General features: G+C 44.8%; 9 protein-coding genes across 15 annotated transcripts; 5 read left to right on the forward strand and 4 right to left on the reverse strand.

Annotated features, from left to right (window-relative positions):
- Positions 1-1,725: 1,725 nt before the first annotated feature.
- On the reverse strand, positions 1,726-3,031 carry mrpl32 (mitochondrial ribosomal protein L32). The gene is made up of 3 exons (XM_047042861.1): positions 2,803-3,031; positions 2,392-2,582; positions 1,726-2,270 (listed from the first exon to the last, which is right to left on the reverse strand). The coding sequence occupies exons 1-3, from the start codon at positions 2,912-2,914 to the stop codon at positions 2,016-2,018; spliced, it is 558 nt and encodes a 185-aa protein (XP_046898817.1). The 5' UTR covers positions 2,915-3,031; the 3' UTR covers positions 1,726-2,015.
- A 96-nt stretch (positions 3,032-3,127) lies between these two features.
- Positions 3,128-5,386, forward strand: psma2a (proteasome 20S subunit alpha 2a). Its single transcript, XM_047042860.1, has 8 exons — positions 3,128-3,236; positions 3,621-3,697; positions 3,875-4,007; positions 4,211-4,333; positions 4,514-4,595; positions 4,759-4,832; positions 4,937-4,994; positions 5,108-5,386. The coding sequence occupies exons 1-8, from the start codon at positions 3,196-3,198 to the stop codon at positions 5,222-5,224; spliced, it is 705 nt and encodes a 234-aa protein (XP_046898816.1). The 5' UTR covers positions 3,128-3,195; the 3' UTR covers positions 5,225-5,386.
- A 510-nt stretch (positions 5,387-5,896) lies between these two features.
- On the forward strand, positions 5,897-19,622 carry LOC124481219 (ATPase family AAA domain-containing protein 2-like). Of its 3 annotated transcripts, none has more exons than XM_047041126.1 (28): positions 5,897-6,243; positions 6,542-6,696; positions 6,816-6,865; positions 6,967-7,120; positions 7,357-7,438; positions 10,296-10,383; positions 10,462-10,635; positions 10,889-11,006; positions 11,558-11,674; positions 11,832-11,940; positions 12,060-12,175; positions 12,334-12,508; positions 12,798-12,886; positions 13,317-13,476; positions 13,730-13,820; positions 14,069-14,383; positions 14,564-14,687; positions 14,880-15,066; positions 15,274-15,459; positions 15,573-15,708; positions 16,126-16,322; positions 16,786-16,945; positions 17,096-17,218; positions 17,396-17,542; positions 17,800-18,396; positions 18,529-18,662; positions 18,770-18,898; positions 19,239-19,622. In XM_047041126.1, exons 1-28 carry the CDS (start codon positions 6,070-6,072, stop codon positions 19,269-19,271), a joined length of 4,320 nt encoding a protein of 1,439 aa, XP_046897082.1. In that variant the 5' UTR covers positions 5,897-6,069; the 3' UTR covers positions 19,272-19,622. The 3 variants fall into 3 exon arrangements, with proteins under 3 accessions (XP_046897082.1, XP_046897063.1, XP_046897073.1); XM_047041107.1 differs by having other exon boundaries at positions 5,898-6,243; positions 6,813-6,865; positions 19,239-19,621; XM_047041117.1 differs by having other exon boundaries at positions 5,898-6,243; positions 6,813-6,865; positions 17,803-18,396; positions 19,239-19,621.
- Positions 19,623-19,991: 369 nt separating this feature from the next.
- Positions 19,992-24,469, forward strand: LOC124481589 (zinc fingers and homeoboxes protein 1-like). Of its 4 annotated transcripts, none has more exons than XM_047041684.1 (3): positions 19,992-20,082; positions 20,814-21,076; positions 21,215-24,469. In XM_047041684.1, the coding sequence occupies exons 2-3, from the start codon at positions 20,914-20,916 to the stop codon at positions 23,611-23,613; spliced, it is 2,562 nt and encodes an 853-aa protein (XP_046897640.1). In that variant the 5' UTR covers positions 19,992-20,082; positions 20,814-20,913; the 3' UTR covers positions 23,614-24,469. The 4 variants fall into 4 exon arrangements, with proteins under 4 accessions (XP_046897640.1, XP_046897650.1, XP_046897623.1 ...); XM_047041694.1 differs by having other exon boundaries at positions 19,995-20,082; positions 20,817-21,076; XM_047041667.1 differs by having other exon boundaries at positions 19,998-20,378.
- Positions 24,470-27,574: 3,105 nt separating this feature from the next.
- zgc:101716 (uncharacterized protein LOC492784 homolog) lies at positions 27,575-29,993 on the forward strand. Its single transcript, XM_047036348.1, has 6 exons — positions 27,575-27,775; positions 28,130-28,231; positions 28,496-28,639; positions 28,733-29,073; positions 29,209-29,341; positions 29,448-29,993. The coding sequence occupies exons 1-6, from the start codon at positions 27,671-27,673 to the stop codon at positions 29,631-29,633; spliced, it is 1,011 nt and encodes a 336-aa protein (XP_046892304.1). The 5' UTR covers positions 27,575-27,670; the 3' UTR covers positions 29,634-29,993.
- Positions 29,994-32,202: 2,209 nt separating this feature from the next.
- Positions 32,203-34,424, reverse strand: LOC124476259 (protein FAM83A). The gene is made up of 4 exons (XM_047033237.1): positions 33,513-34,424; positions 33,254-33,418; positions 32,974-33,098; positions 32,203-32,734 (listed from the first exon to the last, which is right to left on the reverse strand). The coding sequence occupies exons 1-4, from the start codon at positions 34,092-34,094 to the stop codon at positions 32,203-32,205; spliced, it is 1,404 nt and encodes a 467-aa protein (XP_046889193.1). The 5' UTR covers positions 34,095-34,424.
- Positions 34,425-34,757: 333 nt separating this feature from the next.
- Positions 34,758-44,070, reverse strand: tbc1d31 (TBC1 domain family, member 31). Its single transcript, XM_047027982.1, has 22 exons — positions 43,661-44,070; positions 43,296-43,442; positions 43,075-43,190; positions 42,730-42,908; positions 42,437-42,588; positions 41,901-42,060; positions 41,216-41,416; positions 40,897-41,067; positions 40,598-40,677; positions 40,308-40,454; positions 39,969-40,102; positions 39,609-39,742; positions 39,164-39,343; positions 38,824-39,056; positions 38,369-38,521; positions 37,499-37,634; positions 37,186-37,278; positions 36,840-36,986; positions 36,274-36,468; positions 36,001-36,154; positions 35,374-35,538; positions 34,758-35,246 (listed from the first exon to the last, which is right to left on the reverse strand). The coding sequence occupies exons 1-22, from the start codon at positions 43,732-43,734 to the stop codon at positions 35,110-35,112; spliced, it is 3,288 nt and encodes a 1,095-aa protein (XP_046883938.1). The 5' UTR covers positions 43,735-44,070; the 3' UTR covers positions 34,758-35,109.
- A 312-nt stretch (positions 44,071-44,382) lies between these two features.
- On the forward strand, positions 44,383-48,839 carry derl1 (derlin 1). The gene is made up of 8 exons (XM_047028012.1): positions 44,383-44,760; positions 45,800-45,911; positions 46,107-46,171; positions 46,870-46,896; positions 47,121-47,216; positions 47,356-47,408; positions 47,662-47,772; positions 48,190-48,839. Exons 1-8 carry the CDS (start codon positions 44,608-44,610, stop codon positions 48,371-48,373), a joined length of 801 nt encoding a protein of 266 aa, XP_046883968.1. The 5' UTR covers positions 44,383-44,607; the 3' UTR covers positions 48,374-48,839.
- Positions 48,840-49,352: 513 nt separating this feature from the next.
- zhx2a (zinc fingers and homeoboxes 2a) lies at positions 49,353-58,984 on the reverse strand. 2 transcript variants are annotated; one of them, XM_047028000.1, is made up of 3 exons: positions 58,799-58,984; positions 51,098-53,734; positions 49,353-50,405 (listed from the first exon to the last, which is right to left on the reverse strand). In XM_047028000.1, exon 2 carries the CDS (start codon positions 53,573-53,575, stop codon positions 51,113-51,115), a length of 2,463 nt encoding a protein of 820 aa, XP_046883956.1. In that variant the 5' UTR covers positions 53,576-53,734; positions 58,799-58,984; the 3' UTR covers positions 49,353-50,405; positions 51,098-51,112. The 2 variants fall into 2 exon arrangements, with proteins under 2 accessions (XP_046883956.1, XP_046883949.1); XM_047027993.1 differs by having other exon boundaries at positions 51,103-53,734; positions 58,799-58,973.
- Positions 58,985-64,205: the final 5,221 nt, after the last annotated feature.

Consider the following 64,205-nt stretch of genomic DNA (forward strand, 5'->3'; position numbering starts at 1 on the left):
TGCATTTGACATGATTGCTTCCATGCGCTTAAAATTATGATTAAAATAAAATGATATTCCTCCCCCGATGGATTCTATTTTTCTTTTCTTTTTCATGCATATAGGCCTACCTTTTTAGATCGGTTTATTTGGTATCAGTCCATTTTAAAAATAACTTTTATGTCCTTAAATAAGGTTTATGTCATTGATAACGTTTATGTCTTGGATATAACAAAAAAAATCATGTTGAAAGCACATCGGCCGGATTTTTACGAAATCACCCGACTTATTATGGTGACGTTTCGTAAAAATCCGAAAGCCGCTCATCAAAATCTATGGGAGACCTAATGCGTCAAAATACGACGCCATAGTTCACAATTTTCTACGGGAAAAGCCGAACATATTAACATGGAAGTCATGGGCGTCCCTAGGCGTCAAAAAACGACGAAAAAGGCATCCCCCGGCGTCGGTATAGTGACGCCAAAGGGCTCTGCCCAAGCGTCAATATTTGACGAGTTGGGATGAGACTGGGTTGTATTACTCGTATTGCTTGACATCAATATTACACTTATGCTGCCCTCTGCTGACGAAAGACAGCCTAACCCTGTGTGAAGTACAAAAGTAATGACATAAAAAAATGTTGTTAAATCCATAATAGACTTTGACAAATATGAAAAGTTAAGTTTAATCAATTACTGAAAATATCTTCAGCATTTTTAAGTAAAAAAGTTCACAATGCAAAAAGGTGATAGGGATGAAAGCCATTGCAGCCTAAATTAAAGGTACAGCATTGTTTCAGTAAGAATTGCCCCCTTTGAACATGGTGTATCAGTTACTGAGGCCCTATGAGAGTTATTTCACGATGATGTGGGAGCCACAACAGAACAGCTTGGCCAGGCCAGGCGCCAGTCTGGAGCCTAGAGAATGTCTCTGGGGAGCTCCACTCACAGGAGCAGCTTCCTCTGGAGGAACACATTAAAGGACTTTACTTAGCCGAGACTGTTGAAACAATTGGTTACTCCAATCTTGGAACAGGTATGCATGCATCTTTTGGTAAAATGTATTGTAATTGACCCGTCTGTTAGTGAGGCACCAGTCTCAAGATGCACGGCATTCTGCAACATTCTAAAACGACTTCTACAGATTTCTAATGCAATGCAAAAACGGACTCACAGAGTAACAATTTGCCAACTGACTAGTTACAAACTACTGTATAGAAATAAATAGCCACATTATAGCGTATTTGTCGGAGCTGGAGAGTACTTTGTAGAGCGGCAGGAGTGTTTCCTGTGAGAAAGAGGTCTTCCTCTTTTCCAGATGGTCAGTCACAGGTGTCATGACAGGAGTGTTTCCTGTGAGAGGGAGGTCTTCATCTCACCAGATGGTCAGTCACAGGTGTCATGACAGGAGTGCTTCCTGTGAGAAGGAGGTCTTCCTCTCTTCCAGATGGTCAGTCACAGGTGTCATAGCAGGAGTGTTTCCTGTGAGAGGGAGGTCTTCGTCTCACCAGATGGTCAGTCACAGGTGTCATGGCAGACAAGTGTGTGGCAAGAGGTACTGATCTGGCTGCAGATCTAAATGTGGCGTTGATCATATAAGTTGATTATTCATGGACTGCTGTGACGTTTGGAGCACCCAGCTGAACTGACCTCCTCTTTTGTGAGTCTCTTAGCAAGAACTAAAAGGACTGAGGAAAATGACTAACCAGTTTCAATATCGATCTTAAAAATGAGTACATCAATGACAAAGGGTCTCAAGACTGAAAACTTTATTCAAAATAAGGTGGTCTTTTAAATAATGTTAAAGCTGCATGTTCTTAACATGTAAGGAATTCATAATTTATACACAGTGGCCCTTATATTTCGTTATGAGTGGAAATAAACCCAAGAAGAACCTGGTATGGGATGTCAATATCAAAAAGGCAGAGCATGATTGATGATGCAACCAAGTAAAATGGAATCCATTAATATTCGTTCATCCACAAACAGCGAAAGAATGTCATGGCACAACCCCAGTGAAGTTACTGGCTCCCACTCTTAGTAGAGGTTGAACCAGGAGGGGCGTTTCCTGTTCCTTTCCACTATTCTCTTTTCCTTGTCAGCTTCCCCTGGCATCTCGTTCTCATACAGGACCACTGTTTCAAGAGCTGGGCCGTTCAGGGGCTTGCCCTCCATGGTCTTGATCTGTGCCCGGATAACAGCTGTCTCCCTTCGAACCTTTTCATAGCAGAACCCGCACAGGATGTGCTTCTGTTTAAGGTGACCACACTCCTGACATGGCTCAATGTTGTTCTGGAGGTGTGTCATAGGGAGGTATGGAAAGAGAGAGAGATAAGGAATTATATACCATACATGAAATTCTGTTGTCAAGAGTTAGACATTGTGATAATCCTGATTATGTCACAGCCCTTACTTGGACTTTGGTGAGTTTTGTCTCATCTCTCCTCCTAGTCCTGTTGATTTCTATTGTGCGTCTCTTCTTGGGTGCTGCCATCCAGAACACATTGTCCAAAAAGCTGGGCTCTGTGGTCAGCTCTGTCTCCTCTCTCTCATCATCCAGGGGCTGAGGGAAGAGACTGGAACCCTGGACAACCAAAGCTGGGGCTTGGTAGAATAAAAAGTAGATAATACAATAAACTGACTTATCCTAGTTATACACAATCATTCGACATTGTGAACCTAAACTTACCAATGACACCAAAGTGATTTCAGGTGCACTAGCACCCTTCGATTGTGTTGTAATGGTAGCAAACAGGTTAGCTAGCTAGCTAACTAGCTCGACTAACGTTACATAAAATATGACCGTATGAAGGTTCCAACTCACCAAGTTGTCTATCAAGTCCTGTGGCTTGTGCAAGTCTGCTCTCCAACCGTAATAAAGAGCGGCTGAGAACATTCACGAAACCAGACAAATGTATCATTTTTGAGGTGTTCATGCTGGTTTTCGACTCATGTCACACAACTCACGGTCATTTGGGTCTGATACGTCATAGAACTGCGACAATAACCCCTCAAAAACTGGAATAGTAGTTATAACACAATCTTAAAAATAAAAAAAAAGTATTTCCCTTCCTTTATTTTTCTCTATGTTACAAAAATATGTTAGTAGGCAATATACACAGAACATTTTGTCGTAATGCATCCAAAGCTTTTGCACTTGACGCATGAACTGCTGCATCATCGATACGCGACGGCTAATCCCAGTGAAGGAGCAAAGATGGCAGAAAGAGGCTACAGTTTCTCACTCACCACATTCAGGTAACTTGCGTAAATTGCGTTTATTGTTAACTATACACGTTAGAAGGGCGTATACGCTTTTCACAACTAACTCCATCGGTGTTCGTTAGTTGAAACGTCTACGACATTTGTGTTCGCAGGATGCGATGCTGCATCGTCATTGTTACTGTTACAAGTCAATTGTGCCTCTCAATTTCACAAACCCGTACAATTGAAAGGCTTAAGTGTTGCTTCTGGGTGCAGCTAGCAGTGCTGAAGTAGCCAAATCTATTTCACTGGCAGCTTCAAATGTGAAGTTTATCTACTACATTGATAGTTAGCTAAAAGACTACTGATAGTTGGCTTTCGCTTTCATTTTTGAAAGCTCGGTTTACAGACCTGTTACTTTGCTTTTTCCCCACACAGCCCTTCAGGAAAACTGGTTCAGATTGAGTATGCACTTGCAGCAGTAGCAGCTGGAGCTCCCTCAGTTGGAATCAAAGGTTAATATCCCGGTGTCTTAAGAATACATTGGTCTTTAATATTTTGCTAACCATGACTATTTATACAACTATCTTCCATGCCATTGTCACATTGCCATCATCCTTAATATTTCTCTCCTTAACTCATCAAATTACAGAGTTGAGGTGGTTGATGATAGATGACTGTTTCCCTTTCAGCAACAAATGGAGTCGTTTTGGCAACAGAGAAGAAACAGAAATCAATACTGTATGATGAGCAGAGTGTTCACAAGGTTGAGCCCATAACAAAACACATTGGCATGGTCTACAGTGGCATGGGCCCAGACTACAGGTACATACAGTACAGGGATTACACTTGTTTAGTACTTTTAATAGAGTAACAATGCATATGCTGCATATGTCCATTCCATATGCTGAGACATATGTTGAGAATATATATATATATATATATAGTCAACCGCTAAGCCCGAGATACTCTGGGCTTGCTTATGAGTATGGATACAAGAGATATTAGTAAAGTGAATGTCTTTGCAGGGTGCTGTTAAGAAGAGCGCGTAAACTGGCCCAGCAGTACTTTCTGGTGTATCAGGAGCCAATCCCCACAGCCCAGCTGGTCCAGAGGGTCGCCTCTGTTATGCAGGAATACACCCAATCAGGGTAAGGTGTATATATACTGTACCTGTGAATAAATATCTCATAGATTATTGAATGTATGACTGGTTGATGGTCAAACCAAACCAAGGCAGGTATATTTGTTGCTGGTGTGAATCACGCATTTGCTCTTGTGGAAAAAAATGGTCAGCATCAGAGTCATCATATTTTGTGTTTTGTTAACAGTGGTGTAAGACCCTTTGGAGTTTCATTGTTGATCGCTGGATGGGATGAAGGCCACCCATACCTCTTCCAGTCAGACCCCTCAGTATGTTTCTAATTGTCTGCCAATTAAATAGTATTTAATCTATTGTAGTTTGATCTAAATTGATGAAATCAAAAAAAAAAAAATGGTAATCATACTGTATCTGACCACAGTCTGTTGTCTCAGTGCCCATCTCTCCTGAACATGAAACTTCTATTATGTCCAGGGTGCATATTTTGCTTGGAAAGCTACTGCGATGGGAAAGAGCTACGTCAATGGAAAAACATTCCTCGAGAAAAGGTACAATAAAAAAAACCTAAACATTAATTAGTAATTGAAGAAATGTATTTGGCAAATAATGATTGCATTTATAGTAATAAGTTCAACTATTTGTCCTTTCATAGGTATAACAATGACCTGGAACTTGAGGATGCAATCCATACAGCAATCCTTACGTTGAAGGTCTGTTTGTGTAAATATTGTTTGACTATATGACTGAACATTCAGTTTAATTTTTTAACTAGCATCCTTTGTTTCCATTTGTAAATGACATGGATATGTTTCATGTGTTACAGGAAAGTTTTGAGGGTCAGATGACTGAGGAGAATATTGAGGTGGGGATCTGCAACGAGGCTGGTTTCAGGAGACTCACTCCGGCAGAAGTCAAGGACTACCTGGCAGCTATTGCTTAAAACATTGCCCCTTGACATAGTTGTCTAATTAAGTGGTTTATCAGTTTTCATAAACATACCCACACACTTTTCGCAGTTTAGCAACATTTCTTTGATTTGTATTTCTCCTTTGACACTTGTTGACCCACTACCAAATAAAATGGTGATTATGTATTCCTATTATATTTGCCTTTCTTGATGATGGATTTATTGTAAGTACTTTTGTAGGTTTCATGGTTGTTTTGATTATTTAAATATTACGTTATTAGTCTAGTGTTCTTTATTGGTCAGTAAGAACAAGACATGGGCTATAATAATTGTCATTAATTAAATAACTGGTTGGTATTTTCAAGTAGCTACGTCGTTGATATTTTTGCTGAAGTTAAATAATTCTCAGATTATGTGCACGACCCATTTGGTTAACCATAATGCACACTTTGCAAGGCGTGCTAAATGTAACCCGTAGCATTTCCCCCCAAATATGCCTCATATCCTTCCACTTTCCAACGCTGTTACAAAATATTCGTCCAGACCCGCGTTAAAATACCCTTGAGTACATAATCTATTGTTATTCAATCCAAACATGAATCGAGTCATCACCTTGATTTTGTTTTTGAAATTGTGTTTAGTCAGGCTGATGATGTATCGGGGGGCCTATATTTCCAGTCGGATGTACACTGGACACCGTAGTTCATCTGTTCGTGACGTTTATGGCGCCAGAAATCAAGGTTTGGGAGAAGGGGTGTGTGCAAACCAGCAAACTATGTCCCTGAATTTAGGAAGACATTAAGGATTATTGAATAGTTTCATATATTGTGTATAATACTTTTATGCTTACGTGAAAGAAACATTAACAACACATTAAAATGGTGATGCTACGCAGCAGCAGTGGGGGCGCAGAACCAGCAACTCCGAAGAATTCTGACTTGGATATCAGCTCTGAGTTTTTGTCATTAGTTCCCGCTTCGCAGCGAAAGTCAACCAGGTTGAAAAGGGGCCTCGATGACAGCTGCAGCAGCCTAGAAAACAACACGCAAAATGTGGGTTTCTTTGTGAAAGCTAATACGTTTTTAAGAGTATTTTGCTAGGACGTTAGCTACATAGCTTACGATGTAATGACACGGAGAGCTTATAGGTTCAGCTGTGCTAGTGTTGTTGATCACTTGGCCAAGTTAGCATGCTATCTGTCTCTCGTGCATGTGTGTTTATGTAAAAACATGTACGAAGCTAAATTGATAGAGACAGCTAACCTTAGATCGATTACAAGTTTGTCACTTCAAAATATACAGCTAAGTAAGACTGCGTGTTCATGGATGTGTGGTCCACCCAAACGCACAGGGTCACTTGGTGGTAAAGGAGGAGAACGGCAGGACCCGGGGAAGCCTGCAGACCAGGGGGCAGAAAGTCAAGCATGAGGTGTCATTTGCTGAAATGAATGGCAAGATCCCGCAGCACCCACAAGCAGAGAGCAAAACTAGCGAACATAGTACAAGGTGATTCCTGGCACATCACAGTCTCTGTTGTTAGGACCTCTTTGCAGGAAACGGTACGAGATAGCACTGCACTGTTTTGTACTTCAATGTCAAAATTCTAACACCTCTGTCCTCAGAAGATCTCCAAGATTGCAGGGAGATGGGAAAGCATCTAGCGACAAGCAAGCAGGTAATTGGATGTAAGATGTAATGCAGCAGGTCAGTTCAACAGCAACTTGAAAGTATTTCTTTGATGTGTGGTATTTTTATTTCCTATGGTCCAATTTACAGATGAGGTTGAGGAAGAATCTACTCCTAAACGGACCCACTTTGGATTGCGTAGCAGGGACCAAGAAAGTGCTGCTGCACGACGCAGTTCCAGTATCACAAGATCCAAGAGGAACTCTAGAAATCAGTCTGTTCTTTATGACAGACTCATCACTAAGTACGACCACTGAACTCAATCCAGTAAAGCCACAAATACCCCCTTGAAAGTGAATGTAACAAAAGCTAATTTGGTTTAGGTCTCATACACAGTTTTGTTGAATAGATTCCAATGCAATTCACACTGTCTTTTCAGCCCTTCTGAGTTACACCAGCCTACATCTTTATTGTCAGGCTGTTATGTTTCAGTTCAAAGAATATTTGACAAGTTAAGTTTATTTTTGTTCTCCTCCACAGTACAGCTGAGGCTGTGTTGCAGAAAATGGACGACATGCAGAAAATGCGACGCCGGTTAAGAAGCAGGGACACTCAAGAGGAGGTAAGGTCCTGGTTTACACAAACACACACACACAAAGGGCCCTATCTTGCATCCAGCGTAATTGACTTTGTCAACGACGCAAGTATGATTTTTAGTTTGCACTCGACGCAAAGAGGACTGTTCCCTCCACATACGCACGTTGGTTAATTAGAGAGTGACTTTGTGCTCCCGGGGGCGGTTCAGCGAAAAGAGGAGGCGTGTTCCGGCGCAAACGTTCCCTGGTGCTATTTTGCAGTTTCAGAAAAACAATTCCGCCACTGACCAGGAAAAACGTAGTCTAAAGTCAATGGCGCGTTATTCAGATGGTATTTTAAGGGCGCAAGCTTGGACCGTGCGCACTGCTGGTGAGGCCAGGGTCTTCATGCGAAGCTACGTTTCATTGTTTTGATTTATGGCGTGTTACATTTCTTCAATGATTATAAAAAGATTTTCATTCGAATCTCTGTATGCAAACTTGATTTGTGGCAATTTCCTCCCACGCCTGTTAAACCAAAGCTAATTTGGGTTGGTTTCTTCTCCCATCTCCATCAGGATCAGAATTCGGTTTATTCGCATGTAGCTTATGTTACAAAAAACCACAGAATTTACTGTGGCAGTAAGGCGCAAACAATTAACTTATACGGGTCTTAAATTAAGTAAAAAAGTAGTAGTTAAACTAATTCTAAGAACTAAACAATTTAAAAAATAACAATTTAAAAAATAAAATAGATATAAGAATACGAATTAGAATGAGCAGCATGAGCAGGCAATTTAGTGCAATGAGAACTGCTCTGCCCTTCCCATACAATGTCACTTCTCTCTGTTACGGCCCTGACTAGAACATTGGTCTCCTGGCGTGCGCCTGGCAAATCCGCCGTGGAACAAGCGCTGCTCTTAAAGGGAATGTGAGATGATGCTCTGATTGGTTTATTGCACGTTACGCCCGAACCACACCCATTAGTGATGTAGCGACTTTGGACCAACCCATTTTAGATTTGCGCCAGGCGCAAAAGTCATTTATCCCGCCGGCAAAATAGCAACCCCGCCGGAGTCCCGCCCACAAAGTTACTTGCGCTGTGCGTTTTTATACTGCTTTTCAGATCCTTAAAGTGGAACTGAACTGATTTATGAAGTAAGGCTCATTTTTATTAAAATAAGATCACAAAACTTTATCAAACAACCAAAAGAGCTAAATGTTCCATTTGTAAATAAAAACGTTTTCAACTTTACTACTTAATTACAGGGCTTTGAATCGTCATGTCTGTGACGTCACGAGAATGGTTAGGTACTGTGACTGATAGCTAGCAGCTATCAAGATTAACATTGACAACACAGAGGTAGAAATGGCTTCAAGCGAACCAGCTAAAAAACGATGCAAAGGGGGGTGTTATTGTATAGCCCCAGGTTGTACAAACAAATTTTACAGGATAGAAGGCATTCACTATCATGTACTACCCCTCAAGCGGCAACCGGTTTTACGTAAGAATGGCTTGTAGCTATGAAGTGCCAAAGCCAGTTTACATTTACATTTATTCATTTACATTTATTCATCAGTTGCCCCCAGATTCAGAGTTTGCAGTGATCACTTTACAGAAGTGTATTATATTTATGAACCTGTTACACAGGCTACACACACTGGCGTTTTTGACATAGCTAGCTCTACCTCCTAAATTCACAGAGATGATCGTAGCCTAATATTTAACACACAAAGCTAGCTCCGTAACGTTAGCTACATACACTGTAGTTTGTTATGTTTAACCTAGCGAACAAGTTATCAACTCGACCAGTGAGCATGTTTCACACAACTTTAAGGTAACAGTACTAGTAGCTGAAGCTTACCAGCTATTTATAGGGATCCAAACTTTCAAGTTTAAGTATTTTATTGTCAGATGCACAGAACAACACAGGGTCAGACCAAGCACGAAAATTCTTAGGACAAGACAACGCAAGGCTACCTGGCATAACATGACATATAAGCAATCAGATCATAGGTTACACTTATGATATGCTAACATATGTAATATACTAAACCTCCTAAATATACAAAATAATAAACAAAACAGTATACTAAACCGATGATACAAATATTATCCTATGATGACCTCATAACCTATACTGACCTAACCGAACATCTTTCAGGGAAAGCATGGCCACCTCAAAGATCTTTCTCTTCACATAGCATGGGGAAGAGCCTGTGCTCAATGATGCACGATAATTTTGGGGGACCACCAACACCCAGGTCATGCAGGTCTGCCTTTATGATCAGATCGATGTCTCTGTTGGCATTGTCGTGCAGTTATGACAAGTAGCCTACCAGTTACTTGTCAAGTAGCCTACACCACTCTTGTTGAACTGTGTCAGTGTTCAACCTGTCAGTGTCAACTATATTTATATCTTCAGACAAAACCACATCTTCTATATCGTATAACAACTGCGGGAACATAATTACGTATTGGTTTGAAAGCATACGCCATGGAATGAACAGGGATAGGTATGATGGGTCGATTTTCTTACATTTTTTATGTAGTTTGGCAGGTTAAAATTTAGTGCAACCATTCTCGTGACGTCAGCTGTATACGTCATTTAAACATGGTGGCGCCCTGTTTTTTTTTAAGTACATAATTTACACACTAGAGATATCAATTATTTCTATAATATGGCATACAGTTGTATGTTATATTTTTTCACATGACTAAATGTATATACTATTATAATATCACTGTGTCTAATCGCGATTCAGTTCTACTTTGAAATAGGGCCCAAAGCCTGTCAGAGGGTTACCGAACAAAATTTGGATGGACACAGGTTAAAAGGTTAGACATTGCTGTTGTAGAGGAACATTATAAAATGATGACTTTTTTTGTATTTATTCTTGTAGCTGGGGATGTACACAAGGGCCAAGAGAAAGAGGTCTTCTGAGCGGACAGATGAGGAGAATGAAAACACTCAGAAGAAGGAGAACGGAGGTAAGTTTCAGTTTGAGCTTTTTAACTTTCATCTACTGAGTTTGATTAGTCTTCTTGCTCTAAATCTTCTTTGTTCAGCCACAGATTACAGTGAGGATGAGGAGGTAGAAGAAAATGAGGAAGGCCACAACGAGGCTGATGATGATGATGATGATAATGAGGACGATGGTGAAGATGAGGAGGGGGACAATCAGAAACGCTACGACTTCAGGCAAAGGAAAGCTGTGGTTCGCTACCAGGTTCCACAGGACGGTTCGTGCAAAGCTTGTATTGCCTGCATTTGTCACTTCATCAATGTATTATTGATAATCAACACACAAAATGTAGAACTGAATAATGAGGAACGCTCTACCTCCTAGAATAATATGTTACAGACAAAAATATATATATTTAAATTTATGTAGTTTCCTTTCATGTTGTTATTGTAATAGAACCATCAATTGTAATATCTCTTAAGGAAAACAAATACAAATCTAATAATCCCCCCTTGCCTCTCCATCGCCAGAGCCCAGGAAACCGCCCATGTACTTCAAGGGTCACTCGTCCCCCGCCAGGACAAGGAGGCGGTTCAGGTTCAGCACCTCCGGGCCAAGGAGCCCCTACAACAGAAGGAGGAGCAGCAGGTATGTCAGCTGCAGCACCACACACACTACATACACCCTGAATACTGGAGGCATAGACCAGACCTCATATCTTTCACACATACACGGACACACTAGGCCTAGATCAGGCTGCCCGAATGCAGACTAAGGATCGATCAAGGTCTAAGGATACCTATAAATGGACAATGTCACAATGTGTTTTGAAGGCTGACAAGAGTACAACGTGTTCAGGAGAGGTCAATCTTTTATATTTATGTTGAATGCAGTAGAAAACCCTTGCAATCTTCTTTTCTTAATGTGCCTTTTCTTGATGTGAATCCTTCGGAGTGGGTCCGTTAGGTAAGCTGTTGGACCATTCTTTAGCTGTTATTAGGACCTCCATAATGGGATAGGCACTGTGGTAGGTAGGCTGCACGGAGTGGGGTACTGTGTGTCCATGGGGTTTAAGGCCATCGAGTTGTCGTAGGAAGTGGGTCCATCTTTTGTGACTAGTCGTTCCTAGCATGACTCTGTGACTTTGCCCTGATCCCAGTGAAACTGACAAATAGACTGATGTGCTTCTCGGCCCGTAGAAGACGACATGCCATCCACAGCAGCGACTCCACGTCTTCTTCTGCCTCTTCCTCCTCCTCGGATGAGGAGAAGTTCCACAGGAAAAGGAGCAAGAACAGAAACAGACCGATCAACAGGTGAAACGGTGATCGCTGCTTGGCCGGTTTCACCACAGGCATAACAAGCACAGTGCTATCTATCACTAAGATTCCTAATTCCACAGTGCTCCTGTAGTTAGTCTGGATGATGTTTCTTTTCCAATTGTGCGGTACTCATTCCTCCGCTGCATCCCAGGTGCCTGCCCATGAATTTGGTGAAGGAGGATCTGTTGGGAATCCACAAGGACAGGATGAAGATCGGCGCTAGTCTGGCCGACGTCGACCCCATGCAAATCGACCAGACTGTGAGTTTGATTTCTTCCTGGTGGGAATTCATTCCATCAGTTCAGTAACTTCCTGGACCACTTTGATTCAAAATGTTTCTAGATAGACTTAAGCCAATTCCCTATGTGGATTTTTCCAGGTGCGTTTTGACAGCATCGGGGGTCTGACCACGCACATTTCGGCCCTGAAGGAAATGGTGGTCTTTCCTCTGCTCTACCCCGAGGTGTTCGAGAGGTTCAAAATCCAACCACCTAGGTAAAGAAACAATGGATGAACCAGGATAGAATTATGCTGTGAATTTAAAGCTGCGTTCAAAAGCTGAAACTTGGATTGGAACTCTTAATGATTTGCTCATATGTTTAGGTATACAAATAGGTTGCTTATGGTGTGCGTGTTTTTCCTCCTCCCCTCAGGGGCTGTCTGTTTTACGGCCCACCGGGGACAGGGAAGACCCTGGTGGCGCGAGCGCTGTCTAACGAGTGCAGCCAGGGGGATAAGAAGGTGGCCTTTTTCATGAGGAAGGGAGCCGACTGTCTCAGCAAGTGGGTGGGAGAGTCTGAGCGCCAGCTACGACTGCTCTTCGACCAGGTGAGGACCTCCCCTTGTTAGAAACTGTAAATGGCAGCTCGGATCTAAGAATGATTCGAGAGACCGCAGATAGTGCGGCTAGTTAGATCAACACTTAGCACTTTGAGCTGCAATTCTTGTATGAAAAGTGCTATATAAATAAAGACTTACTTACTTACTCACTCCCCGGCAGCAGCACCGCCAGGAAACCTCCATGACGAACAAATCCCCTGGGGAGGGGGGGGGTCTGGGTGCTGGGGAGATGGGCAAGTGTGTACGTACTAATCAATTTTGCTGCTCCATTCCCTAGGCTTATCAGATGCGGCCAGCCATCATATTCTTCGATGAGATAGATGGCTTGGCTCCGGTCAGGTCCAGCAGGCAGGATCAGATACACAGGTGAGGTCACACACGAGTGAAGACATCATGCATCTGCTGTCAGCTGCCCCAAGGTGCCCCATATCAAAGAGGGATACAAAAATATTTGTTTTGCTATTTCTTTTATGGCTTTATTGGACAGAGACAGTTACAAAGAGACAGGAAATGTATGGGAGAGAGAGAGGGAAAGGCATGCAGAAATGGCCCGAGCCGGATTTGAACCCGGGCAGCTGCGTTAGGGCCTCAGTCCATATGGTACGCACCCAACCCGGTGAGCTACCGGGGCTAAAAATAATTGAGATAAATAAGTATCGTTTTCGATAATCTGGATATAAAAAAAAAATGATTAATGATATCGGAAACCCAGGTCCATATGTGCAGAAGACCCTGTGCTGACGTAGCTGCAGCGTCCTAGCTGATGCGTGTCCCTGTGCTGTGTGGTTCACTGCAGCTCCATCGTGTCCACCCTGCTGGCCCTGATGGATGGGCTGGACAGCCGTGGAGAGGTGGTGGTGATCGGAGCCACCAACCGGCTGGACGCCATCGACCCCGCCCTGAGGCGGCCCGGGCGCTTCGACAGGGAGTTCCTGTTCAGTCTCCCAGACAGAGAAGTAGGAAGACACACAAAGATGATTCATGATCTGTAGTTATATTTTATAGTAGGTTGTATCATTTATATATACTGTGTATACATATGTGAGCTGTCTTGGGGGGTGGGGAGATATATATCTAACTCATGCTTCTCTGTATGGAGGCTGTCTCTGGCAAATGAATGTCACATCGAACGCCTCAGGATAACATACCATGCAGTGAAATGTCACGATGGCAGTGTAATGTTTGAATCATTTGACCTGGCCTCCGCAGGCACGTAAGGACATTTTGAAGATCCACACCAGACAGTGGGACCCTCAACCATCTGATGCTTTTCTGGAGGAACTGGCAGACAAATGTGTTGGTATGTCCAACTTTGATTTAAAAATGACTTGCACTCAGGTCCTCATATGAGGCCTGACTTCCCAGTCTACACCTACGCAAAGAATGTCAATGGAGATTTTCCCTCAAAAGTGAATCTTCGCTCTATACTAGATTTACTTATCTGGTAAACCATTACTGAAGTGAAACTGTTGAAGCAGTACAAGAGGGCATCCACACAGACAAGTTTCCCCCCCTTCACAACCCCCTGTCTGTCCGTCCGTCTCCTAGGATACTGCGGCGCCGACATCAAGGCGGTGTGTGGCGAGGCGGCGCTGTGCGCCCTCAGGAGGCGCTATCCTCAGATCTACTCCTCCTCCCAGAAGCTTCTGCTCGACGTCTCCACCATCTGTATCGGCTCCCGGGACTTCCTGTCGGCTATGCGTCGGACCGTGCCCGCCTCCCAGAGGGCCGTGGCCAGTCCGGCCAAGGCGTTGACGCCGGTGGTGCAGCCGTTGATGGGCGCGGCCCTGAAGAATGTTCTGGAAGTCCTCGGAAAGCTTTTCCCCCACGTTGAACAGGGGCTCAAGAGGAAGAAGGATTCCGGTGGGTCAAGAATGACAAAATGGAGCTGTTTCGCACCCTTTTACTACCTTGTAGTTTTGTAATGGTACAATTTTCTAGCTTTGCAAGACAACAAGGGAAAGGAAAAAAAAAACCCAATGTGAAGCATTGTGCCTATAATGTAATTTGATGGTATTCTACATCTTTGTGTCTCTGGAACAGGTGTTCCTGGAGGTGTGTTTGAAGATGATCTGATGTTCAGTGAGGACGAGGACTCCATCGTTAGCCCTAAGGACCTCCATCACCCTCTGCCCAGGCCAGCCAGAGAGTTCCTGAGCTTCCACAGGTGGGCCACAGTTTGACTCTTCTGTCTAGAGCTCTCATATGACTCTTCTGTCTAGAGCTCTCATATGTCTGTTGGAAAGTACCAAGCTATCAACTATCCATTTGCTCGGTATAGTAATCACATGTGCTAACATCTCTTGTCTCCCTCTCTCACTTTCTCTCCCTGCATCTCTCCCTCCCTGCATCTGTCCAGGAGTGTGTTGAGCCAGCCCACCTCCTACCGCCCACGGCTGCTGCTGTCAGGTCGCCCCGGGTCGGGTCAGAGCGCCCACCTGGCCCCGGCCGTGCTCCACGCCCTGGAGAAGTTCAGCGTGTACACCCTGGACGTGGCCGTGCTGCTGGGGGTCAGCTCAACCAGCCCCGAGGAGGCCTGTGCCCAGGTGGGTAGTGGCGCAGGGCTAGTCCCAGGCCCTTTGGAGGTCATCTTTGTGACTTCGCTCCTAATGTGGTCTGTACAGTCTGTTGGACTTGGTTTCTCAAAACTGCAGACTAAAGACCAAGAAAACTGAACTCCTCCTTTTCTTTCTTTTCCTCTCCTCTCTTTCTCCCCTCCTGTCTCCATTTCTTCCTTTGTCTCTATCCTGTAGATATTCTGCGAGGCCAAGCGTACGTCCCCCAGCATCCTGTATATGCCCCACATCCAGCAGTGGTGGGTGACCATGGGCGCTGCCCTGAGAGCCACCTTCCTCAGCCTGCTCAGCGCCATCCCCTCCTTCTCGCCCGTGCTGCTGCTGGCCACATGCAGCCTGCCGCATGCAGACCTGGCCTACGAGGTCGGACACCACACATGACCACACACACCTTGCAGCCTGCTCCACACAGACCCATCCCACTTTAGACACGCGCCCTGCCCAAAAGCTAACCCGTGTTGTCTGTCCTTGTTCAGATCCAGGACCTGTTCCGTATGGAGTACGGGGAGGTCTACCACGTCCAGCCCCCAACCCAGAAGGAGAGGAGTAACTTCTTTGAAGACCTTATCCTCAACCAAGCAGCCAAAGCCCCCGTATCAAAGAGAAAAGCAGGTAAGATGCTCTAGTGCATAATTTTTGTTGTTTTTATTATCATTAAACCTAAACAGTCAACAACAATGTTTTTGCGCCTCATTTGAAACATTGAGTGAGCATGTATACTTGATTCAACAACAGTTAGCTCCGACCAAGTAATTTGATTGGACAAGAGGCATTCCACAAGTGCTGATATTTGGCAATACACTGGGAATTGTAACGACACTTGTACCACCAGCGCTAATCCCTTTTGTGAAGGACAACGTTTGTGTTTTTGTGAAGGACAACGTTTATGTTGCTTGGCAACAGTACAGAGGAGTTGTGGAACAATTTTTTGTGTTGGCCAAATAAATTATGAAATAATAAACACACTCTTGGGATATCACTTTCATTTACGAGGACCCTAATGTTTGCCATGGCTGTCCCTCCCTCCAGTGTTACAGGCCCTGGAGGTGCTACCAGTGGCCCCTGCGCCTCCCCCTCGCCAGCTGACCGAGAAGGAGCAACAGCGGCTGGAGGAACAGGAAGAGGACACTCTCAGGGAGCTCCGCCTCTTCCTGCGAGACGTCACCAACCGGCTGTCTCTTGACAAGCGATTCAAGGCCTTCACCAAGCCTGTGGACCTGGGGGAGGTGAGTGTCTGGGGCGTAAGGGTGGTGGCTGGGGACATTGCTCAGCTCTAATGGTGATTAGACTCATTGTCCAGAGCTCATGTAGGGCGAACTGAGTGTTGCTCTGTCTACAGTTATTGTGATTTATTGCTGGTGCCATTTGTTGTATTTTCTTTTGGCCAGCATATTCTTTATTTATATTATATTAGTTTTTTGTATTTTATATTTTTATAATTTTTGTCGCCTTGTGATTATGCTGGATGTTGCCTTACCTTGTCTTAAGAATTGTGTTACCTAGAATTACCTGTTTTATGAGGTGCATAATGACAAACACATCTCTGAGAACTTTGATGTGAATAGCCCATGCACAGTCTCTCCTGGAGGAGTGGACAAGTGCACACTTCAGATGGTGTCACCTCCATCCTTCACAGGTGGTGATCCTGTGTTTTAATTATATAGTTTTAAACTTTTTCCTCCGGGACAGGTTCCAGACTATGCTACAGTGATCAAGCAGCCTATGGACCTGTCCACCATCATCTCCAGGATCGACCTGCACCAGTACGGGACTGCCAAGGAGTTCCTCCACGAAGTGGACCTCATCTGGCAGAACGCCCTTGAGTACAACCCTGACAGAGACCCTTCAGGTAGGAAAGTTCCCAACCCCTCACAAGACAATTGTTCTCACAACATCATCCATTTCATTATACAGTAACATTGTCATGATGGTGTGCGTTTGAGATTTCTTAATTGCTGAAGTAAAACAACTAAACGTCAAAACGTGTTTGTTCTTCCAGACCGTCAGATTCGCCAGCGTGCCTGCGCTCTGAAGGACACAGTCCACGCCATCATCCGAGACGAGCTGGACGAAGACTTTGAGAAGATCTGTGAAGACATCAAGGAGTCACGCAGCACAAGAGGTGAGTGTGCTTCGTGTTCCCCGTCTGGAAAGACCCTCAATACGCTTTCTCAGCTGTGGAGTAAAGGTAGCCTAGACCATTTCAACAAAACTGTCATTAAATGTTTAGTAAATGCACCCCTAAGGAGTCTGTGTCTCAAAAACGTCCCTGAGACAGCCTCCTCTGTGTTCCCTGTAGGCTGCTCAAAGTCAAGGTTCGCTCCATCCTACTACCATGTCCTGCCCAGACAGCCCCAGGCAGTGGAGCCCCCCACCGCTGAGGCTGCCCCTCCCAGAGATCTGCCACAGGCCTCTCTTGCAGTCGCCAGCACTCCTCGACACCCAGGTCACCACCTACTGATGCCCCTGGGAATACCGGCAATACAGAACTACAACACCCAATATCACTAATCAACCTGATATCTAGCTATGTGTTATTTGTATTTGGCTGTGGTTCTTTAGGTCCCTTTTTAGAGGGGTATGGTACATTAGGAAGATGCTTCCTTCTTTTTCAGTCCCGTACGAGAGGTTGCAATCCTAACTGGTTCATTCAAATTCCTTGCGTCTTGTTCCACTGTTTCTCAAAGTGGCTTGTTCCCACAGCAGCCTATAGGAGGAAGAGGAGGAAGGGCCGCTGGTGCAACGGCTACCTGACCAGGAAGAAGGCTTCTCCTCACGCGTCCAAAGACGACTCAAACCTGCCTGACTCTGGGGAAGACGAGGAGGAGGAGGAAGAGGAGACTGACGGAAAAGTGATGGAGAGTGAGGAGGGTGAAGAGCAGGACACAGAGGGATTTAATGCTGAGCATGCCCAGACGGAGCAGGAGATCCAGCCAATGGAGGAGGAGGAGGCTGGGGAGATGGCCACTCGGGAACCTGCAGAGAGGGACAAAGCAAACAGCCATGCGCCAGGGGAGGGGGGAGACGGGAACAGCCAGGCTGCAGTAAAAGGGGGAGAGCAGACCAGCCAGGCGTCGTTGGAAGGGGGAGAAAGGAACAGCCAAGTGTCAACGAAGGGTAGAGACCAGAGGAGCTGTTCCCCCTCTGAAGCGGGAGACCAGAAGCTCCATGGCCCAGTAGAGGTAGGGGATCAAAGCAGCCAGGGCCCGTCAGACGAAGGAGAACAAGGCCAGAAGTCCACCACTCAGATCACCGAAGCTGAGACACTAAAGCCAGCTGTGGAGGAGGAGGCTAGTACAGGTTAGTGCTAAAACATAACCACTGCCGAGTCACCAAGTGCTTTGCTTGTGCCAGGAATGCTGCTGGCTAAGTGCTGTTTGTTAATATATTCATGGGCTCCAGTAAGTCCCGTTTTTTTGTATCATGTCTCAGAGAAGGGCACAAGGCGTATGACCCGTGGCCTGAAGAGCCAAGTTCTGCAACAGCAGATGATCGATGTGGACAAAGCCCTGGAGATCCTGGACCAGAAGATACCTCCACTCGTCGTGGACAGAGATAAGCTTAAGGTGAAATATCGCTGCCATGCTTCTCAAGCAAGGAACATTACCCATTCACATAAATCAGCCTCTGCTGTGTGGTCAGTTGGTATAGAAGCCGCTTTCTTGTGTTTCAGGAGCTGCTACTGAGAGTGGTTTCGAAAACAGAGGGCTATGAGGTCTATCAGCTAGAGAAGCTATACGCTCTGCTGTCTCAGAGCATCTACAGACACCGCAGAGACTATGACAAGACCAGTCTCCTACAGGTTGGTTGTTTATTCAGTTTTTCTACCTTCTTTTCCTAATAGTCTGGACATGTTGACATCAGATCTAAAACAGGCATGTAATCAACATACAGGATATCTGAATGTGTATGGACAGCTGTGGTTCACAGCTAATAATGAAGAACGCTATCTGCAGTTTCCAATTGTCCACTTACATTAACATAAAAATGTAGATGTGAGATGAGATTTTAATTAAACATTCAAAGAGCCCCAATTAAGACCTCACATCTTTTTTTCTTGTATGAAACCACCAAATTGTATTATTTGTTTCAAATAATTTCATTTGTGTTTACGCATTTTGGCCTCTATTGTGTCTTTCTAGGAGATGGAGAAAGAAATTGAAGATTTTTGCTAGTCACGATGATATGACCTGCTAAAAGGACCCACACTTTTTTGCTTAAAAATGTATGAATTTTGATAGAAATATACAGATTGTATTTTGTGTATTTCCTATGAATTTTTATGTTTTTTTTAATTACTGTTTAATTAAAGTTTGCCACATTTGATTAGAGTGGTCTTTCTCTCTTTACTTTTAAATATGTCACTTAACAACAGTGTAATGCCACTAAAAATAAATTTCACCTGTGTTGCTGACTTGTATGAAGAGGATTCTGAGGCTGAGACAGACATGATATGTCAGATATATGTCTGATCAAGCAGTGTGACTAAAAATAACCCAATCTTCACCAGCAACAAGCCTGTTGATGAATTATGTCGGGCTTTGCTTTTACAGACCGAATGCCCGTGGATATGGCTGTGCTTGTGAATGTTTCTTTCTGGAGTTAATTAATTTTTCACTAAAGGGATCAAAATGGAGGCAGCTAAGCCTTTTGAAATAAAGTTGAAGTGGCCCAGTACTAATTTTTGTAATATGTCTCTTCACTCCTGAAAAGGAAAAGTGGCGTGGACATATTTTGAAATTGAAAGCGGCATGTTGTCAGGTCACGTGAGGTCTGCTACTTTGCACTGTCAAATAAATTATACCACGAACTCAATCGAGTCGTATGTCAAGGTTGCGTATTACAGGAACATGAAACATGATTTTACACATTAGACTTTGATTTTGTCCACTGCAGAGTCGCTGTGGAATGACGTCAAGACGTATCACATTGAATGATGACGCCGTTTCATCATTAAAACTGCCATTAAAAAGAAATGAAATTCAGGTTTGTTGATACATTGCATGACTACATGTGACAGACTTAGTTCACCTTTGGAGCTGGTTGGTGTTTCAACAAGTTTGTTAAGCCGTAATAGTTAGAAAGTAACTGTTGAGCTAGGGAGAATGTCAAATTCGAGCATCTGCAGACAGAGGTAGACTGGATTCGGCTGACTCCCCTCCACGCACTGTCTCGGAAGACCCGCTAGCCTGCGAGTACTGCAGTCCGGCCAGGCGCGTCATGCCGAGGGCTCGCTAACCGCAGACCAGAACACATTTAAGACGTTCGCCCCCATTGTTGCTGTAAGCTATGCTTGTTTTAATAAGTTAGCTAGCTGTTGAGCTATCTTGCTATCAGACCAACGTTAACGTTACCTGACTGCATAGAGTGGCAGACAGTGCACCTATGGTGCTATGAAACAGTACTGCTAGCATTTTGGATAAGCTAACTATAGCTAGCTAGTAGGTATGTATTGTACAGTAAGCATACCTATTGCTGTATCGTTTTACAGTATAATGGTTGATAAGACAATGTGATGAGTTTTATTAAACTATAAACTGTAGACAACTGACAAGTTTACATTTACAAGTTGAGTACACAGTGCAATAAATAATTTTATATCACTGTCACTGTAAAAACAATGCTTTAAACAGATATCAAAAGGATGACATTCCACAGTTGTATCTCAGAAGTAATACAGATGGAACTGATCTTGCATTTGCTCTCATGTGTTTCAGCAGGAACATGAAGATGTGAATCCAACCATCTGCTGCGCAAAGACCCAAGTTGGAGGCTAAGTAGATTCTTCTTCTCTCAGTTTCCCAACGAGTGTGAGCAATGTCCAGCAGGAGGAAGTCAACCACACCCTGCATGTTGCTGCCATCTGATGTGGAGGAGCAAGAGGACCCAGACATGGAGGTGAGCGAGGAGAGTGTTGGAGGTACGGATGGCTCCTCTGAGAAACCTGCTGAAGCCCTTGGTCCAGCTGAACCTGACGCAGGTGAGGAATTAGATTATCAATATTTGCTCTTAGTGGACAACATAAAATAAACATAACACTAGTCCATATTCTGATAACTAGTATCTCTTGTTCTCTGATTGAACTCAAAGCCTCTTTTCATTCCATGTGTATTTTCAGAGCATGACACCAGTCTACCTGAGGGGGAGGACAGTGTCAATTTTGGAGCAGTCAGACGTAGCAACCATTCAGAGGAGTCCATCAGTGACCTCATTATGGATGGGGGGTTTGTTGAGCCGGATGCTGATGGTAGCGAAGACCCAACCGTAGCTGCAATTTCCCTCAGCAAGACTCCCATCATGAAGATGAAGAGCAAATCCGAATCCAAGAGGATTGCGCTGTCTCTGAAAGCGGCGGAGGAGAGTGATGGCGTCGGGGAGAGTGAGGGAGAGCAGGAACCGATTGAAGCGCCTCTGGGCTCCCTCACGCCGGCAGAGCTGATGAGTCCGCTGCTACATGCCGAGGCACTAAAACCTGGCCTTTTGCTTAACTTCCCCACCAGCGCTGACCACAAGCAGAAATCCGTGCTGAACTCAGCCTCGATGCTGCCAGCGGGCCTTGCCCAGGTGCTGTCAGCCCTGCAGGCGCAGCAGAGCGCTGCCCAGGCCCAACTCCTCATCCCTCTGAGCAGCATCCCCTCCTACAACGCAGCCATGGACACCAACACTCTACTGGTCAACACTTACAAGAGGTTCCCTTACCCCTCGATGGCAGAGATCCTTGGTCTGGCCTCCCAGACTAAGTTCAGTGAAGAGCAGATCAAGATCTGGTTCTCGGCCCAGCGGCTGAAACATGGAGTGAGCTGGACCCCAGAGGAAGTGGAGGATGCTAGGAGGAAGCAGTTTAATGGCACGGTGCATACAGTACCCCAGACCATTACAGTCATCCCAGCGCACCATCTCTCTGCAGCAGCCAACGGCCTTCAGTCCATCCTCCAGACCTGCCAGATCGTGGGCCAGCCAGGCCTGGTGTTCACCCAGGTGGGCACCACCAGTAGCTTGCCTGTCACCACCCCCATCACCTTGACAGTGGCTGGGGTCCCCAACCAGAGCCATACCCCTAAGGCCTGCTCAAGCCAAACTAGCCCAGCAGGTAGTGAGTTGAAGAGGGCTACCACAGTCCAGCCCCCTTCTCTGACCCCCCAGGAGAACTCTGCCCTCAGCGCCGACCATTTCGGGATGCGACCCAAGAAGTCGAAGGAGCAGTTGGCGGAGCTGAAGGCCAGCTACCTTCGCAACCACTTTGCCAGTGACGCTGAGATTGCCCGTCTGATGAAGCTGACCAACCTGACAAAGGGGGAGATTAAGAAGTGGTTCAGCGACACACGCTACAACCAGCGCAACTCCAAGAACAGCCACGTCATTGTGTTCCACGACGGCAACCGAGGCGGTGGAGGTGGCAACGCCACCATCGTCATTGACTCCAGTGATGAGACTCCTCAGTCCCCTCCCCCCGCAATTCTGCCACCGGTCAAGGAGACACGACCCAAAACCTGGAACCCCTTCCCAGACTTCACCTTGCAGAAGTTCAAGGAAAAGACTCCAGAGCAGCTGGTGGTCCTGGAGGAAAGCTACCAGAAGTGCGACATGCCCTCCGACGAGGAGCTGAGCCGACTGAGGACGGAGACCAAGCTGACACGGCGAGAGATCGATGCCTGGTTCACGGAGAAAAGGAAGACCCTAGCTCCCTCGGCAGCTGCTGCCCCTGAGTCCCCTGAACCAGGTGGCGAGCAGATGGATCAAGAAGCAGCAGGCACCTCTCCCTCATCCTCGAGGAAGGGCTGTCAGACCCCACCGGGTGGCAGGCGAGCCAGCAGGGACAAGGTGGTGAAAAAGAGCCCTGAGCAGCTCCACGTCCTGAAGAGCACCTTCGTCCGGACCCAGTGGCCCTCAGCCGAGGACTACGACAGGCTCGCCAAGGAGAGTGGCCTGCCCAGGTCCTACATCGTCAACTGGTTCGGAGACTCGCGGTACGCATGGAAGAACGGGAACCTCAAGTGGTTCTTCTTTTACCAAAGCGGCAACGTGGAGGGCATCAACGGCAACAAGAACAGGAAGCGGCGGGTCCGGAACCGCGGCTGGGGACGTTCCCGGAGCAGGAGGGCCAAAAGGTCCGCTGGCGTGGAGAAGTCCCCACCTGTCAAGTTTAAGACAGGCAGGGACATCCTGAAGGAGTACTATCTCAAGCACAAGTACCTGAACGAGCAGGACCTGGACGAGCTGGTGGCCAAGTCCAACATGGGATATGAGCAGGTGAGAGAGTGGTTTGCCGAGGTCCAGCGACGGGAGGACATGGGGACGGACCCGTTTGAGGGAGCTGCTGAGAACGATGAGCAGGAGGGAGGGGAGGACCGAGAGGGGAGGGAGGGGGCAGAGCTAGCACCCGAAGAGCAAAGCAGCACAGTGGTGGAAGAGGAGGAGGATGATGAAGAGGATGATGAAGATGACACTGATGATAGCGAGGCCTGGGAGCCTTCTCGGGGGGTCCGGAGGTCAATGTCGGGCCCAGAGGACCAGTGATGGTCAGATGATCCCAGAAGTCCAACAGCACAACACAAAGTAACCAACAGACTGACAATAATCTGTGTCTTTTAAGGGGCACCAACTGAATAGGTCCCTGGTGTACCCACACAAAACATGCACCTTTTACACTTAGTGTTGTGTAGATGTATTTGTTTGTCTTGCTAATACTACCAGTTGTTACACAGAGAGTGGACATGACAAGATCAGATGTTTTAATATTGGAAAGGATCTAGTTCGTTATGGCTAATGAAAAATTTAAAAACCTTGATTTAATCACCACATGTATGTATGTGCATAGAAGTTATATATGTTAACTTCTCTATGTCAGTGAAAGACAGTAAAAACCTTCTAGTGAATCATTTGGAACATGATGAGGATGTTCCGTTGGAAGTTATGGGATGCAAGGAACGGCTGTGCCAAAGTAAATTGAATGTGTTGGTATCTGTGCTACAGATGAGCTGGTAGCCGGAGGTCCAGCGTAGCATGGCCTCTTTGGGTGAATTGACATTTGTAGTACAGACAGACGTGCACTTTTGACTCATCACTTGATAAACGTGTTGTGGAATCAAATCTTGATTGGGCACCTTAGATCTCTCACACCATTAAATGGCTGTGAGAGACCAGATCTGTTTTCTCTGAACTAACCAGTATTTTGCCTTTTTTTAGTCCTCTGATTGTAAGTTCAAGAGGATGAACCACACTGACTGCCCCTGTTGATGTTTCAAATACAAGTCCAGAACGGATATTCATTCAGCACAATAGATCATTATTAACTAGCCTAGCAGCTTTTAACAACATTTAACTATTAACATTGTAGCAGTGTCCACATTTATAAAGCTTTGCTGCCTTGAAAGTTTGCATGAATTTTGCATTCATTTAGCATTTTTTACAAAATAAGCTTTATGCAAGTTCAAAAGAGTAAGCTTCAAATGTTTTCTAATTTATGTCCAAATGCATGTTTGTGTTATAACATTGCTTTTATTTTGTCCATGTGCAGAGGGCTCTCTTTGACACTTATTGCAATCTAAATACCAGTTTACTTTGTATCATTTTCTTTAGTCAGCTTTTTCCACTTCTGTAAGCTGTCCTAAATGTCCTAAAAGCCTGTTGGATTGCTGCCTGCTAAACGGTTGAATATATTAATGAGGTAAAGACTGGATATCAACCTTTGGCCTGAGATCTAAAGCTAAATTAAGCCTGGCTCATTAAAGTGAGCTCAAGTAAACTGTGGAACAGATTCTTATCTGAGATGATTCACCAAATACTGTGGTCTTACCACCACTCTGACCCTGACATCCAACTGAGGGATGGTTTCAGCACCTTTTGAAGAGACACACCTCTGTGCCTGACAGTACTACACATGGCTCATTCATTTTTTAGGGGGAATTTAACGATAAGCACTGGGAGGAAAGAATGCCTTCTGCTCAAAACGTTTTGATGTTTTGCATGAGCGTCGAGCATATAAGGTGCTTGTGTGCATTTGCTCAAAAGTTTGCATGTACGCTTACTTATATACTAAAGTATATATCGATAGAGATGTCTATGGCCCTGTCTGAATTCTCTGAAAATGCATCTTTCCTACCGACCTTTTATGTTAGAATAGGTTATCCCACATCTTTCTCTACACAACAGTTTTCTAATATCAATGTACAATTAGGGTTCTGTTTAAGCAAGGGAGATATGAGGTTGCATTTTAGAGAATTTTTATGGGTCTGTCAATTCCCCATGAAGTTGAATTTGAGACTCCATGCCCTTAATTCTATAGTGCATGCAATAATCAAAACAGGAGCTGATTTTGTAAATATAATATTTGATGTATTTGTATTAAGTAGCCCCCATTTTGTATGTTTCTATTTATGATCATGATGAATCCTGTCTTAAGTGTATGACATTGATTTAAATGTACAGGTTTTTGAAATGGATAAAGTTTTAGAGCGTAGTCCTTTTGCAGTGTTCCCTGTGGCTTTGTGTTACACACCTGTCAGCAACACTATGGCTGGGTTGCACCAACATGGATTAAATTAATCCTGGTTTAGAGTTAATCTAGGGTTAGTAAATCTATGTTTAAACTGGTTTATAATTAATCAGAGATGTGTTGCACATCTTAATTTTAACCCTGGATTAGCTAAACTAGTTTAAACAAGGGTTAAAACGGGATTAGTTTATGTTCAATGTCCGCCATGATGGATTCCGACGAAATGTAAACAAATTCACAACGTATGTTTAACATATATGGAACTAAATAGCCTTAAATGAATGAATGCACTCTTTCCTAAACTAGCTGCTATTTTGCCTGGGTCTCAGAGTTCAAAAGTGGAGTCATCAGGTATGGGCGACATGCATAGCCATTGTCCCCCACTTGATGTCCACGGATCTCCCCTCTCTCCAGCAGTGCACAAAGTTGACTGTTGTCAAAGATTCGGCTGTCATGTGTGGATCCTGGCCATATTGCAACAATGTGTGTGATCTGGGCCTGGTCATCACACACAACTTGGACATTAATTGAGCAGTAGCCCTTTCGATTCCGAAACAGCTCCCCAGTCTCACCACCTGGGTTGGTAATGGGAATGTAGGTGCAGTCGATAGCCCCAATTACTCCTGGAAAACCTGCTCTCCCATAGAATCCAGCTGTTGTCTCTCTCCTTGGTACAAAGGGAATGTACTGAGCCTTTAAACTTGCAATTGCCTTGGACACTCTGCTGACAATTCTGCAGACTGTGGATTTATGAACTCCGAAAAGATCTCCATCAACCATCTGAAAACTCCCTGTAGCATAAAATCGCAAAGCAACTAGGAGCTGGAGAAGCGGTGGCACAGCAAAATTCCTCTCACTTCCATGCTTGATTGCTGGTCCAACCTTCCCATTTAGGTATATGACAGACTCTTTTGTAAATCTATACCGCTGTGAAAACTTGCTGTTGTCATAGAATTCAATTGGGTTTAGCCTAACTCTAATTTTCCTGCGAGGAACTCTTTCGTCTAACCCCATTCAGTGAAGATATGCAGCCATGTTGTCAATAAAACTGAGATAAACCTCCTCCAGGGGTGGTTTAAATATAACAGCTAATCCAGGTTTAGACTAGGTTTAAAAGGACTGGTGCAACAGATTTAAATTTAATCTAGATTTAAATGGAAATTAAACAGAGATTGTCAAAGGGTTAGATTTACCCAGGATTAATTGTTAACCAAGGTTAAACTAGGTTTAAAGTTTGGTGCAACTGGATAAAAATACAAACCTGGTTTAAACTCAATTTAAGAGTTAATCCTTGTTGGTGCAACCCAGCCTATGTATACAAGTTACTCCTGTACAGTAGATCAAATGTGTCTATAGAAGTTACAATTGTCTTATACAAGTATGTAGAAGTACTGTCCTCTTTGCAATTTTTGCAATTGTTCTGTATTTACAAGGAATTCTTTAGTAGTGAGCCGAAGTTGAATACAAAAATGACTTTTAAGAATGTGTCTGACCAGAACTTCAAACATTACAGACTGCACAGTTACTTTTCCCTCTCTATTTAATTGGAGTTCTAACTACAGATTGGATAATGCATTTCTTTTCTCAGCTTTATTTATTTATAGTAAAGACTTTGTTTCAGAAAATATTTTGTCACAATGTTAAGTTTCTTAATTGTGTCAAGATTTGAGGAAAACGTGAAAGATGGTTGCAAACTTTGAAATATAAACCACGGAGATATGTTACTGTGGAGCTTTGAAAAACACTATTGGAATCAGCTTTATCCCATGAGATAGACTTTGTACAATGCATTTCTTAAGTCTGAATCTTTGGTTAGACAAAATTTATATTTTATACTTGTTTGAGGACAAAATAAAGTGCATTTCGATTAAAATACATTCATGCATTGGTCGTCATTTGTAAACATTCTGAAACCTCTCGTCTAAGACCGGAACGTAGGTTTATCCGGAACTAACGTTTACAACCCTTTTGTGTGCTATCGTAATGCAGAAATGGTACACATCTAAAATCAACACATTAGTATAACTCTATGGTTTAGGGCAGCTGGCTGGGATATAATATAGTTTTTCATACAGCAAAATGGATATATTTGGGAGTACCTTTGACGATTCAATGTTCGAAGAAGCAAGAGACAAAGCCACTGTTCCTCTTTCTTCCTACAAGGCAAAGTTCTGTGCGGCAGAGGTATGAATCTAGAAACACCAGGGCCAGCTATCTAGCTGTCTCTCTCTGCTAACACTTTTACCTTAACCAGGGCCAGCTATCTAGCTGTCTCTTTCTGCTAATACTTTTACCTTAACTTGCTATATCAAAACACTGAGTCATAGGTGCATTCGACTTCATGCAGCGCCGGCGTCGCCTGTAACCGCCTGCAGCCCGGCTGACGAAGCAGCCAATAGCAGTCTCAGCTTCAAGGCAGCTGCCTGCAGGCGCCGCCGGTGCTGCATGAAGTCGAATACACCAAATGATTGAATGCTGGAAGTCTAGCAAAATATTTATATAACGTTTAACGATCAGTTTTGTGTTCCTCCCCCCCAGTGGTTTTGTGAGACAGATGCTACTGATACAGATGACTTGTTGGACAGGCAAAAAGTGTTCAAATTTCGGGCTGATTTGGAGTTTAGGAAAGGAAACTACCAGGTACAGTAGCTAATGGCTAATTCAATCAGTCAATCAATACCTTTAATTGTCATTGCTAATAACTGCACAACGAAATTCAGTGCCTCGCAGTCTCAGTGGTACACGCAGACATGGGAAAATGCTATATACAACAGATATAGACAAAGGACCTAAAATATTTTTTTAAATATATAAAATCTCTATAGTAAAGTGACTTTGCATCATTGGCTTTGTTGCCATACTGATTTTACTGTCATTCCACTATCTTTTCTGTTTGTTTTTTAGAAAGCGTTAAACGACTACACCAGCTGCCTTGCATTGGTACCAGAGGGTAATCTAACCATCAAACGAGATGTGTTGGAGGCCATGGCGCGATGCCTGTCTCACATTGGACATATGGAACAGGCACTAGAGACTGTAGAGCAACTGGTAAGAACAATTGTGATAAGCAAGGAATTTTCCAGTTGTGTAACTCATTGGTCTCTTAAATAATCTCAAATTGACCTGTGTTACCCCTTGCAGAGTAAAGAAGCCACAAACACGTGTCACCTGACATGCATCCTACTTCTGAAGGTGAACATCTACCAGTATTGCAGAGACCTTGGAAACAAGATAATTGCTCTTCAGCTGCTCTGCTGTCTCCACCCCTACAATCAGTGGCACTGGACTGCTCTCGCGGACTGCTACATCAGCCAGTTGGAGTCACTGAGTTCTCAGGCCCCAGGCTTGAGCTTTCTGTCACAGGAAAATACACTGGACATGATAGGGCAGCAGCAAGTGATTCGGTTGTACCCTACAGCACCAGAGAGGGAGGACAGAGACAGTGTCTGGCTGAAGGCCTGCATGTGTTTGCTTAGAGCAGGGTAAATGCATACTCTGATAGACGTGAACCACATCTCCTACCTCCCACATGTTGGCAGACATTGTCTTCGACAAGGACAAAGACAAGGAAGCTTTTCTTGCTCAAAGTGTGTGTGTGTGCGTGTGCGCGTGTTTAGGCTGCTCCTGAGGATCTTGAGGAACCAGCAGTCGTCCTTCGTGCTGCAGAGCAGTGAGAAAGCCCTCCAGAGGACAGAAGAGGCACTGCAGCACCTGCATCCAACAGAGAGGACTTTACAGCTCGTCACTGAGGTCAGAAATTGAGACAAAACTTAGCGGCATTTTGTGTTCTTGTGTGTGCTTTACCACTGTGCTGGGGGAGTTCAGGCCATAAATGGCCTCCATGCTTTGCCTGCAGGTGATGGGAGAGGATCTGGTCCCAGAGAAGATGCGAGAGGAAAACCAGGATGGGGAGAGTCTAGACAACATTAGTTTGAAGAACTTTGAAGACAGGTGGTGGAACAGGCTGCTGCAGACTGGACTGCTGGGTCCAGATGGAGGAAAACTGACCACAGAAAAGACTGAAAGTGTATCAGAAACTTGACATTTTTTTTTCGAAAAATATATGTTTTGCATACCTCTCAAGCCAACACAATGGGACTTCAATATGCCAGATGGAAGGTCAACTGCTAAACCAGTATTGTAAAAACTCATACCTGGGAGTTAAATATCATTGGTTTGCAACAGAACAAATGACATTTGTACCCTGCTCTGCATTGTAGCCCTTTTAAGAACATTTGGCTGGCATTTTTGCAACACTATATTATCTAGAATTACTGGCAGGGTCACTCAGATGCAGGCCGCAGCTTCCTGAAGCCTACCATGTCTGGACGTTGCAGTGTGATCCGGAAATGTCACCAACTTGAAACAGACATGAATAAAGAGAAAGCCCTGAGTCATCTTTAAATGTGATTGCACATAACATTTTGTGTCACACAATTGTACTTTTGTCTCGTCTACAATGTAGACGTTCTGTGAAGCATTTAAAAATGTAGTGAATATAACGTTTACGCATTTAGCAGACGCTTTTATCCAAAGCGACGTCCAAGAGAGAGCTTTACAAAAGAGCATAGGTCACTGATCATAACGAGGTAGCCCCAAACATTGCAAACAGTCAGAACATCAAGCACACATTGTGAAAAACCAAATAAGTGCCAAAGGGAATAACCATTAGAGCATGTAGTTAAACAAGTTACAATTAAATAACATGAAACCCAAAAAGTGCAAAAGGGTACCTGTAGAAGAACAATCAACAGTAAAATATTTCACAGCGAGTACAAAGGTTTAAATCCGTTAAAACAACAAGAGCAACAAGTCTCTCAATAAGAGTCATTGTGAACCTGGAGGAAACTAACATCAGGTCCAGCCAAGCATTCCTAAGTGCTGTTGTACTCCCGGAACAAGTCTGTCTTGAGCCTTTTCTTGAAGGTGGGGAGATAGTCTGTGTTTTGGTGGAGGTGGGGAGCTGATTCCACCATTGGGGGGCCAGACAGGAGAAGCGCTTGTGTTGGGACCGGGCGCTCTTGAGCGGTGGGACCACCAGACGGTTGTCAGAAGAAGACCGTAGGTGGCGGGTGGGGGTGGAAGGCTGGAGGAGAGACTTGATGTAGTCGGGTGCAGTCCTGTTCACCACTTGGAAGGTCAGTACCAGAGTCTTGAATCTGATATGGGCCGTGATGGGAAGCCAGTGGAGGGAGATTAAGAGCGGGGTAACATGGGAGCGTCTGGGTACATAATATCACTTCCATTATGTGGACTTGACTTTGTATGTGACGTATGACATGTTTTGGTCTTTCACCAATACAGTATTTCTGAAAATACATAAAAGTCAATAGCCGTTGATTATTACCTTTTTCATGATTGATTTTATTTATTCAACCAGGAAGGGCTCATTGAGATATACTCTCAATATCTCTTTCCAGAGCGTCCTGGCCAAAATACACAGCACCAAGTCATTACACCATTACAACATGAAAAAGAACAAGGAATCTAGTCAAATAATAACATAGTCCCTGGACTATAAAATCATTGGCAAATTATAAAACAAATATTAAAACATTTACAGGTCAAGGAATAACTTCAAAATCCTTCATAAATTATAAAAAAACGCTAATCTGGAAAAGTTCCTCCAGTTTAAAACTAATTTGGAAGAAGTTCCAAGCTAATAGAGCAGTACATAGAAGCCCTTTTACCAAATCCAATTCTGAAATGGTTGTTGGCCAGTCAAAACTGGCAGGTCAAAAGCTGAAACGACAGTTGACAGGATAACTTGCTGCAGACGACGTGTGTATGCTTCAAAAAGTATTAAAACACAGAATGGCTTTATACATAAAAGTATACCAGTGAGTGAGTTTACAGGGGAATAGAGGTGCCCAGCCAACCCTATAATAGGAAGTGCAGTGGTGCGTAAGTGTTATGCAGTTTTAAATAAATCTCAGCGCTCCATGATTAAGGATGTTGATTGTCAACCTCAGACATTGAGTTGAAGCAGTGAACCTCCACGTCATCTTGTCACTTGTGCACATCATAAAAGTAATTTCTCATTATTTTGAACAAATTGTCAATGCTCTGGTATAATCATGCACATTATGTAATTGTTTTTGTTGCTCCTGACGTTGGTCAAAACATATCAAACTAGTTTTCTACTGAATAGTCTAACACCCCAAAACATCTGAGCATTTGCATAAGTCATTACCTGCCAAATGGTTGAACCAGTTGTCCTAATTGTAATTCCCCATACAGTGCTGACTGAACAGTTCTGCAGTTCCAGTTAAGGGGTCTTTCCACTGCTTACAGTTCTACTCTTTTGTATGTTTTTCCTTTGTGCTATGCAGTGCTGTATAACAGTCTAATATTTTTTCTGTATCACAATGACCTGGTGAACAAATTACAGTACAAACAGGAAAAGCATAAATGTGAATCCTGTCCAATCTCTTGCAATCTCCTACATACATTAACCATTAAAGTTTTGTATAAAATGTCAAAGGAACTGATGGTCATTTCGGAAAGGCCTCAGAAAATCTCTGCAGAAAACACAAGTTGACAAAAGGCAGATTTTTCGACGACATTCATATATGTGAATCTAAGTGAAATTTTGCCCAGTCACTATGGAGTTATTCAGATGACTTATGTGTGAACCACAGATTGGTCATGAGCAGATGGTGCCTATATATCAAGCCCACTGTCCCTCCTAGAGGTCTGGCATTGCTGTTTGGGAAATGCCAGGGTAAGTATCCAGCACTGAGATCACGAGAGAAAACTCTCTGGTGCGCCATGGGCCTGTTGATGTTGCTGTGCCTCTGGGGCATCCATTGGAGCCCTTGGGGGGCCATGTACACCCGCTGGTTCCCCAGGCCCAGGGAAGCTGGCTGGACGTCTGGCTGGGGAAGGTGGGGGCTGGGCTGGGCTGGGGGAGCTGCTTGTTCCAGCTGGGTAAGGTCGGTTTGAGTGAATGTAGACGTTGGTTGTTTCTCTTGGAGATGGAGGACAGATAGAGGAAGTTTTGACTGACCGATAACATGGAGACCTGGTATAGGTTGGGAACAAGCGTAGAGTCGTGTGAATTCCTGGTGGAAGGGTTGGACTGCACTGCCCTTGAAGAAGGCAGCCAGGTTCCTGTGGACCTGCCAGGAAAGCCAGGTGAAACTGCAAGAGGAGGTACCAGGAAAAAGAGGATATCAGTTTTAAAAGGCAGACAAACAAGGTAAACCGGTAAACGAGCATTGTTACCATTGTAACTGATCATCATTTTTACAAAAGCCAAAAATATGCTACCATAGTACCAAGTTAAATACTTATTCCATTACATAAATCAAATACCTATCATTGTTAATATTACTGGGGGCCAGTCATTCCTTTTCCAAGGTATGTGGCAGCAGACATACCTGTATGATCCAGCCAGCACCTCGATGCTGTCTAAGATGATGAACTTCTCTTTGATCTGACCAGTCACTATCCTGCCAGACTTTGAACAGTAGGTCTCCCCTCGCACACTGCGAACAGACATATTCTGCGGGAAGAACAGAGACTTTCTGAGAATCCACATGAGCTAAAGCACTAGCGATAGCTAGAAAGCACTGCCTGTTTGGGAATGCTATGAAAATGATCTTCAACCACGTCCAGTGCACAATGTTGTATCAATGAAGTCTGTTTAGTGTGGCTCACAGTAAGATGGGTGCAACTGATGTGGAGATCCCCACACATGTTCTCAAACAGGGCCACGTTGAGATGGTCCAGGAGGAGATGGACCGACACGCCGCGCTTCATCGCTTCCAGAATGTCACAGAACACCTCCACATCAGTGAAGGTGTCCATAACTATTGCAACCTCCTGACACACACAAACATTTTATTAATGCAATTTTTTGTGGTGGAAAGATTATGCAGACACACCCAAACACACGCATACTTCTGATTCCTCCTACCTTGGTGGATTTGCTGATGAACTCCCTGACTAAGTCTTTCATGCTGGTAGCTCTGTCTGACTGGAAGCAGACCTCCACACTGGGTGTGCCCTGTAGGTGGTGGTCAAATCTTGCCTGCCAGCTATCTTCCAGTGTGGGGACGGTCCTCTCAGACACAAGGGGGCAGCAGCTCTGGTCATCAGACTGCAAGAACTCGGAGGGTGTCGACCCTACGCCATCTCCTCCTTCCTCCTCTGCTTCACAAACGCCGCAGCTCTGATCCCTGGCGCTCTCCAAAATGTACCGCTTCTCCTCAGAAGACAGGAAGTCCACCTCTCCTTCTCTGGCCAGCACTTCCTGGTAGGCCTGCCGGCCTTGGTCGAGGAGGGCATCGGTGGCCAAACGGATGTTCTCGTTGTGGCTGAGATCTAGCAGGGCCACCGGGGAGGTGGGGCTCCTGATGTCCAGGAGACGCCCTCTCACCTTACCCAAAGGCTTGGACCTCCGGTACGACAGCATAGACAGGCCGTTGTTCTGCAGGATCCAGAGTGGCAATGTTGCCGTTTCTCCACCTGTGAGAGGAGCAGCCACGCACACACGCATCACATCTCCAACCGTCACCACCCCTTCTGTGCCCCGGAGCTTTCGGCTGAGGTGTGTAGAAGTGTGTCAGACAGGTGGCGACAGCGTGTTTTGAACATGTGAGCTTTGAAGAGAGATAAGCATTGCTTGGTAGTTGTTCTGACACCTCCCTACCTGGAGGGGTGTAGGAGGGGCCGGGCAGCGGACAGTGATTGACAGGTGTGAGCATGGCTGTCACATCCCCTCAGTGAAACCTAACCGTTCACCTGATAGGCTGTCACCTGTCAGTGTGCAGCCATCACTCACCACTCCCGCCCTCCCAACTCCTGTATGAATACTAAACATCCAACCTTCCCCGTCTCCGACATGGAACCTCCCCTTTCCTCATGAGCGGATAGATGAATGCCGCCCTACACAGCTGTTACCAATCTAGGCATGCCAGATCAGTGATTTCTTGAAGGAGGAGAGGAAGGGAGCATGCATGTTGAGACTATTCACTCAGCCCTCGTACGTTCTTGTCCAGCTGTAGTGGTGTAACGTGTGTGCATCTGAGAACAGGTTCTGCTGCCTGTAAACCCAGGAGGAGATACATGATATCCGTCACCGCAACACTCCAAAATTCCCCCTCTCTACCGTAGGTACTGGTAAGGATTTGAAATTGAAACGTGAGAAAATCATTCACACATCATCCATGACTCAATGTTATTGATTCATTTTTATCCAATATTTAAAAAAACGAATACATAATAAAAGCACACAGGAGAGATTCAACAAATGCACTGCCATTTTGTGGGATCTGGGTGTTAGTACAGCTGGTTGGAAATTTTGATTTGTGGTTTCCCCTCTCGCTTCACCACAGTGAACACCTGGGCTGTGAGGGAGTTGGTCTCCACGCTGAAAGTGAGACTATGCATTCCCAGTCATGTCTCCTTTAAAAAACACAAAAACATACAGTCTCTCTTTCAAGTCTAGCTATAGAAATGTCCCCAGCTCCGGCCAGGGGAGGGGGGAGGGTGGTGCAGAGGGTGTGTGGTCATTAGGAGATGGGGGACAGAGAGGCGGACGAGAGCGTCCTCTTGGCACGGGCTGCCAGCTTGAGGCGCAGGTCCAGGATGTCCTGCATCATCTCCCTCTCCCTGGTGTCCAGCTGTTCTCTGCCTCGGTCCAGAGAAACTTGACACACACACACACAGAATAAAAGGAATGAGTCAGCAAAGGAGATTACACCTGTGAGCCTTTGAGTTTATTTGTTTGTTTTTGTGTGTGTTTGTAAGCATCTTGCCGAAGCATCCGTACTCACAGCTGGTGGAGTCGTCGGAGGCGGACTGGTTGTTGAGACACACGGGGGAGCCGTCTATCTGGGCGGGGGCCAGGGCGGAGGTGAAGGCTGCAGCAGCTATCTCTGGTCTGGGAGGCAGCCCTCTGGTGGAGCAGGGCGACGTCGCTCTCTTCTCCCTCTGTCCGTCTGACACACACACACACCTCTGTCAGTTACCATACACCACATCTACCAACATCCACCTGGCCCTGCCAGGCAGAGTCCACCCCCAGCTGGCCCGCCTCGGCCAGGGACTCCTCCAGCACCTGAGGGGTGGGGGGAGTTAGAGGAGACGGCTGAGTGAACAATAATTAGGGGAGCTGTGTTGAGCTGTCATACTCTGAGTCTCTCTTATTTTGTATTACGCCCCCCCCCCACCCATTTTTCAGCTGTATCTATATGGTTTGTAGATCATTTACACAAAACATTTAATTCACTTCAGCTTGAAGTATTGATTGTCATGGTTAGAATGAAAATAAAAGGTACAAATGAGAAGGAATTGTGTGAGAATGTGTGTTGTGGCATGGGTACACGCATAAAAGGTTTTTGGGAGCCCAGAGAATGTGAATTGTGTGTTCATTGTGTGTGACACAGACAGTGTATACGCACCTAGTGTGTGTTGCTGGCTGCTCCGGAGGTTGTTCAGGTGCTGCTGTGTCTCCAGTCTGTCCTGGCTGAGCTGCTGTGTCCTCTGAGCCTCGGCTACGCAGCCCGCTTGTCTGTCCTGCTGCAGCTGGCCCTGCAAACACACCACCTCCTCCCACTGAGGCACGCACGCCAGGCATGCACACACTGGGTTTATATTTGCTCAAGAGATGATGACATTTCTGTCTTCCCTCAGTATTTCTCCTTCCCCATCCCCTCTCCCTCCTCCTCTCCTACCTTCCTGCCCTCCGTGTCCCTCAGGGTGTGGAGGAGCTGTTCCTCCCGGACGCGGGCCTCCCTGTGCAGCCTAGCCAACCGCTCGTACCTCCTCCCCTGCTCCTCCTCTGCCCACCCCAGGCGCTGCGCCACCTGGCCCTGCCAGGCAGAGTCCACCCCCAGCTGGCCCGCCTCGGCCAGGGACTCCTCCAGCACCTGAGGGGTGGGGGGAGTTAGAGGAGACGGCTGAGTGAACAATAATTAGGGGAGCTGTGTTGAGCTCTCATACTGAGTCTCTCTTATTTTGTATTTATGCCCCCCCCCCATTTTTCAGCTGTATCTATATGGTTTGTAGATCATTTACACAAAACATTTAATTCACTTCAGCTTGAAGTATTGATTGTAATGGTTAGAATGAAAATAAAAAGGTACAAATGAGAAGGAATTGTGTGAGAATGTGTGTAGTGTTATGGGTGCGTGTACACGCATACAAGGTTTTTGGGAGCTCAGTGCACCTTGAGGTGAGAGAACGCAGGCGCTCTGTCACGTCTGTTTCGGCCGTGTCAGGGTGTGTTAGCATGACTCACTCTTCTCGTGGCCGGGCCCAGCTCTGTGTCATCGTCTAGGCTCAGGAGCCGCTGCTGGGCAGCCGCCTCCAGCTCAGCCCTCCTGGTCCTAGTGTCCACCTCCACCCTGACCTCCTCGCTCACACGCTCCTGCTCCCTGGCCAGGCGCTGGAGGACAAGGACACTCCATTCACTTCACATTACAGTCCATACAACACAACTTGACTGAAAAGTAAACAGTACACGCTGACTGAACGATAGACTATAATGAGTGTTTCTCTCCCTCCGATCTAAATGTGCTTAGTTTTGCGTTGAGAAGCTGTATGGATGGAGCTGTGCAGGAGCAGTGTTCTCCAGGCTGGTCCACCTGTTCCAGCAGCTTCCTCTGAGCCTCCAGCTCCATCTGCCTCACTTCCAGATCCTGCACGGCCGCCGCAGTCTCCTGGTCCCGCAGGTCCATCTGCACACACACACACACACACACGTTATATTCGGTAGTACACCCCCGCAGACAATACCTGCATGCATACACAAACACAACATCACAAATGTATAACACACACTAACACCCACGCACACAGAAATCATTTACTCTTCACACTAGAACTCAATAAGAGCGTTGCTGCTAGGGCAGAGTGAGGGAGCGTCAACAGCAGGTTGCGTGAGAGGGCTTTCCAGACCTTTCTCTGGATGTCGTGGTCCAGTCTGTGCAGCTGGCTGGTTCTCTGGTCCTGTGTGTGTTTCAGGAAGCGCGTCCTGGCAGCATCCAACAGCTGCAGCTCTTTCACCTTCAGCTCTCTCTTCATAGCTGCTACCCTGCACACACACGTATCAGAATTGGACTAATCTGTCCCTCTCTATGTATTTTTTGTATCTGTGCTTCTATATCGGCGGCTTGTGTATGTACATCATTTGTGTGTGTCGTACATCTGTTTTTACATATGTGAGTGTGTTTTTTTGTGTACAGTATTTTAGATAAGCATATTTTAGATCCACTTTCATGCACGGGTGTAAATATGTCCTGGGGTTGTCCCAATACCAACATTAGGACTTGGATACTGCTGCCATTGAAAGTATCAAGGTACTGGACACTAATGATTTCACGAAAAAGGGGGCAATTTGACCATGTAATAGTCGGCTATTTTCAATTGGAACCTCTCTGTGGCCAGTGCTAATCGGCGTCTCTCCAGCCCCTCGGTTCTCTCCCACGCCAGCAGCATGTGGGCGTGATGTCACACAGTCCTGCTCGTCTTAAAGACACAGGTCAGCTTTTACCACTACTGTACTACAGCCTGTTTATCTCTAAAAGCCAGTTTAGTACCACAGCTAGTAAATTGTATCTTGACATGGTAACATTTCTTGTTTATCGTGCAACAGTAATATGTCTATAGCTGTGTTTTATTTACGTGTGTATGTCTGCACGCGTATGTGTGTATGTCTGCATTTGTGTGTGTATTTCTGCCTGTGTGTGTGTGCATGTGTGTGTATGTGCATGTCTGCGTGTGTGTGTGTATGTGCATGTCTGCGTGTGTGTGCATGTGTGTGCTGACTTGGTCCTCTGCAGGGTGAGCCTGGCCTCCTCCTCCTCCAGGATCCTCCTGCGCTGCTCCTCAGCCTGCTGCAGCAGCTCCTGCTGGCTGTACCACGCCTCCTCCTCCGCCCGCCGACGCACCGTCTCCACCCGCAGCTGCTGCAGCGCCTGCCTGCACGCACACACACACACACGTACATGCACCCAAGCACATACACGAACACACGTATACACAAACATATGCACGCATTCGCACACACATGCACACACAAACTATTTAAACCTGGAGATAGTCAACTACAGCGACACAACAATGCAGCAAGAAGCTACTTATACTGCACTTCAGTCGGCTAACAGGGAGCAAAAACTGGACCGGTTCACACATATTCATTGCTAACCAGCCACACCTGACTTGTTTTTGAAAAAAAATAATAATAATGGCGGACGTCTTTATGGCTTCTCCAGTGTCCTCACCTCTCCCTGAGGTAGTCCAGCTCCTGCTCCCGAATCCTCTGGCGTTCCTGGGATTGGTACTCCACCACGCAGGAGGGGTACTTGTTGAAAACGGGGTACTGGCCCCGGGTCAAGGGCTCTGCGTCGGCCAGCAGGCCCCTGGGGTGGAGCTCCGCCGGGGTGCTGTCCATTAGCCGGTACGCCTCCTTCACCATGGAGACCAGGTCCAGGTTGTTACGGTGGTGGAAGAAATACTGGAGGGGGGGGAGGGGTCAAGTTAGTACAGGAGTTAGGAGGGACAGACCTAATGTTTTTCTTTGTCTTTAAAATGAATACGGCTGGGGAGGGGGCGGGGTCCAACCTCAAAGTCCTCCTTGCGGGAGCAGAGGAGGAGGGGTGCCCTGCAGCTGGTGACGTAGGCCACTGCGGCCATGAGCAGGAAAGAGGGGTGGTTGGAGAACATGTTGTCAAACAGGCGCAGCCACTCGTCTCGTGTGAGCACCTCGGAGAACAGGGTCTCCAGCAGGGGCCATATGTACAGCTGGTGTGGGGGTGGAGGAGGTGGGGGCAGGGAGAAGTAGATGGAACATGGGAAAAATATAAAATGTTATCTACGTATCCTCTCTGTAATGCTGCTGGCTTCAACTTTATTTTCTATATTATAACTGCGCAATAAACACAAACTCCAATAAGCTACTTTCCATGCATAACATGCGTTGTTCACATTCATCATTGACAGGAGAAAAGACTTAAAATATATATACAGAATGACACTGTCAAATCTAAAAAGATGTTCAGTTCAGTACCTGTGAGGTCACCCCACAGTCTATGAAGTGCTGCAGGAGCTCCTTGTCGTGGTGTGCCAGGACGTTTTCGGCCATGCTCAGCACGTTTAAGGGCGGGTTTGGGAAGTACTCAAACCAATGTTGGCACCAGTTCACTGCAACAAAGGAGAGGACATAAACTTTCTTTATGTGATAGCCATTGGGCTGGGTTTCAATCGAGGAAGTTTGACTGCTTTTAACAAATCTGACAGGGTAGGTGTACAGGGTAGGAGCGATGGAATGGAACACAGCCCAGCAAAGAATACAACAGCTTTCCAGTAGGATGCACAAGTCATTCAATCTATATGAACGTCAGTATATCAACTTATGTGCTATATGTACCTATAACGGTGGCGACCACCTCGAAGCAAACCAGTGGATTATTCTGGAAGAGCTTGACGAAGGGGAAGGCCACCAGAGGAAGGTAGTCTGTCTCACCAAAGATGGCCGACCAGTGAGCCAGGGCAGAGAGGACCCTGCGCAAACAGAGGACAGGCGACGACCGAGGGTGAAACACACATTCAACGATTTCACGAATCGAATATTCAAATGACTTTCATATCAGGGAGAAGATGACACTCGGTTTTGAGGTGGCAAACGCGTGCCTGACACTATGTAAATGCACAACAGTGCAATCGGGTTCGATCCGATCCAGCCTGGCATCAACCGTCCAGCACAGACCTCTGGAGTCCTCGCTGCAGCTTGTGGCTCTTGATGGGGTAGCGCTCCTGCAGGCTGGCGTAGGCTGGGTGGAGGCCCTTGTCCGTCAGGCTGCTGAAGGCCGCGTGGTTCTCCGGCAGACGCAGCAAAGAGCGCCACACAAACATGCTGTTGGGGGGGTGAGTCTCAAATTTACAAAAGATCCAATAACGGGGGAACCGTGATTGGAAATTGGAACTGTACGTGTCAGCGACCGTGATAATCTTCCCCATGTCCATGTTGGCGGTGACGTCTCTGTGGCTGTGACTCACCGGTATTTGGCAGGATACTCTCCAAAGGCCTTCAGTAGAGCTACCAGCCTTTTCTTGTTCAAACCGTCGGGCAGGTCGTTCTGGACAAAACCAAACCAAACCAGTTCACTAAGGTTCGGATTGAAAATGGAATTCTATTAAAACTAGGCCTATTAATAGTTTTTGTGATATCTCTTAAATCAAAACTATTGGATGTGCCAGGTGTATATAGAATCCTACTGCCATCTGTCTAATATGTGGGGTACTGCGGTGCCCAGATGCAGAAAGCTGCGCTGAGGTGGCGGAACAACATCCCTCACCTCTTTGTCTTCTGCCATGGAGACAGCTGGAGGTCTGAGCCCTCTGGTCTGCACCCTCCGTCCCGATGTCTTTGCTGGTCTCTGGACCTTCTCAGACTTCACCTTAACCCACAGAGCCGACTGTTCCTCACTGTCCCCTCCAATCACAGCCTTCACCAGGGGTGGGGGTGGCTTGGGGAGGGGCAGAAAGCAGGTGTGTATATAAAGGCATATAAAGGCAGATATGTATTAAGATACTGTGTTGTTGTTCTACTGTTTGTTACACAAAAGCCAGCATTCTGCAGGTACTGAGGGGTTTTTAGAACCTGGGAATGGCTACCTTGTTGAGGTCCTGGGTGAGGCCCTGAACGCTGTAGATGTTCAGGCTGCCGTCGTCCATGACAGCGACCACGTTACGCCCGCTGGGGCTGAGCGCCACCGAGGTGATGGCGTTCTCGTGGGAGCCGATGTCAAACAGGAGCTTGCATGTCTGAGTGTTGATGAAGCGCATGATGCCGTCCTGGCTCAACACACCCAGGGTCTGAGCAACACCACAACACAACCAAACAGGCGCAATGAGTTAGCTCGATAGTTCGTTGTCAAATAAATTTGCATAACTGTATAGAAAGAACAATGGAATTCTTGCTTGCAAGGAGGTTAACTATGATAAATTATATAATAATAAAAGTGGGATCACTATTCAATTAATAATATACTCAGAACATGCTAAACGAAAGCAAATGAAAAATGATAACACCAACTAGTATGTGCATCTTTATCTCTTCTTTAACATAAACCTAAGCTCTTACCGTCCTAGTCTACAGACATATTTTCAATATGCATGATATTTTATCTTAATTTTGACTTTCCAAAAGGGAAATGTATCTCATATGCTGTTTTGGTGTAAATCAACAGCAGTATAGTGTGAAGAGACACAAGAAAATGAGTAATCTCCTGATATCTCTCCAAACGTCATTATCACACATATCAGAAGATCTAGAAGTTCCCCTTATCCTGCCCAGTACCTGGCTGGTGCCGCCATCCAAACTGTCATGGAGGAACTCCAGCTGTCTCACGGTGCGGACCTTGGGGGGCATCTGGACAACCCTGAGGAGCTGCCTGCTCTCCAGACACCACAGGTGCAGGAGGTTGGACCGCCCCCCTGCAGCCAGAGTCTTACCGTCACTGCAAACACACACCAGAGGTCCACACACACACACACACACACACACACAGTATAGTAGAGATATTCAGATATCATTTGAATTGACATAACCGAGAGATGTGCAAAAAGTTCAAAGTGACCTGGGCATCAGTTAAATCTATTTTTGCAACAATAAAATAACGGGTATATTTGTAATAAATATATGTAAATGTGGATCTTTGGTAAATGTCAATTTACATTTTGAAACACATCTGTATTTTATCATAATGACCAATGTTTTAAAACAGCCAGTTTTAATAAAAAAAATGTATATACAATTTTTCTTTGTTTTACACACAGACATACACCCGAAAAACGAGTTAAATCTTGGCTCCTGTAACTGAACCTCGGACCCACCTTGTGACAGAGAAGGCCTTGTAGTGGAGCCTGGGCCCCTGGTCTGGGACAGGCAGCTGGTATTTACAGGACAGCGTGTCGCTCTCCCAGGCAAAGATGGAGTCATCACTGAAGCAGCTCAAAATGGTGTTACTCAGAGGAAGGAAAAACACCTGAACACACACAAACAAACACACACAAGGCCAAGCATCAGCATTACTATTTGAACCGTTCCATTCCACCAAGCGAGACCCCAAATCTCACTCAAGTGACTGTCTTGTGTCTTCAGGCCAGCCTTCTGTGAAGGAGCTCACCCTCTGCATGGCCACAGACTGGCGGACGTTGAGCTTTCTCTTCCTCTGGAAGGTGTCTAGGTCCCAGAGTTGAGCAGCGTCGGCCGACGTGGTGATGGCGTAGCGGCCAGACCCGTGGACAGACAGGTGGGACACCGCCCCCTCGTGGCCTCGCATCCAGCTCACTAGCTGCATGGTGTCTGGCAGGGACAAGACACCACACCCTTCACAATCAGTGCTAGCCATTTTCGGAATTGAACAAATAACAGATGTCAGAAATGAGAATCAGCAGAGTTTCATAAAAAAAATCTTAACACACCAGCCAGTACCAATAAATAGTCAGTAAAGTTTCAGCAATATTACTACCTTTGTCAAAGCACTTGATGGAGTAATCTGCAAGAGCAACCAAGTATTCTGTTGTCCTGCGCAGGTTGAAGGCCAATGCTGTGCATGCTTGCCCAGTTCTCTGAACAAGTCTAAACCTGGTGGAAAAATATGAGAACATAAAAGAGGCCAGCATCGTTGCAGTTAACCAGTTCAGTAAGAGACAGTACATTCTTTATATCCGAGAAACCAAGTTAAATCACCTGTTTCTGGTGATATCAAACACATATATGTTCCCATGGTGGTCTCCAGCCAGAAATGACTCCCCTGTCGTGTCAAAGGCGACATGTAGAAAGCGCACAGTTTTTGATTGATAAGCAGATGCACTGCGAATCACTGTAACAATAACCCTGAAAAAGTCAAAATAATGATGCATTAAGTTTCAATCCCTGATGATCTTAAGTAACTGTGTAATGTCTTTCTCTATGTAAATTGTTTTAATGTAGTCGCCATCCTCACACTCTGCAAAACAGCTGGAAGTAAGTGATTTGATTGAAAACAAAGGTTAACTATCCACCTAGCAAGGTGTCAACAGCACACGTAAAGATACATATTTTAGCAAGCCCACCCATTGCTAGTTGGTGTTGGTTTACGATGCCACACTTTCCCCTCCTCTTTGGTTCCTATATCTGTCACCTGCATTTTATTTGAGGAGTAAACTTCTTGGAGGGTAAACTGCTACGTTGCAGTCTGACTGAACATTTGTTAGTGTAGAGCTAGCTCGTTAGCTAGCAAACTTTAACTAGCCAGCTTGCTAAACCTATCGTCTGGCGGTAAGTACAGCGCGAAATTTTAAAAATGAACATAGCTACTTATGAACAGTGTGAATAAGTCAAAATGACACAATAATTATTAACCCTTATACGTCTTGGCTATACAAAGTAAAAACTGGTGTATCACATTTAGAGATTTTCTTAGTTTCTAATTAGGTTTTTTAATAGCCAACCATCCACTTGTTCTAGTAGTGATGTCAGTTACTCTTGGTCGCCTGATAGTGGCGTATTGCATGTAAATAGATTGATGCATTGTGGGTATTGAAGTTCATTTATAAACTCAACAACTCCCTCTTAGCTTCTGTCAGTTAGCCCCCGCCGTCCTATAGCTAACTTTGACAGCATTTACATTTGTATCAGTGCTTGCGCTGATAACCACTTGAAACCAATAGGAACTTTTATTAATGCAAAACGTAACATTTATAAATAATAATAGTAGTATTAATTTGTAGTCCTCACTCACCTGTAAGCAAATCATACGCCCCCTTTCCGCCGCTTGCTGTCCGTTCCGTATCTTCGTGGATGCCTATGGGTGGATGATGTGCAAATTTGACAGGAAGTAAGCAAAGCAAGAGCTAGCAATGAGCAGCCACGTCATGTAACCTTAACTAAGGAAGAAAACGCGTAAGCAGAGTGTAGATATCAAAACCAACTATTCATAAACTGACCTATTCGGAGTATTTTCTTTTTTTGGAGGACCTTCATTCGGCTGTGTTTATTTTTGCCGATATCATATGGAAAGATGTCTGACATCGGGGACTGGTTCAAAAGCATACCGTTCATCACCCGGTATTGGTTTGCTGGTTCAATTGCTGTTCCCTTGATAGGGAAATTGGGATTGATCAGTCCTAAGTACCTTGTTTTATGGCCTGAGTATTTCTTTCACAAGTTTCAGGTGAGTGTTGAAGAGGTGGTTAATGTTGTATTTAGTTATCTTTGCGCAGTTAATTAGCTAGCTATTTGCTAGTTAGCAACGCTTGCAGGCCTTGTTGGTCCTGATTTTGAGAGATGTGAATTGTGTCCAATCACAAAGCGAGTATCAAGAACGTGAGGTTGCCCTTCCGGAATGTATGACTCTTCAAAACTCAATCCATCGCTGATGGTATCATGATGATTGTCTCTTCATAAGCAAACTTCAAGCACATTTTTATGTGAATGGCAACGTTATGGTGAAATAAATTAATTGATTTGACTAAGGGTTTGCAACTCAAATTAATAATTCCACCAGATGGTGCCATTTAATCCCGTAACACATACAGCACATTCGAGTATCAACAACTAAATCTATGGTTATAGTTAGATGACAGACAACTGTCAGGCAGTGACTCAATGGCCCATCCACCAGCCAGTGAGATTACACTGAGGCTGCTCTATAAATATACTTGTGTGTGTCTATGTACTGTGTTGTAGTAAGCTCATGTGAACAACTCGTATGCTACAGATGAGATACATGCTAGTCTACTAAACAAACAGGCCAATGTTCAAGACCCCCCCAAAAAGATGGCAACGAAGATTAAATTGTGACACAAACATTGTTTCAATAATCTATTATGTCATACATTTAGTTTATGTGACAGATATGAGCAGCAGACACACTGTAGCTGTTAGAACAGCTTAGTGCCTGGCTAGACATCCCATTCTAGGATCTCACTGTTCATTAATGTTTAAGTCATGTCTGGGCCTAGGTGACATTAGGGAGAGTCTGTGTGCAGTCATTTATAAAACATGGGGAGCTGCAGTAGTCTATACAGACTACATGCCTCTGGCAGTATATGATTTGAACTATGAGTTTAGCATGTTTAGATCTCAAGGCCCTCTCTTGTGCTCTTAATAGGAATGAAAACCAAACTATATTCTTGTTCCCTGGGCTGAATTGTATTTTATCTATAGTAAATGTTGTCTGGTAAAAAAATATTTTTCCCACTTCTGGACAGATATGGAGACCGTTGTCCTCGACACTCTACTTCCCTGTGGGTCCAGGGACTGGCTTTCTCTACCTGGTCAATCTGTACTTCCTCTACCAGTACTCCACTAGACTAGAGACAGGTAAGGTCACACAGTGGCTGGCTGGCTGATAGACTTTTCTTGTTGACTTGTTTGCTGACTATCCAAAAGCCATACTTCCATCAGTTATGTTTACTATGGTGTCTGGATCTTAAATAATCCATGTTGTGCTGCCACTCTGGTAACTGTCTGGTTTGCCATGTAATGGTACAACTGAGTCTTGGTTGCTCTGTCTAGGTGCGTTCGACGGGCGACCAGCTGACTATGTGTTCATGCTGCTCTTCAATTGGATCTGCATTGTTGTATCCTTTCACATATGTACACTGGCCTCCCATCTCACCCGCCTGTGAGATGTATTGCTTTCCAGTGGTACAGTGGTACTCATGAGCTGTTGTTAGATGCCTAGTAAACAGTGGTGACAACAATGACCCCTGGAAGGGACATAATAAAGAGAAAATGTGAATTTCTTGCTTAAAATGGGTTGACTCCAAAATATGCTCTTGGTTCTTGGATAAAATAATACATGATAGATCATTCTCCATCCTAAGTATTCACCTAGTGATTACAATATGAACCAGGCAGTGATTAGAATTAAAAGTAAACATTCTACATGTTCTTCTCAACCCATGCTGCCCAGGCTTATACTGCTGCTGTGGTATTATGTTCCGCAGCCTGGCCAGTGTGCCAGGTTGACTGGCACTGTGCCCGTGGCACAGTGGCATACAATCTCCCTGCACAGTCAAGCACTTAATCTAGGTCATGTGAGGCTCAGCTCACATTAGAGACTGGGTTAAGTCCCACACACACTGCCTCAAGTCTTAGCCTAGCTTTGGTCAAAATGAGGTGTGTGCATTTTAAATAAAATCTCTGTGTGAGCTATGTGCGGTGGTGTGCTACCTATTGATAAATCCCTACAGCAGTGAAATCATCAAGCTCTGTAACACAGATCTAAAAATGTCACTTACTTGAAAGGATGTTGTCCTTGACCCACATGGTGTAGATAACTGGCTTAATGATGGACATGCAGGTAAGCGTCTCCTTCTCCTATCAGAACACTACTGATGAGAATGAAAAGGCTGACTGCAGAACTTTGTGTTCTTCAGCTAGCTATGATATTCCATTCTGTTGCTTTCACTGTTATTAGCTACATCACATCATAGTGCTGTGTGAACTAGCAAAACAGTATAAATCTTAGATTAGATCTTAGATTCTAAGATGGCTGATGTGTTTTGTGTGTGTGTGTTCCTCCAGCTCCTGATGATCCCGCTGATCATGTCTGTGTTGTACGTGTGGGCCCAACTCAACAGAGACATGGTCGTGTCCTTCTGGTTTGGTACACGCTTCAAGGTACAGCAGGCTTTTATAAAATATTCTTTAATGGCAATTTCCTACTGTAAATATAATGTATATATAATTGATGTGTATTTTTTCCTGAATATATATGGATTTCAAATGTTTTCCTCACACAGTATCTCTTGTCCTCTAGGCATGTTATCTACCTTGGGTTATACTGGGCTTTAACTACATAATCGGTGGCTCGTAAGTTTTTCGATTCTCTCATTGGTTTTGGTCGTTATGACAATAGTTTTGTGTGATAAGTGGATGGTCCAAAGACAACAATGGTATCTCTCACTCTGTACATTTATTTTACTGTACATTCATGTCACGACCTTGTGCATTCTCGACTCGCATGTTTTGCCTTCTGAACTGCAGCCTCATTGTGGAAGACAAGCTGCCACCTAGGGGGGAACCAAATGAGTAACCATTGCGTTCTGTTGTGTCATGCTCTCAGGGTTGTCAATGAGTTGATCGGGAACCTGGTGGGCCATCTCTACTTCTTCCTCATGTTCAAATACCCAATGGATCTAGGAGGCCGGTCTTTACTGTCCACACCAGAATTCCTGTAAGTTCCTTAGTATCAACGAACCTCAGTCCCCTTGCTCATACCCTCCAGTTTATCTCCCAATTTCCTGGTCTTTTAAAATATGTGTGTGTTGTCTTCCTAGTCGCCCTACATAGAATCACCTCTCATCTGTAGTTTTGGTCTCTTACAACAGTCTTTAGTCCTACTACTTTACATTGCTGTAGCTTCACCTGTAGTCCTTTACCTCCTATACTTGTGGCCTATAGCTTGAACTCACACACGTTTCCCAGTAGTCCCCATCTAGCTTACAGTCCTATTGATTTAACCACATATCCTAATATCAAATATCTAGCTCTTAGACAATAGCCTCCTACTGTATGTAGAACTATCTTTTGTATCCAGCTCTCTGCTTCCATCCTTTTCTAGAAGTCTCTAAATGTTCCTCTCTGTGTACAGGTACCGCTTCCTCCCCAACAGGAGAGGGGGGGTGTCAGGATTTGGAGCCCCTCCAAGCAGGAGACCTGCTGCCCAGGAGCAACAGGGGGGTGGGGCTGAGGGTGGTGGTGGTGGTGGTGGCGGCGGCGGTGGCGGAAGAGGCCGTCACAACTGGGGCCATGGCTTCCGCCTTGGGGATGACTGAACGGGCAGAGGCGAGTCTCTGGGGCTGTCACCCAACTCTGCAGGTAACAGGACAAAGAGACTGTTGACGCCCAAGTTCTCCTTCCAGAAGACCACTGCTGCGGACCTCCAGATGATGCATAAACAGAAACATGGATTTTATACTCTGGTCTCTCCTCCCCCCTCCTCTTTTCTCCCCCATCCTTTGGACTGGTTCAGAAATGATGTTGCAGCTGCACACAAACCAGCATGTTGTTATTTTGTTCCTGCGCTCTCACAAGATGCCATATCAGATTGCACTGTAATTAACCAGTTGCTCTGTGTGTGTGTGTGTATGTGCAGCCACATTCAGCCTTTATAGAAGATTGCATTGTTTGTTGGGGCATAAGGAGAGCCTATACGCCCATCCCTCCTCCACTTCTGCGTTCACACTCTCACACGTTCTTCTCTGTATAAAAAGGCTCATATAAACTCCATTCATAACCGGTTTCCATTTGTTGACCGTGCTGTTACGGTGTTTGTGTTGCCATGTCATGCCTGATTCTTATATTGTTTGAGTTACGAACACGTTAAATTGATTCTAATACACACAGCATTTTTATTTGCCATCATGCTGGGGTAGAGCATGCCACACAAGTGGTCAGATTGTCCTAGTGCAGCTGTAAATATGGTAGATGGCTGGCTAGAATGTTTGTCAAATAAAACGGCAACACTGGCTAGGATTCCCTCCTTTTCTTTGCACCACAGAAAAGCAACTTAAATGAAACCGTGAGATTTCAATGATGTGTGTGATAAGATACTGAACTGTGAAAAAATATGAATCAACAAGATGCTTGGTCCACCAATATTTTAGATTAGGACGTCATCAGCATCTGTTGTATTGCTATATGCCCCGAGGTTAAGAATGGTACAAACAGATGGACTGTGACCATCGACACTTGAGTTGTCTCAGTTGCATAGCTTATGACTGCTGTCTGCTCTTTTCATATGGGATGGGTCTGTGCCTTCTTCTGTTGACTTTTGTACAATAGTATTTTGTACTTCAATAAACAGAAGGATGCATCTCTGGTGAATACTGTCAATCTGAAATATTGAGGATGAGGTCCTGAATTGATTCACTCAAACGGCATTTTGTATGGCAATATCCTAAGGTGAAATGTATAGAGGTACTACAAGGGACACCGTTTTCAGTTGGTTGTGTTTTATTAAGTTACAGCAGACTGATAAAAAAAAAGAGAGCAAGCAAGACTTCATGGTAGTCCTACAGTATCCCAGATACATGAATGAACATGACACTAAAGCAGTAGAAGCGGAATAGTCTCTTATCTGCCTTTGAAATGGAACACCTAAGAGATCTAGATAGCCATCGAGAGCTAGCGCGTTATGTGCAGCAGCTGTATTGAAAAATTAGACCTACGGGAAAAAAACTAATGTACAGTGCATTTTGTCTTAATGATTGACATTATCCATTCCTTGTCCATCTTAGCGTATCAGTACAGAATTACATGGGGGTGTATGACGATGATTCTGGTTTAACAGAAATACAGTGCACTATATATTCTATTAAGTACTCAGGATGGTTATTAAGAAATCCATTACTAGTCTGTGTAATATTTGTTTTAAGTGCCATCAATGACTAGCTGGTGGCCACATTCAAATTTTCAAAATATTACATTTCCCAACTGATTTAATGGCTTTAACTTGATCTTAAAGTAGCGAAACATTCCTCATTTAAGGGGTTATAGGGGGCTCCTAATATAAATGTAACAAAACCATTTCCCTCTAAAAACATTGTACAAAGCTTTTTGCAATACAGAAAAATATTTACAAGGGCCCTTTTTTTTAAGTGTAATAACAATAATGCATCAAGTCCAGCTTTGGCACTCAACGGTCCCACCCCCACAGTCAGTGCTTCATGTGAACTTTCTTCAGTGAACTTCCTGTCCACATCCTGGTGTCAGAGGCAAGGTGTGATATCATTGGTTCCCGATTCAACTTTCCATAGATAATCTTCAGCGTAACTCCAGCATTCTTCAGAACGTCTATCTAAAAGACTAAATCACAAGACAAATAGCATTAACAGTAGACACAATGTTGTCAACTAACACACCATATTTTATCTAACCACCACAAGCCTGTTATAAAAGTAGCTTTCCCCACTACCTCACTGGCCAATTGGTTTGATAGAACCTAGTGCAGAGACCCTATTCAATAATCAAATAAATGGCCCATTTACACTACAGTATGTCCAGATCTAGTGTGAACTGGCTGGCAACCCTCTTCCTGCCAGGATGTTTTGCTAACCAACCAATCAGGCTAAATTATAGGTTCCCTGCTTCCTGGGTGATTACAGCAGCTGCTAGATTTAAAGAGATAGCTAACCCATTCCACAACTTGATAGACCAGATTCGTATTACTTATTTCAATGGGGACCATCATTAATTTCACTGATTACATAATGACTATTTAAATAAAAAGATTAGAGTTGCAAGGATGAATACACATGATCATTGTTTAGAGGAATGACCATCATACGAGGAACTTATGGTATGAGCATTTATTAAAACTTGATCAACTTGGAAAAATTGTGTGCTGTAAAACTTTTCAACAGCAACAGCATGAACACTCAATCCAATTTAAACAGGGGCCAGTGGCTCTGTGGCCCACCCTTTATGGCGTGGATAATAACATAACCTTTGTAAACTTCAATAAAAAAAAAAGATTTGTTGGCATGTTGGGAGATTACCTTACCATGCTTATTTCAGCCAGTCACCCTTCCAGGGTGGTCCACAGCCAGTACCTCTGCCTCTGGGCCTAGCCGTTGCATGTCAAGACCTTTCCCCTCCTCACCCACAGCCATGGTCACTTTCACCCACCTCCCCCGGTCAATGGCGGCCTGCCCAGGCTGGTCTCGGGCACGACTCAGGTCAGACATGCTCTGTCCCAGCTTGTTGGTGAACCACTGGACTATATCCTTGTTGGAAACTGGCTGGAGTTTTGAACACTCAGGCATCTTGTCCGCATCTTCCTCCAACTTCAAGACTTTGGCTGGGGAAGGTTGGAGAACGCTCTGGGTCTTCTCTGTGACTGCTAAGGAGCTCTGGCTGTTTTGAGCTTTGCTGTTCAGGTTCTGGAACTGTTCCATCCACTCCAAGGTTCCGTTTTTCAGCGCTGAACGGTTGTCCTTGAACCATCGGACTATATCAATGCGAGCCAGGCCTGTTTGGACCTCCAGATGGTTGTACTCCTCGGGTGAAGGCCACTGTGTCTGTGTAAAGACCTCTTTGAGGAGGCCTAGTGATTTGCTGTCTATGGGTTCAGGGCTAGTGGAGGCTAAGAGGAGAGGGAGGGGGAGAGGCAGAGAGGAGGATTGGATCTTGCCATCCTGCTGCTCATGAACACCGTTCTGCACCCCTCGATAATCCTCTGGGATTTTGGGACCCATCGAGTTCAGCAGGGCTTGCTCCAAGTTATCCCTCAATGCCCTTCGCTCCAAAAACCAGCAGTCAATCTCAGTTTTGGAGAGCCTACTGTTCTCCACCAGCTGGTCCACCTCAGCCTCTGTGGGCGAGCTGCTCCTCTGAAAGCTCTCCTCCAATGTCTTGAGCTGCTCAGACGACTTGCCTTTGACCCTCTCCAGGAGAGGAAAGTGCGTGGGGATCGTTATTTTGGGCAGAGCGTCTTTAGAGGGGAGCTCGCTCTTCACCTGGGGGGCACTTTTGAGGTTGAGCAGACGCTGCTCGCTGAACCACTTCTTGATTTCCCCCCTGGAGAGACCGGTGGTCTCGATGAGGCGGTACACCTCCTCCTCCTCTGGGAACTGGCACTGCGTGTAACTAGCCTTCAGCACGGCTAACTGGTCAGGGGTCTTGTTCGAGTCTGCTGTGAAGACAAACTTTGGGGGGACAATCTTGGGGGCGGTCTGAACGGTTTGGATTATAGAGGGACGTTTGATCTCTGTCCCGACAACGACAGGGGACGCCAGTGGACGTTTGACAGACTGTGCAACCTGATTGGCCAGAGTTAAGGCTATGGGAGCACAGGTGACAGTTGAACCATTAGTCACTTGTGTCAGAACTAAGCTGGTCTGCCCCAGAACTTGGCAAGGGATGGTCTGAAGGAGGGAGTGGGGCGATTTGGTGGACTGAGGGGTAAGCTGGGCGGGCAGTACAGTGAACGTATGAGGAACTGACTGGATGGTACCATTGAACATCTTCTTCCTGGCCTCTTCCACCTCCTCAGGGGACCAGCTTATGCCCTGCTTCAGCCTCTGGGTGGTGAACCACACCTTGATCTGCTCCTCTGGGTGTTTGGAGGCGGCAGTCAGCCAGGAAAGCTCTGCCTGGGTCGGGTAGGGGAACTTGTTAAAGGAGGTGATGAGAGTCAGGTTACCATCCAAGGAAGGGTTGTATTTGGATGTGTTTAAAGGAACAGCGATTTTTGGTACCAAGTTGTAGTTGGGGGGTCGCTGTAGAGATGGCATGATGTGAGAGAGACCATCTTTGAGAGTGGCCTCGGGGATGATTACGGTTCCGTTCACGTTCAGAGCCGTGATCTGCTTTTTACTCAGCTCCGGGGTCAGTTTTCCCAGCTGGCTTTCTGGCAATGTCCGTTTGTTGTCCGTTTTTGACTTGCCAATCTTCACGGTGGTGGACCTGCTCAGAGGAAAGGTGGCAATGTCTGCTCTGGACACGGCACCACTGGTGTTGTAGATGACTGCATTGCTGGAACCTTCTATTGTCTGCTCTAATATGGTCTGGTTGTTCAGTTTGACCCTCTTGAACTTGAAGTTGCTTTCACCAGGATGAAACCTCTCATTGTGCTCTGTCAGGGTGTCAAACTTCTTGGTGTTGAAGTTGCAGACTGCGCATAGGTAGAGAGGGTTGAGGATGACGTTTGGGTGATTGGCATCCACGTGCTCTTTGAACTCGTTGATGTTCTGGGTCGAGAAGGGGCAGTACTTGCACTCATAGCCTCCTCCTTGATGCTTTCTTTGTGGGGGCTTTGGGTCTGTCTCTGGCCTCTCCAGTGCTGGAGAAAGCTGTGGTGGGCAACTGGGCTCCACGACTGGGGGCTGCATCTCACTGGGAATGTCCATCTGAGGCGGCCCCTCCTCAGCAGGACTGTCCCTAGACGCCTCCATCTCATCCTGCTCTGGAGCCCCCTGGTCCAGAGCATTGGGCCGGATCATACAGGGGGTGGTGGACTTCCTCCGGCTGGACATGACTTGGCTCTGCTGCTCTGGCTGGGCTGTGGAGGGGGGGACAGCAGGGGGAGAAGGTGTGTGTCAGCGGTGTGGAGGCGCTGCTGGGACTGACTCAGCTGACGGTCAGTGTCAGCTACACTGGGTGACTTCATGAGACTTCATCACACACCACCCAACCTAGAAGGGTTTGATGATAAAGATAATGGTGTATTAATACTTGTTCTGATTATTATCATTATTATTTGTAAACAATAACCTAAAACAAATGTAATATTAATTTGATTACCATTGAGACAAATTCCCTAAGCATCCATGTTTGTTTGTGAGAATTAATTAATATTTGGCTAGGACTAACATTAACATTACAATTTTATGGTTATATTTGGAAAGAGAGCCTGTATGCAAAATAATGCACAACTTGATTTCCCTGGGTGATATTTTAATGAAGGATCAGCAGAACTAATACAGCAGACTGTAAAAAAAAAAAAAAAAAGTAATTGATATTCTGTCTGCCTCACGCACCGACTCACATTTCAATAAAGCCAAATGAAACGACGACCAAAATGGAAATACCACTGCAGAGAACTCTTGTTGCATCTGACAATTCAAGTCTCAATCAAAGTAGAAACTGCATGAGAACTTTTATTCATCATCACTAGAAGTCACCCATTTTAGTTCTCTGGTACTGGCATTCTACCAGATGACAGGTGTGGAGAGGATTCGATTTCAGTTGTGCCCCATGCTACATCACTGACCATATTAGCGCTAAAATTAATAATCACCTCAAATTTATAAAACAGCTAGCACCATCAAAAAACCAAGTCGAGCCTCAATTCCATGTTGTAGCCATGGCAACCAAAAACATAGAAAGCTGCTCCAGTGCCACCGTTACCATTGACTATGGGGAACGTTTTGCCATCTTGCTTATACCCATCAAAAATCCCTGTCATCTCTAAACAACAGAAGTGCGGGCTGGTTTATTTCAGGCAGGGCCGTGGTCTGATGAGAACAGTTTCTGTGCTTTGTCACTCACGGCCAACAGACTCTACGGCTAGCCTATGTCAGACAGGGAAATGGGAGCAACTGAGGTACTGGTGCTGCATCCTGTCTGACTGGACCTAGCTTGCAATCAGAGGCCAATTTCAGTACAGCATACTGGTCTTTGTGGCAAGTATCGCTAGCTAACTAGTTAGCATGTGTCAGACAGGAACAGAGGAAGAAACCCTGGCCAGCCTGCTGCTGTGGCCATGCTAGTGTGACCGGGGGCTGGGACATGGAAGGAGGGAGGGAGGGGAGCGCCATACTGGTGCCTCATTAAACTTGCAGGAGATTCACGCCGTCTCATATCACCGCTTTAGCTCGTCCTCCCAAAGCCAGACTGAGGAGAAAACAGCGCAGCCCTGGCCCCTTCTGCTAGGACCCGGGCAGATCTTCTATTACAACTGGAGAGATAGAACAGCAAGATATAGGCAAGGTAGTGCAGATCATTCAACCTCAGACGGTTCGTTTGAAGAACATAAAAAGGGACTATATACACACAACGGCCCTTCTGCACAACCGACTATGCTACCTTCTTCACACATTCCAGTAACCATGAACCTTGGGAGTTCGACAGCCATCAGAAATGAATATGGCTTGAAAAGAAGCTGCACACCAACAGCATTATTCTTAATTATTGTTGATACGGTGAATAATAGATTACACAGTTTACAAGGCCAACACAAACTGAACGAGGCCTGGCCTAGGACAAAGGCAGACAAATCTTACACTCACACACTCACTCATAAAAATACACTGGCCAACCCGATAGGACAAGACACAGAGAGTGATCACCCCTACATGCTTGGCGTACTCTGCGAGACAGAGAGAGAACTTGATCTGACAGCAGGTAAACAGTAACAAACCTGTCATACTCTCGACTCTCTCTCACACAGACACACGCCAGCTGCTGGTAGACTGTTCCAGGAGACATCTAACATCTCTACAACGTTCAAAAGACAAGAGGCTAAATCCACAAAATGCTGTCGACGGTAACGGTAATGCAGACACTGATGTTGCTAGGAATAACACTGCTGAGAGTTTGAGTACGAGGCTGCCTCGTGTGTGTTCGTGTGCAGCGTTCAGACGCAGTGTAGCAGAGGACAGCGGGGGGTATGGGGAGAGGGAGGTGGTGGTGGGAAGGAGGGGGGGGGTCGTTGGAGAACCGCTGTGTGGGCGGAGACACATCTCCACAAGTACAGCCTGTCCCAGCAGGGGTGGGGGTGGAGGAGGGGAGGCTGTATTTGGGATCGTCGCAGAATTAATTTAAATCTCATCAAATGGCTTCCTAAAACCAACCCAACCCCCGTAGAAGCAATGCATGGAAACGGACAATCGCTGGCTCTCTCTGCCCTTGCCTCAGTGCTCTATTCCGCTAAGCCTGGGAGAGGAAAGCTGTCAGTTTTGAACAAATTCAGAGAGAGACACTATGGAGGTGCTCTACTTTTGAGCTGAAATGGTACTGCTGTTACTAGTTGACATTTAAGTGAAAAAAAAGTATACAAGTTTGAGAGAAGAGCTTGCTAGACTACTTTTGGGTTGGTGTGAAAACAGCTTTTGCTCTTTTTTCTCTTTATAATAAATAGGTGATTCTGATTTAGGTGTTCTAAATCTGAGTACCGGAATACTAGCCATCCAGACCCTAAGGCCACACCAAACTACGCAGCAGTAACCAGGCAAAATATTTCCAGCACTGACTGACACTATAAATAAACCAACCTACATGCTGCAATCCAGAAGAATTCCGAATAATTGTTGGCAATGATGACCATAATCAGTGGCTGTTCATATTTAGTGCATGCATGTCATCCTACACACATTCTCCCATTTTTTACTTTGACCTATCAGACTGCCTTCTCTGCAGTGGGCCGAGCTTAGAGGGCTCGCTAGGCGGGCGGGATTGGTCCAGAGCTGGGGAGAGTTTCTCTGCAGTAGTGATATGTGAGAACTTCTGCCTCCTCTCTCTCTTCCAAGACCTGAAGATCAAGACAGAGGATGATGGGCTCATTCATTTAAACTCGAAGGGGGGGGGGGGGGGGGGGGGAGAGAGAGTGATAGCGTGACCTGGTTCCAGCCCCTGCTCACACCTATACAATGCTAAGTATTCACATTATAAAAGTTAGAATGGTGTGGGTATGGCATAGAGAAATGATCTGCCCTATTCTCGTCCTCTCCACACACACACGCACTCAGAATCCTCCTCTGAAACCCATACATAACTGTGTGTGTCGCTTCCAACAGGCTATTTACCATCACCATCAGTGGCAGTAGATAACGTTACTGCTCAATGCCAAAGCCCTGCTAATGCTCTGCAGTGGTTATAAGGACAAAAGCGCTTCGTCTCAATAAACAAGACCTCATCTCAACATCAAGAGGGGCTAGTCAGCATAATATCTCAATGACTAATTAGGGTGGTGGATTATGTTTGGAGTATGAGAGCATTTTGACCTTGTCTGAACTCTCTCACGGCGCACCCCCTCCTCAAAACACACATAATAACTGCTATTCTATGATGACCTACACTACCATTTATTTCCCGTTTGTCATCTGAGGACACAGGAATCAATACTGCACATTGGACACCTACCCAGCATGCTTTGTCTAGTTGTGCAGGGATAGTGACGGAGACAGGTAGGAAGTTGAGACTATAGAGATGGTGCCCATTCCCACGAAACAGCACTTTGTCCATGGCTGTGACTTCATCAGTCAGGCAAGGGGCCTGAGTCACTTCCAGATCGTGTAGGAGCTGAGCTGCAACAACAGCCCTCAGAGGTGAACACCCCCTGAGTCACACACAGGCAGCCATCTTTAATCAGGGCAACTGGCTGGAACAGGATGAAGGATGTATGGGGAAGGAAGAATGACCTGTTATGTTACGATTTTTGCGTTGAACTTGCCAGTTCTGTCTGAAAATTGAACGTATGCGCGGGTATCAAGCACATGAAAAAACTGTTCTTTGAGAGCGTGCTATTATTATTATCATCATCATCATCAAGCCATTGGTGTAGCATCTTACATTCAACTCATCTGACGCCAGGCTGTCTCAACTCTAGACTCCCTTTAATGCCAGTCAGTCAGCCCTAAAGTCCTGTTCTCTCCATTAGCATTATTTGACTCCATAAGCAGCAAATTCTGATAGCCCCAAATTAATCACACCACAAACAGAAAACATATCTACACGAGTACATGAATACACGAGTTGATTGATTTTGGCCAACTCTGGCTTTGAGATATACAGCATTCAATTGCATTATGGGATGTCTACTTAGGCCTTGAGTTTTGCACAGAATGACCCATCAGTAGCTAAAAGACAATAGTTAGCTGCATCACTGAATTTGAAGTTTATAAAATCACCATAATAACTATTTTATCGTTTCCTCTGATAAATAACGGGATTAATAAAAAAAACAACAATGAGGACTTGCAAACAACATCAGACGTATCTTGCAGCAGACACGTGTTGGCTGTAATCAAAACAACTTGCTACTGAATGATCAGTGGGTTATATCTGAGGCTGGATCGACTTGTTTTGATAAATTCAATCGGGAGCTATGCTGCAACGAGGCGTCACTGTGCTACAGTTTCGCCACTGTGAGTGTTGCAGCCTATGGCCGCGGTGGAAGGCGTCACCTTCTACATCATACCACAAACCCGAAATCAAAGTAACACGCTGGCCTCTAAAGTAACCTTCTGTGTTTTGCACTAGTATGACTTTACTATAGAACGTTCTAAGAGTGGTCTGGCAATATCATTGTCCCAATCCCTTTTCTAGGTTGAAACGCAAAGGGACAAAATCTGCTCCAAATTCTTCTCTCGCCATCGACGTAACGCCATGTCGGCATTGGAGGCCATATTTTGCTGGTTATGTCGACATAGGGGAAAAGTAGACATGTTCCCTCAATCTCGTTTGACGGTGCACGATAATTATACCCAAAACTTTTCATGCGTAAGGATGTCCATAAATGCATTGACTTGCCTTATTTATAAGCAGACATATTGTAACTTCGCGGGTAGTCAGGTGTACACCGGGGCAACAAAAGTTCAGTGGCTAGACAAGTTGAAACATTTATACAGTGGCGTGTGCAGTCTATGAACAACAGCAGCCGCGGTGGTGGTGGAAGGTAAAGCATAAAGCTTTAACTTTTAGACTTTTTTTCTCCATGTAGGCTACATAATGATATAAATACTTGAGCCGAATCTTACCTGTCCACCGCGAACGATGTGATGTGATGCCGGGGCAGCTGTCCCAAACCGACTTGTTTCCAATAGAAACACAAAACTGGGAATTATTCTTGGGATACGTCCGAATCCTACAGACAACGACTGAAAAGAATTGGCGTTCACGAGGGGATCTACGCCAAAAACCACATGACCAACTACGTCAGCATACGTATTTGCATACGATACAAGCAGTCCTTCCATAGTGAGGGTCTTATAATGGTTCAGAAAAGTTCGGTAATTGGACGTAAAAAATGGCATGTTATCTTCGAGAACAGACAATCAGTCGGAGCTTGACACGCTCAGCTTCCGATTTCGGAATGAATGAATTGCTGTTGCCGAGTTGCCTCTGTTGACGTCCTCTGCGCCAGATCAACGTTCGATATCTCATGGAATATTAAGTAACTCAACACTTGGCCCTCCTTCTCATTGTCATACTCTCCGCCCCTTAGCTCCAGCATTGACGCCTACACCTCATGCCTTGCTGCAGTGAGTTCAGGTGAGCGTTACCTTGCGGTTGCACTGACCCCAAACACTCACTCACAAGCAAACTCTCCCCTTCTAATAGAATAGAATGTACATCCCCCCTCTATTTTAAGTGTGTATACAGCTATACACACATCTCTCTCTCTCTCTCTCTCTCTCTCTCTCTCTCTCTCTCTCTCTCTCTCTCTCTCTCTCTCTCTCTCTCTCTCTCTCTCTCTCTCTCTCTCTCTCTCTCTCTATATATATATATATATATATAACTGTACGCAGCATTGCATACTACTCAATCCTCAACATCAACCACAATCCTAATTATATTGGGATGATATTTAACAGTAATGTTCTGCTGCATAGGTAACTGTATTAATGCATTATTCATAAGAGTGAGCAGGGCTGCTCCAGTTTGTGTAGACTAATTTACATACAAATTACCACCTAATAGAATATTAATAATTCATTTACAAGGTCTGTTTTTGTGCTGTCATTGACACTGTTAACCTTGACACATATATCTTCTTACGTATAACAAAATATACCTGAGTCTAGCATAATGGCAAAAATATTTAGGATTTCTCAGTTTGTATCTGAACTATGTCATCCACTAGATGGTGCCAAGGGATTTTATCAATGCATTCCTAATTTGTATGCAAAGCTTGATCATGAATTTGAACCCATGGCAATACGTAATATAACCAGTTTTGGTTTAAAATGTAGCTGTTGTAGGAAGGGACAGCAGATTTGAAATTATAGTCTATTAAAACAAGATTCCAAAAGCTTTCTTTTTTGATGTAATGTTGTCTATTCATTCAACACAAAGATCTATCACACCCACCACATTATGAATGAGCAGCTGGATGGTTGGAGAAGGAGGAATGGACAGTCCTCTCACAATGGACGTATTCAGGAATAAATGTCAGCACGTGGATGAGAATGATCTGCATCTACAGTTAGGTACATAAATATTTGCACACAGACACAAGTTTTGTTATTTTGTCTGTTTACCAAAACATATTCAAGACTCAGTTAAATAATGAATATGGGCTTAAACTGCAGTCTCTCAGCTTCAATTTGACGGTATTCACATCCAAATCGGAGGGAAGGTTTTGGAATTACAGCTTTATAATATGCAGCCCCATTTTTTTCATATCCATTAGAGAGATAGCAGGAACACTTGGAGTGGCCAATTCAACAGTTTGGTACATTATGAAAAAAAAAGAATGCACTGGTGAGCTCGCAACACAAAAAGTCCAAGGAAGACAACAGTGGTGGATGATCACAGGATCCTTTCCACTGTGAAGAAAAACCATCCAGCCAAGTAACAAACACTCTCCAGGAGGCAGGCATATAATCATCCAAGTCTACCATAAAGAGAATACTTTATGAGAGCAAATACAGAGGGTTCACCACAGGTGCAATGCAAACCACTAAAGTCTCAAGAATAGAAGGGCGAGATTAGACTTTGTCAAAAACATCTAAAAAAAGCCAGTTGATTGGATGACACATGAACGCAACCCAGGAGGAAGGACAAATAGGTAAAATATTCCGCATTGGCTGAGTGAATCACCTGATCTCAACCCGACTGAGCATGCATTTCACTTGCTGAAGACAAAACTTTAGGCAGAAAGACCCACAAACTAACAACAACTGAAGACAGCTGCAGTAGGAAAAGGCCTGGCAAAGCATCCCAAAGGAAGAAACCCAGAGTTTGGTGTTGTTCATGGGTTCCAGACTTCAAACAGTCATTGCCTGCAAAGGATTCTCGACAAAGTATAAAAAATGAACATTTTATTTATGATTATGTTCATTTGTCTAATTACTTTTGAGCCCCTGAAATAAGGGGACTTTGCAAACAAACAGTTGCATGTCCTAAACGTTTCATACAATATTTTTGTTCAACCCCTTGAATTAACGCTGAAAGTCTGCACTTTAATTGCATCTCGGTTCTTTCGTTTAAAATCCATTGTGGTGATGTACAAAGCCAAAATTAGGAAAATTGTGTCTGTCAATATTTAATGACCAAACTATAGCTCTGTCTGCTGACCAAGTCATTGGAAGAAGAAAAAAAACCTAGTGGTCACTAGGTCAGACCAATAGGCAGGGGAATCTCCTCATCCATCACTCCTTCTCACATCCCTGTTGTCTCTTTTGGTTGCAGCTGAGGTTGCAGATGGGTAGAAGGGATGTCAGATGACAGAGCCAGATACATAATACAGAGTATAAGCCTTTAAACCTGAAGTGTACCATTTTTTGCTGACTTTACATTAAGGTTACATTCACTATCAAGTCAGTATGTGGCAAGTACAATTTTTTTAGGAACTTATATGTAGTTACACTTTGGTTTAGCAGTAAAAGTTACTGCAGAAATAAAACTTAGTATGGGAGTGGTTGGGCTTGCTTGTGGATATACATGTTGATCTTTTTGGTATCGTTGGTTTTGGTATCACAACCTTCAATTGCCCCCGTATGACATTCACTTAACCTAACACCCTTCCCCCGTACTGTGCCTTCGTACACTTTTGTAAACTTACAGCTAACACGTATTTCCATTTATTTATTTATTGCAATTCCTATCTACCAACAATGTTACAACTCTAGGTATTTCCATGTAATTGAATGGTAGTTAATGCATCTTCCTGTTTGACATTCTGTCCTCCAAGGGTAAAAAGGGCCTTAATCAGGCCCTTTGGAAAGCCATGTCCATAGGCTGGCTTGAAACACACCAAGTTATCATAATATACATGCATGTAAGATTACCACAGCTGTTTAGGAAGTGAACGTAACAGTTTAGCATTTTGAACATTATCTACTCTACAGTGTGCAGTGACTCCAGCTGACCAATGGAGGGAGGTGTAGTCTGTCTTTCAGAACAATTGACTCACATCAGTGACTCCTCTTGGAAGGAGGTGAGGAGTGAGGGGGTCTGGCTAGCAGCATTGGCTTTGCAGACCAGTAGACTATGTTAAAGACATTTGGAAAAGATGTACTAAACAAATGTTTCTCAGGAGGCCTCTAAAACATACAATTACAAGACCACAACTTTTCCCACAGTTCAGTTGGTTGTTGGGTCTATGGAACCAATCACTAAATGAAAAATACTTTGCAAATTAATATGAAGGGACTTTGAGGGACTAACAACTCATACATTACATGTACAAGATACAAAGCAAATCTTATTGGGCTTGTCATGTGTTTGTTCTACTTCTATGGCATCTCCCAATTGCACATATTGTGTCAGTTCTGACACTACAAATTTTGACCACTCCAAGCTCCTCAACAAAGACTGCATCATCAGCTGAACTACTGAGTACTGCCATGAAACTACTACATGTCAGGAAACAAGGTTAAAGGATGAACATCCGAGAGCTTTACTCTCCATTGTCTCAAAGTATAATTCAGATACACAGCAGATTGAACTGGCTACTGAATTTGGTGCTCAAAAAGAAACAAATTTGTGGATAAAATGGCCAACTGGGAAGAATGCAAGTGTCTCATTCTCACAAACGAATTGCTTGGCGTAAATACCCCAAGTAACATCCCTTAAGTAAGTGTGTAAACTGACTTGGTGGAGACAGAAATGTAGGCTCTCCAATGGACAAACTAACCAGAGTGGATCTCAGTTTCACATGACATAGCCCAAGACTCCGACACACACTCCTTTTAATTGATATGTTTAGGAGTTCAAAAGATGACTCAAACACACTTCACTCATTGAGACCTGCTTGCGTTAAACAATAATTATGTTGGATGAAAGACCTGCCTGTTGTGGATAAACTACCTGAGAATCTCTTTCCTCTTGCTCTCTCTAACTCCAGCCATATGCTCTAATTGCAAACACATGTGGCTTTGATAAAGGCTCGCTCAGTGGTCGTTCAACATTTAGTTCCCTCGGAGCAGTTACTGTAACACAGAGGAACAGTGTTGCTAAACTGACCCAAGAACCTCTTCCATCACACACGTCAGACAGACAGATGCAGATGAAGACAACACCAGCACTCTCATGAGAAAGCAAGTCACAAAGATCCACAACCCAATAAAATATTGTGGTAAAATGAGGTAAAGTATGAATTTATGGGATATCAAGAAACTGAAACAAGCAATCATAAATCACAGGGTTTAATATATCAAAGAAACCAGTGACACTGGTACAATCAAAATATTGTTGAATGACAGAGTACAGTAGAGTAAAAGCAGAGAAAAATGCATCTATTGTTTCTTATAAAGGGTGGCTGACTATAACTGACAGGATTGGTTTTAGCAGTGACATCAAAGATCAAGATAAAACATTATCCCTATAAACATTTGTAAATGTGAATTAATCTCTGTAGGGATCTTTGCGGGGGTTCCAGCGTGCTCACTTGTTTATGAACGAGTAGTCTTATGTTTTAAGATTAACCAAGACTCAACACACTGTACAGTATTTTTATAACGTACTGTATTGGCCTTGTTTGGTCTTTTCATCAAGTACAAAGTATAATCTTACATTTCAACATGTTGGACTTTTCAAGTTGAGCAAAGGCCTTTGTGAATAGAACAGAACAATGCTGCAGCATCTAAACAGCAGTTAGTAAAGAAAGCCCCCTATGTTTATATGAGGTTTATTGCTAGACTTGGCAGTATATTTCCCAGTTTTATGTGGCATCTGACAAAATTATTTTACAGCAACTCACTTTCTCTCATTGTTTTGGGGCCATGATGAGGACTTGAATACGACCATCCATTATATTTTAAAACAGCAATCCTCAAGGAACCTTAGGGCACCACTATTAAAGTAAAGAAGCTTGTTTCACAAATAAAAACATGTTTTTGGTATTTCTGTGATACTAACAATTTATGACAAGAGTATTTGAGACTATCTTATAGTGGCTGATCTGTAGAACTGTAGAAATCTGCCAGTCCCTCACACTCC

Source organism: Hypomesus transpacificus, chromosome 2 (assembly GCF_021917145.1).
Source record: "Hypomesus transpacificus isolate Combined female chromosome 2, fHypTra1, whole genome shotgun sequence".
Taxonomy (NCBI): Eukaryota; Metazoa; Chordata; class Actinopteri; order Osmeriformes; family Osmeridae; genus Hypomesus; species Hypomesus transpacificus.

Excerpts from the sequence above, each read along its gene's own strand:
- LOC124476259 (XM_047033237.1), bottom strand. The coding sequence starts at position 34,094 with ATGCGTGTGTGCGTGGCTGCTCCTCTCACAGGTGGAGAAACGGCAACA. Across the intron at positions 33,419-33,512 it reads TCATCAGCAAATCCACCAAG|GAGGTTGCAATAGTTATGGA; the intron begins GTAGGAGGAATC and ends TGTGTGTGTCAG. Across the intron at positions 32,735-32,973 it reads GTGCTGGCTGGATCATACAG|TTTCACCTGGCTTTCCTGGC; the intron begins GTATGTCTGCTG and ends CTCCTCTTGCAG.
- psma2a (XM_047042860.1), top strand. The coding sequence starts at position 3,196 with ATGGCAGAAAGAGGCTACAGTTTCTCACTCACCACATTCAG. Across the intron at positions 4,008-4,210 it reads GGCATGGGCCCAGACTACAG|GGTGCTGTTAAGAAGAGCGC; the intron begins GTACATACAGTA and ends ATGTCTTTGCAG. Across the intron at positions 4,995-5,107 it reads CAGCAATCCTTACGTTGAAG|GAAAGTTTTGAGGGTCAGAT; the intron begins GTCTGTTTGTGT and ends CATGTGTTACAG.
- tbc1d31 (XM_047027982.1), bottom strand. The coding sequence starts at position 43,734 with ATGCAGGTGACAGATATAGGAACCAAAGAGGAGGGGAAAGTGTGGCAT. Across the intron at positions 42,589-42,729 it reads AGTCTGTGGCCATGCAGAGG|GTGTTTTTCCTTCCTCTGAG; the intron begins GTGAGCTCCTTC and ends GTGTGTGTTCAG. Across the intron at positions 39,344-39,608 it reads ACTGTGGGGTGACCTCACAG|CTGTACATATGGCCCCTGCT; the intron begins GTACTGAACTGA and ends CCCCCACACCAG.
- derl1 (XM_047028012.1), top strand. The coding sequence starts at position 44,608 with ATGTCTGACATCGGGGACTGGTTCAAAAGCATACCGTTCATCACCCGG. Across the intron at positions 45,912-46,106 it reads CTCCACTAGACTAGAGACAG|GTGCGTTCGACGGGCGACCA; the intron begins GTAAGGTCACAC and ends TGCTCTGTCTAG. Across the intron at positions 46,172-46,869 it reads TCAATTGGATCTGCATTGTT|ATAACTGGCTTAATGATGGA; the intron begins GTATCCTTTCAC and ends CACATGGTGTAG.
- zgc:101716 (XM_047036348.1), top strand. The coding sequence starts at position 27,671 with ATGGATATATTTGGGAGTACCTTTGACGATTCAATGTTCGAAGAAGCA. Across the intron at positions 27,776-28,129 it reads CAAAGTTCTGTGCGGCAGAG|TGGTTTTGTGAGACAGATGC; the intron begins GTATGAATCTAG and ends CCTCCCCCCCAG. Across the intron at positions 29,342-29,447 it reads CTTTACAGCTCGTCACTGAG|GTGATGGGAGAGGATCTGGT; the intron begins GTCAGAAATTGA and ends CTTTGCCTGCAG.
- zhx2a (XM_047028000.1), bottom strand. The coding sequence starts at position 53,575 with ATGTCCAGCCGGAGGAAGTCCACCACCCCCTGTATGATCCGGCCCAAT.
- mrpl32 (XM_047042861.1), bottom strand. The coding sequence starts at position 2,914 with ATGAACACCTCAAAAATGATACATTTGTCTGGTTTCGTGAATGTTCTC. Across the intron at positions 2,583-2,802 it reads AGGACTTGATAGACAACTTG|CCCCAGCTTTGGTTGTCCAG; the intron begins GTGAGTTGGAAC and ends TATTCTACCAAG. Across the intron at positions 2,271-2,391 it reads CAAAACTCACCAAAGTCCAA|AACAACATTGAGCCATGTCA; the intron begins GTAAGGGCTGTG and ends ACACACCTCCAG.
- LOC124481219 (XM_047041107.1), top strand. The coding sequence starts at position 6,070 with ATGGTGATGCTACGCAGCAGCAGTGGGGGCGCAGAACCAGCAACTCCG. Across the intron at positions 12,176-12,333 it reads TTCAAAATCCAACCACCTAG|GGGCTGTCTGTTTTACGGCC; the intron begins GTAAAGAAACAA and ends TCCTCCCCTCAG. Across the intron at positions 17,219-17,395 it reads GGAGTCACGCAGCACAAGAG|GCTGCTCAAAGTCAAGGTTC; the intron begins GTGAGTGTGCTT and ends TGTTCCCTGTAG.
- LOC124481589 (XM_047041684.1), top strand. The coding sequence starts at position 20,914 with ATGTCCAGCAGGAGGAAGTCAACCACACCCTGCATGTTGCTGCCATCT. Across the intron at positions 21,077-21,214 it reads TCCAGCTGAACCTGACGCAG|AGCATGACACCAGTCTACCT; the intron begins GTGAGGAATTAG and ends GTGTATTTTCAG.